The sequence below is a fragment of the Natrix helvetica genome, assembly GCF_964273705.1.
Source record: "Natrix helvetica genome assembly, chromosome: 4".
Lineage (NCBI taxonomy): Eukaryota > Metazoa > Chordata > Lepidosauria > Squamata > Natricidae > Natrix > Natrix helvetica.
This window is the reverse complement of record NC_138550.1, coordinates 9019691-9088304: the sequence shown is the minus strand read 5'-3', so window position 1 is coordinate 9088304 and position 68614 is coordinate 9019691. Positions and strand designations below refer to the sequence as shown.

The 68614-nt window shown below is 44.4% G+C and overlaps 1 protein-coding gene across 1 annotated transcript; it reads left to right on the top strand.

Moving 5' to 3' along the window:
- Positions 1–10175: 10175 nt before the first annotated feature.
- RAB38 (RAB38, member RAS oncogene family) lies at positions 10176–38607 on the top strand (the record flags this gene model as incomplete). The annotated part of the gene is made up of 3 exons (XM_081952369.1): positions 10176–10389; positions 27601–27881; positions 36222–38607. 3 exons carry the CDS (start codon positions 10176–10178, stop codon positions 36372–36374), a joined length of 648 nt encoding a protein of 215 aa, XP_081808495.1. The 3' UTR covers positions 36375–38607.
- Positions 38608–68614: the final 30007 nt, after the last annotated feature.

Sequence of the window (68614 nt, the reverse complement as noted above, 5' to 3'; positions counted from 1 at the left end):
CACTTTTAAGCAACATATTGCACCACAAAGAAAACATTTGCAAAAAGGAATAATATTTCTTGTAGTAAATATATTTTATAAACAATTAAAACATAAAAATTCCCAAACAATAATTTAAAAAAGATATTCTATAAATAAAAAAAATCCTTAAAAACCATTGTTAAGTATTCCACCAGCAATAATTTATACTATAACTATTTTAAGGTATTGTACCAACTGTAACCATTATTCCACCAGCAATAATTTATACTGTACCATTTCAAACTACTCCACACACAATAATTTAAAATGAAACCATTAAAAACATTCAATACACAATAAATTACAATAAAACAATTTAAAACAATTCTATACACAATACATTTTAAAGTATTGAGTATAGAATATTTTAAAATGGTTTATTTTAATTTATTTTGGATAGAATCTTTTTTAAAATAGTCTGAGACAATTTTAAAAAAGAATCCATACACAATAAATTGAAGTAAACCATTTTAAAATATTCTACACTCAATACTTTTAAGTAAAAATATTTTAAAAAATTCTATGCACAATAAATAAAATATTATTTTAAAATACATTAAAAAAATAAAAGAAAAAAAACCAGGTTACTTACCAGCAGGCAGAATCAGCAGCTCTCCGATGCAACAGGCAGCAGACAGGCAGAGAGGCAGGAAGACAGGTAAGACTGTTTAAGACTCTTAGGGCTTAGCCAGCCAGGCGAGGCTGGAGAGGGGAGGGTGGGGGGCTTTTGGCCTAGCCTCGCGGAGGCTTGCCGCCCACGCCAGCCTGGTGCTTTGTCCCGGAAAGGCCCAGGGGCCTCTCCTGGGCTAAGCTAGCTTCCCGGCGGTCGCGCGTCCCACGCGACGCCGGTGCTTCGCCCTGGAAAGGCCCAGGGGCCTCTCCTGGGCTGAGCTAGCTTCCCGGCGGTCGCGCGTCCCACGCGACGCCGGGGCTTTGCCCCGGAAAGGCCCAGCGGCCTCTCCCGGGCGAAGCTAGCTTCCCGGCGGTCGCGCGTCCCACGCGACGCCGGCGCTTCGTCCCGGAAAGGCCCAGCGGCCTCTCCCGGGCGAAGCTAGCTTCCCAGCGGCCGCGCGTCCCAAGCGACGCCGGCGCTTCGTCCCGGAAAGGCCCAGCGGCCTTTCCCGGGCGAAGCTAGCTTCCCGGCGGCCGCGCGTCCCACGCGAAGCCGGCGCTTCGTCCCGGAAAGGCCCAGCGGCCTTTCCCGGGCGAAGCTAGCTTCCTGGCGGCCGCGCGTTCCACGCGACCCCGGCGCTTCGTCCCGGAAAGGCCCAGCGGCCTTTCCCGGGCGAAGCTAGCTTCCCGGCGGACGCGCGTTCCACGCGACGCCGGCGCTTCGTCCCGGAAAGGCCCAGCGGCCTCTCCCGGGCGAAGCTAGCTTCCTGGCGGCCGCGCGTTCCACGCGACGCCGGCGCTTCGTCCCGGAAAGGCCCAGCGGCCTCTCCCGGGCGAAGCTAGCTTCCCGGCGGCCGCGCGTCCCACGCGACGCCGGCGCTTCGTCCCGGAAAGGCCCAGCGGCCTCTCCCGGGCGAAGCTAGCTTCCCGGCGGCCGCGCGTTCCACGCGACGCCGGTGCTTCGTCCCGGAAAGGCCCAGCGGCCTCTCCCGGGCGAAGCTAGCTTCCCGGCGGCCGCGCGTCCCACGCGACGCCGGCGCTTCGTCCCGGAAAGGCCCAGCGGCCTCTCCCGGGCGAAGCTAGCTTCCCGGCGGCCGCGCGTTCCACGCGACGCCGGTGCTTCGTCCCGGAAAGGCCCAGCGGCCTCTCCCGGGCGAAGCTAGCTTCCCGGCGGCCGCGCGTCCCACGCGACCCCGGCGCTTCGTCCCGGAAAGGCCCAGCGGCCTTTCCCGGGCGAAGCTAGCTTCCCGGCGGCCGCGCGTTCCACGCGACGCCGGTGCTTCGCCCCGGAAAGGCCCAGGGGCCTCTCCCGGGCGAAGCTAGCTTCCCGGCGGCCGCGCGTTCCACGCGACGCCGGTGCTTCGTCCCGGAAAGGCCCAGGGGCCTCTCCCGGGCGAAGCTAGCTTCCCGGCGGCCGCGCGTTCCACGCGACCCCGGCGCTTCGTCCCGGAAAGGCCCAGAGGCCTTTCCCGGGCGAAGCTAGCTTCCCGGCGGCCGCGCGTTCCACGCGACCCCGGCGCTTCGTCCCGGAAAGGCCCAGAGGCCTTTCCTGATCGAAGCTAGCTGCCCACCGCCCGCACGGCCCACGCCAGCCCGCCGCTTCAGCGAGGGAAGGCCTAGAGGCCTTTCCTCGCCGAAGCTAGCCTCCCGCCCCCCCTCGCGCTTAGTTGCTTACCTGAAGGAAGCAGCAAGCTCCCAGCGAAGAGAAGGGAGTTTTGAAATGGAGGACAACCCGCTTTTAAATGGGTCGCCTCCAGCCCGCTCACTGATTGGCTGAACTCCAGCCAATCAATGAGCGGCTAGCTGGGCTAGCTAGCTTAGTGCGGACGGGCGGGGGAGCGAGCGAGCTCCGTTGGGATGGCAAGGGGGATAAAGTGACAGGACCGGTGCCGGTTCCCGGTTACTTCCGGGTCCGGTTACTTCCGGGTTCGATCTTCAACCGGTTCGCGCGATCCGGTGCGAACCGGTAGGAACCCACCACTGGATAGATAGATATAGATAGATAGATAGATGATAGAAGATGATAGATAGATAGATAGATAGATAGATAGATAGATAGATAGAAGATAGATAGATAGATAGATAGATAGATAGATAGATAGATAGATAGATAGATAGATAGATAGATGATAGATGATAGATAGATAGATAGATAGATAGATAGATAGATAGATAGATAGATAGATAGAAATAGGTAGGTAGGTAGGTAGGTAGGTAGGTAGGTAGGTAGGTAGGTAGGTAGATTGATAGATGATAGATGATAGAGACAGAGAGAGAGATACTATAAGTAGATGAAAGATAGATAGCTAGATAGCTAGATAGCTAGATAGCTAGATAGCTAGATAGCTAGATAGCTAGATAGCTAGATAGCTAGATAGCTAGATAGCTAGATAGCTAGATAGATAGATAGATAGATAGATAGATAGATAGATATAAATAGGTAGGTAGGTAGGTAGGTAGGTAGGCAGGCAGGCAGGCAGGCAGGCAGAGTTGTCCAAAAACATTGTTGTGGTCATGTGACCAGCATGATGGTACAGAGTGCTGTTACCTTCCCTCCAAAATGATACCTATTTATCTACTTGCATGTTTATGCTTTCAAACTGCTAGGTTGGCAGGAGCTGGAACGAGCACGCGGAGCTCATCCCATCGCATGGTCCTTGGGTCTTGAGCCTGGGCTTGTTGGTTTTCCAGCTGACAAGCTCAGCGTCTTAACCACTGAGCCACCGCACCTCTCCCCTTGAGATGGGCAGCCACGGAAGCTGGATGAATCAATTCATAAAGAGTAAAGCGAAGAGAACACAAGTCATTAACGTAGAAATTATGCCGAGCAGATCATCCTGGATGGCTTCACCCTTGGATGGCTCTGACCTTTGTCTTCTAACTTATGATTCCTTCTCATAAGGCTTCGCTGCACTGTTGTTGGGCTTTGGTCCAGCGCAAATGTCAGGCAGAAATTTGGCTAAAGGTTTAAGACATTCAACACATGATGAAGGCAGTAGATGTTTGCAAGAATATCTTTTCCCCTCCACCCCTGGGCCAGTGGTCTCCAGTCAAAGCATCTGATGCTACGCTGCTGGATCTGCTGATACGCTTATGTACCAAGCATGTCATAGCTTAACCTACAAGCTAATTACAGTATTTTTCGGAGTATAAGACGCACCTTTTTCCCTCAAAAAAGAGGCTGAAAATCTGGGTGCATCTTATACACTGAATACAGCATTGTTTGCCTCCTGAAGCCCCCCCCCCTTCACCAAAATGGCCATGCATAGCCTTTAGGAGGCTTTCAGAGTGCTCCTGGGGCCAGGGAGAGCAGAAATGAGCGAAAAATGAATCGTTTTTTGCTCAATTCGATCCCCCCCCCCCAGCTTCCAGGCGCACTGTATAAGCCTCCTAAAAGCTATGCATGCAATTTTTTTTTGACAAAAAACGGACATGGTTTTGCGCACTCTACAAGCCTCCTAAAGGCTATTCATGCTCTTTTAAAAAAATGGGCTCGCTTTCGCAAAAAATGGGCTGTTTTTGGGAGATCTGCAGAGTGCAAAAACTTTTTATTTTAATTGCCTCTTCAAAACCTTGGTGCATCTTATACTCCGGTGCATCTTATACTCCGAAAAATATGGTACATTTGCTGTTGTTGTTCAGTTGCTAAGTCAGGCCTGACTCTCTGTGACCCCCATGCCAGGCACCCTGTCTTCCATTCTGTCCCAGAGTTTGTCCAAATTCACTCCAAAAAGGCATTAAGAGTTGTTAACCTGATTTTGCGAAGCTTCTTCTCCGGTAACACTGTACTGCTAACTGGGGCATACAAAACCTTTGCCAGACCAATTCTCGAATACAGCTCGTCTTCTTGGAATCCACACTGTATATCGGACATTAACACGATTGAGCAAATCGAGAGTACTTCACAAGAAGAGTACTCTACTCCTCTGCCCACAATAGAATTCCCTATGCCATCAGACTTGAAATTTTGGCTTTGGACAATCTGGAGCTGCGCCGCCCGCGGTATGCCACTCAGCCAATGAGACCTTTAACAGCTTCCTTCAAAACAACAACAACAGAATGAAAAGTTCTGTTCCAACTTCTTAATTTAAGTGTGTCTCTTGATCTGGTTCCTGTTTAAAAGTGCTCATTTTGTTTATTATTGCAAGTCTTCTAACAGCTTATGAAATTGGACATCCTCCCCTCCCCCACCCCAAAAGGCACCAGCCATGAAATTTCTGTGAGCGGATTATTTATGCTTCCTGCTTTACGTTATTATATTTGATATTCTGGTGGTGATAGCTGCCATTTCAGAGATCAGAGGTCACCGTTCTGTGTTTGCGTTTTGACTCGGTGGAGCACAAGTTACCTCAGCATGTTACAACCTTTTCATGATCGCTGACTTTGAGGCTTTAGCACTGAAGAATTCAGGCACATACCAATGTAGCAAATGTAGAGCTATATTCTGTTTAATAATCTTTTCCAGCCAGCTATATGTTTTCTCCATGGGTGGGCTCCGGCCGGCACTACTGCCAGTTCGCTCGTGAGCGCGCTGTGCTCAGTGCAATTAAAATTGTTCTGTCCATGCGCAGAACTGAAAAACAAGATGGCGCTGCCATTGGCGCCGACCGGGGAACTGATTCGGGGAGGTGGCAGGCCTGGATCACTGCCAGTTCCAGCGACCCAGGCCACCAAACCACTACCGGTTCACCCGAATCGGTCCAAACCAGTAGGAACCCACCACTGGTTTTCTCCCAATATTTTCTTGCTTTAATGCATGTCCACCACATATGATAGTAGGTACTTGGGGACTGCTTGCATTTCCAGCATTTGACTTACAGATTGCTAAACATTTTTGCCAGTCTTGCCGGTGGTAAATGCCACCTGTAAAACATTTGGTATAGATTGCCTTTGTATGCTGAAGCCACAGTCAATTTATAATTCCTGTCCCAAAGTTTTTGCCGTTTCTCTAATTCTATAGTATAACCCCAAAAAAATTGCCCATACAATCATTGTTTCTTTGACGTGCTCTTCTTCCATTTTATAAGTCAATAAGTAATTATATATTTTTGTTATCAATTTTTTATCTGTCCCCATTAAAAGAGTGGTTAGAGACAAGAGGCAGAAATTAGAGACAGAAAAGACTATGAATGTTTGTATTAAAAATAGTGATGGTTAATAACGAAAATCATTGCAAGTAACAAAAATGTAAATAAGTCAATGTAAAAAGAAACTTAGTTAATTAAAATTACTTGGTTATAGCATTATTATTGTCATTAGTACTTGTGCTTTTATATTATGTTGCTATTATTAGTTTATGTGTTAATGTTTATTATTATTTTTTTCGCTGGTCTTTCTTTTTTGGAAATAGTACACCCCGACAATACACTGTATTCAAAAATGCTTATGAACAAAGCTTTTTTAAAAAGGGGAAAAAAAGAAAGTTATCTTTTCCTCCAGTGGACAAGATAGATGTAATCAGCCAGTTCAGTTAAAAGTTTTATCTTCTTCCATACTTTTTCCGTTATCAAGACATTAAGCATTGGGTAATGACTGTAGATTCATCAAACGTATCTATAATCAAACAGCTCTTGAGTCACTAAATACACATGATGCTAACTGTCTGAAAGTTAAAGGAAGTTGCATTCATAAATATACAGTGGAATTCTTTGTTCAATCCAAATATAATCTGCATTCTTTTTCAACTTGGTTTCCTGGTAAAAAATGTTTCTGCCCAACCCACGATAGAAGGATAGTCTTATTAATATTTTACTTTTTGTTTTCAAATAATGATCATGTCCTTAAAGAAGGGAAGGAAGAGTTGAGCAGAAAGTAAAGTCAAATAAAAGTCAGAGGGTGTTTTTTCCCCCAACTGCCAGCTTCGAAAAGTTACTCTTTGTACGGAGGGAGGATTATGTCAGAGTAGAATAATTTTAACTCAATCCTGTTTTTATAATCTTTGAAAAGAAATACTTTTGGTGGGTTAATGGATGGGCGGGGGACGACGACGCAGCACTGTTTTACAATAAACTGACTTTGAGAATAATAATGATCCACATTGCGTGTCCTTGGATCAGAGGTGGGTTTCAGATTCCGTTCCAACCGGTACGGTTGGAACGGGCCCGGCGGTGTCCACATAGACGCGCGCAGCATACTGCCTCCATGAGCCTCCACGACGCTCCAGCTGCTCAGCGGAAGCCTTAAAAGCCAGGTAAGGAGCTCGGGCAGCCGGGTGGGCCCTCCGGAGCACCATAACGGAACGGTATCCCATGTTCCGGGCAGGCTCCGGTATGCCTGTACCGGGGCGTACCACCTGCAACTCACCACTGCCTTGGATGTATGGATAAGGTCCTATCTAAGCCCGGGCAAGCTATCCTAATGTCTTTGCTAAATGTAAACATTTTCCAATCTTTTCCAGAAAGGATTTTGAGAAGGCATACCCCAACTGGGCTGCGTGAGTGGTGGGCTAGAACCAGTGTTGGGATTCAAATAATTTAAGAATGATCTGCCCTAATGACCGACTGGGTGGGTGTGGGCATGGCAGGCATGGCCAGGGGGTGTGACAGGCAGCATCCGGTCTCCTGCACCCCTCTGGAAGCAAAAACGGGACGCAGGGGGAGTGCTGCCCCCGCTCCCAGTTTTAGGTCTAGTAGGCCTCCCTACAGCCTCCTGGGAGCAAAAATCGGCCGGGGGGGGGGCACATCGCACTCCCATGCGCCATTTTGGGCCTAGTAGACCACCCTACAACCTCCTGGGAGAAAAAATGGGCCGGGGGGAGGGGCACATCACACTCCTGTGCCCCATTTTGGGCCTAGTAGGCCTCCCTACAGCCTCCTGGGAGCAAAAATGGGCTGTGGGGGGTGCTGTACACACACCCTGTGGCTCATTTTGGGCCTAGTTACGCCTCCTTGCAGTGTCTTGACAGCCAAAACGGGGTGTGTGGGGACTCCTGGAAGAGGTGGGTAAGAAGGGGCAGGGCCAGCCAGAAATTTAGCAACCAGTTCGCCCGAACTGGCATGAACCGGCTGAATCCCACCACTGGCTAGCACACATGAGCACATACACAGCAAATAGAATAGAATGGAATGGAATAGAATAGAATAGAATAGGAATAGGAATAGGAATAGGAATAGGAATAGGAATAGGAACTGAATTCTTTATTGGCCAAGTGTGATTGGACACATAAGGAATTTGTCTTTGGTGCATAAGCCCCCATTGTAAATAAAAGCTATAAGTGCTAAATCATCATCATAGTCTTCATAAAAATACATTCATCATAAATCATAAGATACAACACTTAGTGATAGTCATAGGATACTAAATAAGATAATAAATAAGCAATCAAAACCATACTAGGAAACGAAATAAAACAATGTAATCATAAAGATACAAGCAACAAGGATATAGTCATAAGTAGAAAAGGAGAATAGGCAATACGAAGGATGAGAAGAAGACGAATAGTAATACAGTCAGTAAATTGTTTGACAGTGTTGTGGGAGTTAGTTGTTTAGCCCCATTTTAGGGCCTTTTTAACCACCGTTATTAAGTGAATCACTGCAGCTGTTGTTAGTAACACGGATGTAAAGTGAATCTGGCTTCCCCATTGACTTTCTTTGCCAGAAGGTCCCAATGGTGATCACATGACCCCAGGACATTGCAACCGTCATATCTATGAGTCGGTTGCTAAGCATCCGAACTCTGAACTTGTGACCATGGGGATGTTGCAACGATCCTAAATGTGAAAAGTGGTGACAAGTCACTTTTTTTTCAGTGCCCATTGTAACCTTGAACAATCACTAAACTAACTGTTGTAAGTCAAGGACGTCAGGTCATAGGTACTTAAATACACAGTATTTCAAACGGCAGGTACCAGTCGCAGGTTAATCAGTCACTTAATCCTGCTTTAATACAAGAGCGAGGGAAGCAGAACCTCAAATCGAGTCAGAATAACAGATTAACAGAGTTGGAAGGGACCTTAGAGGTCTTCTAGTCCAACCCCCTGCTCAGGCAGGAAGCCACATACCATTTCAGACAAACGGTTGTCTAACCTTTTCTTAAAAATGTCCAGTAATGGCGCATCCACAAGTTTTGGAGGCAAGTTGTTTCCCCAATGTATTGTTCTAACTGTCAGGGCATTTCTCCTTAGTTGTAAATTGCTTCTCTCCTTGTTTAATTTCCACCCATTGCTTCTTGTCCTGCATTCAGGTGCTTTGGAGAATAACTTGACTCCCTCTTCTTTGTGGCAACCCGTGAGATATTGGAAGACTGCTATCATGTCTCCCTAGTCTTTCTTCAAAATGCAAAAATCTACAGCGATCCCATGGAAGCTAACGGGATTGTTCTACGGAGTGGGGTGGGGAACAGCCTCCTCCAAATTTCCCTCCCCCAAAACTATTCACACTGGCAAAGATCAAAAACTTATCTCTCACACTCTTGAAAACTCCCACGAAAATTTTAAAAGGCACCACGGATTTCATCGAAATGAACTGAAATAAAATTAACCAAATAGAAGTCTCTCGGGCAACATTCCGTCCCATTCAATGTGTCACCACTTAGATGAGTAGAGGTGACATGATATTCCAGTATTTGAGGGGCTGCCACAAAGAAGAGGGAGTCAAGCAATGGATGGAAACTCATCAAGGAGAGAAGCAACCTTAGAACTAAAGAGAAATTTCCTTGGCAGTTGCAACAATTAATCAGAGGAACAACTTGCCTCCAGAAGTTGTGAATGCCCCAACACTGGAAGTCTTTAAGAAGAGACCAAAATGGTTCAGGGGTTTGCTACCGTAATAGTTTAGTAATAGAGAGAAGCAACCTAGAACTAAGGAGAAATTTCCTGACCTTTCGAAAAAGTATGCAATGGAATGGGTTGTCTTCAGAAGTTGTGGGTGCAGCTCCAACCCTGGAAGTTTTTAAGAAGAGATTGGACACCCATTTGTCTGAAATGATAGAGGGTTTCCTGCTTGAGCAAGGGGTTGGACTAGAAGACCTCCAAGGTCCCTTCCAACTTTGTTATTCTATAATCCCTCTGAGAAAAACTTTTCAGATATGGGTGCAGAGCCATAGAGGAAGGAAAGAAGGAGGGAGAGGGAAGAAGGAGGGAGGGAGGGAAAAGCAGGGAAGGAAGGAGGGAGGGGAAAAGGAAGGAAGGAGGGAGGAAAGGAGGGAGGGAGGGAAAAGGAAGGAGGAAGGAAAGGAGGGAGGGAGGGAAGAAAGGAAGGAGGGAGGAAAGGAGGGAGGGAGGAAAGGAGGGAGGGAGGATAAAGGAAGGAGGGAGGGAGGAAGGAAAGGAGGGAAGGAGGGAAAGGGAAGGAAGGAGGGAGGGAAGAAAGGAGGGAGGGAAAGAAGGAAGGGAGGAATTCCATGCTGAAGCGTGAAATGCGATCTCTCCCAGAGGGGCCGGAGAGGCGGGGATTCCTTGGCGGGGCCAGATCCCGAGAGGGAGCGAGAGAGAGAGAGAGAGCGCTCGCTCGCCTTCTCTGCGGGGTCTCTCTGGCTCCGCTGCTGCTCGCTGCGTCCGATCCTTCCCTTGTCCCCAGCGGACAGGAGCCGCGGCGGGGAAGATGCGCAAGCAGCCGCCGCCGGGCCAACGAGAGCACCTCTACAAGCTGCTGGTGATCGGCGACCTGGGCGTGGGCAAGACCAGCATCATCAAGCGCTACGTCCACCACAACTTCTCCCCGCACTACCGCGCCACCATCGGCGTGGACTTCGCCCTCAAAGTCCTCAGCTGGGACGCGGAAACGGTGGTGCGCCTCCAGCTTTGGGATATCGCCGGTGAGTTTCCCCGCCTGGCACGGAGCGCCAGAGGCAAACTTTGCTCCTCGGATCATCTTCTTCTTCTTCTTCTTCTTCTTCTTCTTCTTCTTCTTCTTCTTCTTCTTCTTCTTCTTCTTCTTCTTCTTCTTCTTCTTCTTCTTCTTCTTCTTCTTCTTCTTCTTCTTCTTCTTCTTCTTCTTCTTCTTCTTCTTCTTCTTCTTCTTCTTCTTCTTCTTCTTCTTCTTCTTCTTCTTCTTCTTCTTCTTCTCCTTCTCCTTCTCCTTCTCCTTCTCCTTCTCCTTCTCCTTCTCCTTCTCCTTCTCCTTCTCCTCCTCCTCTTCTTCTCCTCCCCCTCCTCCTCCTCTCCTCCTCTCCTCTTCCTCCTCCTCCTCTTCTTCTTCTCATCCTCCTCTTCTCCTCCTCATCTCCTCCTCTTCTCCTCCTCCACCCTCCTCCTCCTCTTCTCCTCCTCCTCCTCCTCCTCTTCTTCTCCTCCTCCTCCTCCTCTTCTTCTCCTCCTTCTTCTCCTTCTCCTCCTCTTCTTCTCCTTCTCCCTCCTCCCTCCTCCTCCTCCTCCTCCTCCTCCTCCTCCTCCTCCTCCTCCCATTCCCATCAACCCAGTCTCTGGGGCATGGTGGGAGTGGTAGTCTGACAGGTCAGCTAGGCCTGGGTCAGGTTAGGCCAGGTTGAAATCCGTAGTGGAAGAGGGAAGCAGGGCAAATAGATGCACATGGACCAAAATGGGTGAGTTTACTTTTTTAAAAATGAGGACGGATAACAGAATAGCAGAGTTGGAAGGGACCTTGGGGGTCTTCTAGTCCAACCTTCTGCTCAAGCAGGAATCCCTATCCCATTTCAGACACACGCTTGTCCAATCTCTTTTTTAAAAATATCCAGTATTGGAGAATTCACAACTTCTGGAAGCAAGTTGTTCCACTGGTTAATTGTTCACACTGTTAGGAAATTCCTCCTTAGTTCTATGTTGCTTCCCTCCTCCATTAGTCTCCATCTGTTGCTTCTTGTCCTGCCTTTCAGGTGCTTGGGAGGATAAGTTGACCCAAGCAGAAGATGATGATGATGATAGCAGCATTTGTATATGGCAATTCAACTGAAGTCCATAGGATGCTCAATTAAATATAGAGCAGCAAGTAAAATATTCCAAGTGAGTCTTTTAAAAAAAAATTCACACAATATGCTATAGTTCTGTCTGACTTTAAGCAGTTTAAGATAGTTTGTGGACACATCGAGGAGGCATATATGAAGCCCTGTTTGTTTGTTGTAGAATTGCATGCTGTGTGAGCACAGCAAATCGCCTGTTAAACTAGAATTAAGGTTTAATTGGATAGTTCAACCCATCCCAGTTCTGTAAACCTTGTCCCTAAGTAAAGAAGCATGATACAAAAGAATTGTGTAACTCCCTCTGTGACCCGCTGAATTGTATAACCCTCTCTGTGACACACTGAATTGTATAACCCTCTCTGTGATCCACTGTATCCACTGGATCTTATGCCCAAGTAAACTGTCATACGTGAACATTTGAAGCCACGTTTTTAAGCTCTAGATAGAACCCAGAAATCCAGCATCATCTCATCCAAGTTGATCCAAAAGTTGAAAAAGTTTGGACTTCACTTCTAAACCAACGAACTTAATACGGCATACTCTTTTTTTTTTTTTAACATCTTCTCCGTTTCAGTGGAAAGCATTGTAAGTCGGGACAGGTAGTCCTCAACTTACGACCACAACTGAGCCCAAACTTTCTGTTGCTAATTGAGACATTTAAGTGAGGTTTGCCTCATTTTTCGACCTACACTTCTCACCGTTGTTAAGTGAATCACTGCAGCTGTTAAACTAGTGACACGGTGGTTAAGGAAATCCGGCTTCCCCATTGACTTTGCTTGTGAGAAGGTCACATTAAGGTGAAATTTTGGGGCCCTTGGTGCTCTCTGGGTTTGGTTGTTTTCTTGCAGATGTTTCATTACCGAACTAGGCAACACCATCAGGGCTCATTTGGTAGGGAAATATCTGCAAGCAAACAACCAAGGTCAAGAGAGAACCAATGATTTCAGAATTCTACTCTGAGTTACAAGTATTCTGCTGTAAAGGTGAAATTTGACTTCCAATTTCTTGTTTCAAAAATGCCTCCTCCCTACTTTAGGAAATGATAGTCAAAAGTGTTTACAACAGTATTCATTGCATTAGTATTAGCAACAATAACAGTATTTGTTTAACCAATTTAACATATCTTCCTTATATCACTGGTCCTTCCATATATTTCCCTGTTTTTGTTTCTTATTTTCTTTTAGTGGTTTACGGCTCACACTAGTGAGAGGGATACATATTTATGCCACTCTTGGTGGCATCTGCAAGAGACAGAAAGTGAAAAAGATTGTGCAGCAAGCCACACTACTTTTGCACGTGCTTTGTGACATCACACCAAAGGAGGCAACCCAGAACTTACGTTGCTTTCCTCTTTTCCTGTTGTACAAATTTTCCTCTCTCTGCAGCCTTCCTGTTGTCTTCATTTCCTTGGTGTAGGGTTTCCTGCCTAAGCAGGGGGCTGGACTAGAAGACCTCCAAGGTCCCTTCCCACTCTGTTATTCTATTCTATTCCTTTTTTTTTTTACAATTATTTATTGTATTCAAAAGTTTAAAATACAAAATGTATTTTAGTGAGCTGTGGTGGTTAGAAGGCAGTACTGCAGGCTAACTCTGCCGACTGCCAGCAGTTCGTTCCTGACTGGCTCAAGGTTGACTCAGCCTTCCATCCTTCCATGGTGGGTAAAATGAGGACTCAGATTGTTGGGGGCAATTGGGTGACTCTGTAAACCGCTTAGAGAAGGCTGTTAAAGCACTGTGAAGCAGTATATAATTTTTCAAACCGATGTAGCATCCCCGTAATCACATGATCAACATTCAGCTGCTTGGCAACTGACTCCTATTTATGACGGGTGCTGCATCCCAGGGTCATGTGATTGCCTTTTGGTCGTAAAAGGGGGCAAAACTCAGTTAAAAGTGCTAGTTTGGCTGGGTGATTTTGAGGTAGTCACTAATTCTCATCCCTAGAATGGAAAAGCTGAAAACATATTCACCCATCCACATTCTGAACTTCCGGTAGTTCCGTCGTTGGGCCATTTTTTGCCCTCCCCAGGCTTCAGGAAAACCTCCTGAAATCTAAGGAGGGCAAAAAACAGCCCAAAGGGCCTACCGGAAGTTTGTTTCTGAACTTCTGGTAGTTCCGTTGGGCCTGTTTTTCGCTATCCACAGGCTCCGGAAGCTTTCCTGAAGCCTAGGGAGGGTGAAAAACAGACTCCCCCTGCCCTCCAGAAGGCCAAAAACCAGCTGGCCAGTTCACGCATGCACGTTGGAGTTGATATGGGGCAACACCTCGCGTGCCCTCAGATATGGCTCCGTGTGCCACCTGTGCCATGCGTGCCATAGGTTCGCCATCACAATTGTAGGGCTACATTTTGTTTTCTTTCTCAAGAGTTTATATAAGAGTAAAGCAAGACTCGGAGAACGAATTCCAAATGTCTTTTTTTTTTAAAATTAAGGGATATTAGATATCTGTGCTGGGTTGGTTTTTTGTTTGTTTAATTGATTTTTTTGGCCTTGGTGATTTCAGCTGCACTTCTGCAGCTCCTGCCTTTGTATTTCATACATTCGGCATATGGTGACTCCTTAAGCTCAAAATCTGGCGTGCCGTAACGCAGAAAGCGGATGTAATTTTTTTAATCCTTCTCTTGAGTTCCACCAAGAGCATGCCACCCATTGTAGCAGGCCCCCTTCTTAAACTACTGGGTGAAAGAGAGAAATCCAAGGTTATATTTGCTCGTGGCAAAGGGACTACCTCCAAAAGCTTTCTGTGCCAACCTCACCAATCTAATATAGGTAGGATATAAACAAACGAAAGAGGCAAGAAAGAAATTAAACATAGGCAAATGTACACAACCCAGCCCAGTTCTCTTAGCCTTGCCCCTAAGTAAGGAAGACTGATACAAAAGAATTGTGTAACTCTTTCTGTGACCCACTGAATCCACTGGGTCTTATTCCCAAGTAAACCATCATACTTTTTAGCATTTGAAGCCAAGTTTTTAAGTCCTGGATAGGACCCAGATAAACCGAAGGAGAGAAAGTTGAACACCTTTCATATGCGCTGTCTGCAACGTATTCTTGGCATCACCTGGCATGACAAAGTCCCAAATAGAGCAGTCTTGGAACGTGCGGCAATTTCCAGCATGTATACACTGTTGAAACAGCGAAGTCTACGCTGGTTTGGGCATGTCGTGAGAATGGCCAATGGTTGGATTCCGAAAGATCTCCTGTATGGAGAATTAGTGCAGGGACGTGCCCCAGTGGGAGACCACATCTGCGATATATCTGCAAGAGGGATCTAAAGGCCTTGGAAATGGACATTAACAACTGGGAAACCTTGATCTCAGATTGTTCAGCTTGGAGGCTAACATGGACTTCTCCAATTTGAAGAGATACTTGTTCGGCAGGCTGAGGCAAACAGGCAGTGAAATCTGGGGGCTGGGCAGGGGACAGAATGTATCTGCCCTCAGTGTGGAAGGGATTGCCACTCCCGAATTGGCCTTTTTAGCCACACCAGATGCTGCTTTAGGACCTCTTTCCAGAGCACAATACCATCGTCTTTTGAGACTGAAGGATGCCAATGAACAAGAACGCAGAAATCCAGCATCATCTCATGCAAGTCGATCCAAAAGTTGAAAAAGTTGGGACTTCAACATTGAACATAATATGGCAAACTTTTTTTTTTTTGACATCTTCTCCATTTCAGTGGAAAGCATCGTAAGTCAGGACAGGTACTCCTCGACTTACGGCCACGATTGATCCCAACCTTTCTGTTGCTAAGTGAGACATTTGCGAAGTGAGTTTTGCCCCATGTTACGATTTTTCTCACCACCTGGTGGTTAAGTGAATCTGGCTTCCCCTTCGACTTTGCTTGTCAGAAGGTCGCAAAAGGGGATGAAGTGACCTGGGGACACTGCAACCGTCATAAATGTGAACCAAGCATCTGAATTGTTTAGAATAGAATGGAATTCTTTATTGGCCAAGTATAATTGGAAACACAAGGAATTTGTCGTTGATGCATAAACTTAATTTGGGTCTGAATATGATCCTGGGGATGTTGCAAATGTAACTACGAAAAAAGATCATGAGTCTCTTTTTTCGGTGCTGTTGCAACTCTGAACGGTCACTTAAACGAACTATCATAAGTTGAGGACTACCGGTATTAATAATTATATCTAGGATGAATTGTGGGCCTAGATAGGAACACAAATGCATCTTGCACTGGTCAAAGGGGAGCCCCGTAGCCTTTCTGTGCCCCAGATTGGAGTATTTAACATCCATAAATTCATAATAACGTTGAATAATTAGCTCTGGAAGGAATGGAAGCTGAGGGGAATGTCTGGAATTCGTTAGAGTGCCAACTTCCTTAATGTTGCATTTTTTAAAAAAATAATGGGCAGAGAATCTAAAGTAAGAACGTTGTGGTTTTTTTTTTTTTTACTAACCTCTCCGTGTGCGTAGAAAAGAAGTCTGTGGCGAATCACGTGCCACGAAAATCATAAGATGCGACTTTGAAGCCAAGCATCAAGGCTTTGGAAGTAATTGCCCAAAAGCAGTAGGTTTTAATGAGCAGCACAACTGCAGAATTTATGCCACGAGGAAGAGAGAATTATAATATTGTATTTTTGGAGGGGTGGGGGAGAGAGAAAAGCATGTTAAGAAATTGGAGACAAAGTTGGTTTTCTTTTATGAAGCAAGGTCTTTTAGAAAGAAATAGTGTGGAAGTCTCTATAGGCCTGCCTTTTGTGAATATTTGCATGTCCTTTGAAGTAGACCAGACCAAGGGTGGGATTAAAAATATTTACCAACCGGTTCTCTGCCTGCTTGCTGGGTGGGCGTGGCCATGGTGGGCATGGCCTACTCAGCCTCCTGCACCACAGTGAGGGGGGGGTTGCCTTCCCCAGGCTCCGGAGGATTTCCTCAAGCGTCCGGGAGAGCAAAAATGGCCTCCCACGGGTTCCAGAGGCTGGAAACGGGCCCATTTTTGAACTACCTTTACTTCTGGGAGGCCTGTTTTTCGCCCTCCCCAGGCTCCAGAGAATTTCCCCGAGCCTCCAGGAGGGCAAAAACATCCTCCCCTGGGCTCCGGAGGCAAGAAACAGGCCCATTTTTGGACTTCCGGTACTTCCGGGAGTCCCATTTTTCGCCCTCCCGGAGCCTCCTCATGGGCCCTGCACTTACCTGATGTGATGAACGGACCACGCGGAGAGCACTGGGAGGGTGGGGTGGAGTGGGCGTGGCCAGCCGGTTTTTGCAACAACCGGTTTGGCGAACCGGATGCATAATTAACATCCGATTCACCTGAACCGTTGCGAACCAGCTGAATCTCACCCCTACACCAGACTCAGAATATAAAGTTATGAATATTAATAATGGGTAGTCCTTGATGTACGACTACAATTGAGCCCAATATTTCTGTTAGGCTTCTATACGTTGTTTTTTATCACAGTCTTTTAATGACCCCATAATCCCTTGCAGGGTGGAGTCTTAGGCAACTGAATGGAGCTGAGTGTTTACTGGCCAGATGCCCTTCCTGTCACCAATGCAGAGTTATATTCAGCAGATATAATCTCAACGTGCCCAGGGAGAGAAATATCCACCTCTACTTAGGATCAAACTCCCAGCCTCCTGAATGTTTTTTGAGAGACATAGGAGCGAAGAGAGTTTGGGGTACTTCCGCGCTTATAGTGACTTATGTAATGGCTGTGGCTTCTCTCTTTTAATCTGTAAAGAAGGTTAAGTTTGCATTGTGGTGACAAGGAGACCGAAATTCGCATTTCACACATTATTTTATTGTAAATACTACAGGGACATTCGGTCTGCTTATATTCCGCCTGCAATATGTGCATTTAGAGAGAGCCAATTTGTCTAGTGGTTAAGGCACCAATCCAGAGACCATAAGTTCAAGTCCCGCCTTAGGTATGAAAGACAGCTGGGTGACTTTGAGCCAATCATCAGAAAATGGTGAGTTCTAGTCCGCCTTCAACATGAAAGCCAACTGGATGACTTTGAGCCAATCACCAGGAGACCGTGAGTTCTAGTTCTGTTTTAGGAACGAGAGCCAACTGGGTGACTTTGAGCGAATCATCAGAAAATGGCGAGTTCTAGTCCGCCTTAGACATGAAAGCCAACTGGATGACTTTGAGCCAATCACCAGGAGACCGTGAGTTCTAGTTCTGTTTTAGGCATGAGAGCCAACTGGGTGACTTTGGATCAGTCCCTCTCTCTCAGCCCAACTCACCTCACAGGGTTGTTGTTCTGGGGAAAATAGGAGGAGGAAAGAGGATTAGGTATGTTCACCATCTTGAGTTATTTACAAAGTGATAAAGAGGGATAAACATCCAATAAACCAAAATAATATAGCCCCTTTGAGTCAGGTCATGTTTACTAACCAAAAATAATAATTGAAGTTAGGTGTGATGGATATTTTTGCCACCTTGCATTACTTGTAAATACAATTAAAGGCAGAATGCAAATAAGGTAAGTAAGTAAGTAAGTAAGTAAGTAAGTAAGTAAGTAAGTAAGTAAGTAAGTAAAAGAATGGGCCCCTATTTTTAGCCTAGAGTTCTTGGCTGCATTTTTATTGCATTTGTCCTTTTCATTTAAAAAAAAAATCTGCCTATGTATTCTAATTTCTGAGGCGCACATTGAAAACAGCAGCTGTAATGACTGAATAGACTCATTTCCCATGCCTGGTAGTTCCTACTTTAGAAGCAGACTTCTTCACGAAGCTCAAAATCCTATACAAACCCTCAAAGAGGTATTTAAAAATAGGAGTTGGGTTAAGTATGTTGGAGGATATTCTTTAAAAAATGCATTCGGAATGCAAATTCAGCACAAGAAGACAACCACAATGCTATCTCGGTTACATTCCCTTAATAACACATCGTATTTCTGGAAAATGTACAGTTTTTCTTTCTGAAATCTGACTGGAGAGAAACGCAAGGCATATTGCAAAATTGTCCCAAAAGGTGAAGCCAAATTTTAATGCCCGTAACAGAGAATCTCTAATCACTGTGTCTGATTTTCAGAACCGTGCTTTCAAAGATTTGAAAATTAGAATCCGTTTCAAGGAGGTCATTAAAGAAAGTGATATAAAAAGTGGGATTTGTGATGAGAGGCTGGTAGAAGGAGAGGGTTTAGCTCAAGCAAGAACAGACAATATAAAAAGCTGGCTTGTACTTAGTACAATAAACTACTGTATTTTTCGGAATATAAGACGCACCGGAGTATAAGACACACCAAAGTTTTTTAAGAGGCAAATTTTTAAAGTTTTTGCACTCTGCAGATCTCCCAAAAATGACCCATTTTTCTCAAAAATGGGCCCAGTTTTTTTTAAAAAAAAGGTATGAATAGCCTTTAGGAGGCTTGTAGAATGCTCTGGGGAGCGGGCAAAAACAAGCAAAAAGCAGCCCATTTTTTGCAAAAACGGGCCCGTTTTTTGTCAAAAAAAGGACATGGATAGCCTTTAGGAGGCTTATAGAGTGCCCCTGGGGGCTGGAGGGGGCAAAAATGAGCAAAAAAGACCAGTTTTTTGCTCATTTCTGCCCTCCCCAGCCCCCAGGAGCACTCTGAAAGCCTCCTAAAGGCTCTGCACAGCCATTTTGATGAAGGGGGCGGGGTTTCAGGAGGCAAAAAATGCTGTATTCAGTGTATAAGACGCACCCAGATTTTCAGCCTCTTTTTTGAGGGAAAAAGGTGCATCTTATACTCTGAAAAATACGGTACTTTGATAAAACTAGCTAGACCAGAGAGTGATACCACGTATCAAAAATGCCTGGCTTAGAGAGTCCTTGATTAAGGAGAGCCTTCCATTTCCTTCCATCTATCATGTCCTGGTCTCAAGGATGGTTAAAAAGAGAAAGGTGGCAACTTTAAAGAGTTGTATTGATGGTCTGTCTGAAAAAAGAAAGCAAGGTCATGGCACACACACTTGAAAGTAAATCAGGGAGACTGCAATTGTGGGGTCTGTCTTGCAAGAATAAGGAATGCTTATCAACAGGAAATAAGCATGTGTAAAGCTTGTAGAAATTATGGGTAGTTAGAAAGCTGACAAAAGTAACCAGAGTTAGACAACTTGCAGATCTCAGCTAAAAGTTAGGAATAGAGAAAGGAAATGTGCATTAGATAACTCTTGAGGCATTCATTAGCCAAGGCTTAGGCATAGGGACAGCTAGAGACCAATAGAACAAATTGTAGAATTATTGCTAAAGAATTTATCAGATGATACTGTATTTCTTATTATCTCACCATGCCCTGCCTTCTCCTTTAGTGAACATGTATAAAGCTTACTTAATCCTTTGTTCTTGGCATTTTGGCCAGGAGCCCTTTTCCTTGGAGTACTCCAATAAAAAGCAATCAGAAAACCTGCACCTCGTGTCTGGCGTCCATCATTGGCTTCGCCACCAGGCTCTGACCCGAACTGGGGACAACGGTATAGTAAGGGAAACAGATCAAGAAATGACAGCATGAAGAAATGAAAAGTCAATTTGTCTAGTGGGCAAGATTAGAAACCAAGAAACCGTGAGTTCTGGTCCTGTTTTAGGCACAAAAAACGGCTGGGTGACTTTAGGCCAATGACCAGGAGATGGTGAGTTCTAATCCCACCTTAAGCATGAAAGCTGACTGGGTGATTTTGGGCCAATCACCAGGAGACGGTGAGTTCTAGTACCACCTTAGGCACAAAAGCCAGCTGGGTGACTTTGGGCCAATCACCAGGAAATTGTGAGTTCTAGTACCACCTTAGGCTGGCTGGGTGATTATGGACTAATCACCAGGAGATTGTGAGTTCTAGTCCCACCTTAGGCACAAAAGCCGGCTGGGTGACTTTGGGCCAATCACCAGGAGAAGGTGAGTTCTAGTCCCACCTTAGGCACAAAAGCCAGCTGGGTGACTTTGGACTAATCACCAGGAGATTGTGAGTTCTAGTCCCACCTTAGGCACAAAAGCCGGCTGGGTGACTTTGGGCCAATCACCAGGAGATTGTGAGTTCTAGTCCCACCTTAGGCTGGCTGGGTGATTATGGACTAATCACCAGGAGATTGTGAGTTCTAGTCCCACCTTAGGCACAAAAGCTGGCTGGGTGACTTTGGCCCAATCACCAGGAGACGGTGAGTTCTAGTCCATCCTTGGAACCCATGAAAGCCAGTTGAGTGACTTTGGGCCAGTCGTTCTCTCTCAGACCAACCCACCTCACAGGGCTGTTGTGGGGAGAAATGGGAGGAAGGAGGAGGATTTAGGTATGTTCAACACATTGAGTTATTTACAAAGTAATAAAGGGAGAATAAACATCTCATAAATAAATAAATAAAAATAGCATATCCTCTTCGAGTCAGATTAGTTCCTTATTTACTAACCAAAAATAATAATTTGAATTATTCTTTTCTTCCTACCATTCTTCTCTGACATTTATATTTTGCAGTTTCATAGCCTTGCATATATACCATATGGATCTGAACCTTAGGATCTTGCACCTTGTTTGCCCAAAATAAATTTCTTTTCATTCCAAAATATTTAGAGAACGTCTACTCCTTTTCCCCCCAGCATAATGATTTCCAAGAAAATTTGTTCTTAGGCGACAATCCTGGTAGTTCTGACATATTGAGGTTTCTTAATGGAAGAACCTCAAGGCAGAAGGAAATCATTGCTGCAAGGATATGATTGACTAACACATGATATATGTACTCCTCAGATTATCCCATCGAGACTAATCATAAGCAACGCTTGAGTTTAGCTTTATCAAAGGGCAGCATTGTTATATCAGATAAAATTTAAAGCCAAAAAGTTAATTATGGCGTTTCAAAATCATGTGAAAACAATTCCCCACCCCCTGCTAAAAAAAGAAGATGAAAGTATGATATTCGAATATGTGATATTATCTGTAAATGAAAAGACTGTTATGTCCTCAGATGCACTTTTGTCTTTTGGCCTATTACGCTTTGTGGAGGAGAAAGAAAGGAAGGGAGGGAGGGAGGGAGGGAGGGAGGGAGGGAGGGAGGGAGGAAGGAAGGAAGGAAGGAAGGAAGGAAGACCGAGGGAGGGAGGAAAGGAAGGAAGGAAAGGAAAGAAAAAGGAAGGAAGGAATGAGAGAAAGAAAGAAAGAAAGAAAGAAAGAAAGAAAGAGGAAAAAGAAGAAAGGGGAAAAAAGAGGAAGGAAGGAAAGAGAGAAGGATAGAAAGAGAAAGAAAGAAAAGAAAGAAGAGGAAAGAGAAGAAAGAAAAAGGAAAGAAAAGAAAGAGGAAAGAAAGAAAAAGAAAGAAAAATGGAGTGAGGAAGGAAAGGAAGGAAAGGAAAGAAAGAGGAAGGAAGGAAAGAAAGAAAGAAAAAAGAGGAAAGGGGAAGGAAAGAAGAAAGAAAGAGGAAGAAACAAAGAAAAAAGAAAGAAGGAAGGAAAGGAGAAAGAGAGAGAAAGAAAGAAAAAGAAAGAGAAAAAGAAGGAAGGAGAGAGTGACAGAAAAAAAGAAAGAAAGAGGAAAGCAAGAAAGGAGAGAAAGAAAAAAGAAGGGGAAATACGCCTGTCAGAGGAGCTAGTGGTGACTCTGGGCTCCTCAAGCTTTTACGTAGTTTTTCAAATTCCATCGCCCTCCTTGGCCCAAAGGAGTCCCATGAATTTCTCTTGGGGCTTAATAAGACTATCCTTGCAGGCACTTATTGAATGGGAGAAAGAAAAACTGTGGATCCAAAATTTCGTGATACAGCCATGTCTCCAGCAGTCAATGGTGGGAGGAGGGTGTGTGTGTGTGTGTGTGTGTGTGTTTGGAGTGATGAGAAAAGTGAGACAACCAAAATAGCTGCGAAATGATGGGAAAACCATCAAAACAAAAAACAAAATGGCCACCAGGTTATGAAAATGAATCCCTCCCTCCGCAGCCGCTATGAAAAGAAGATCCCAAAGAAGAAAGTTTAAATACCCCCTCCCCATTCTTTCCTCTTTAGTTTCCTGCCCCCTTCAGAATGTCTGGGATATCGTGATGCCCTGAATTAAGCGATGGCTTTGAGCGATGGTTCTAAAACAGGGGTGTCAAACTCAAGGCCCGCGGGCCAGAGGTGCAGTGATAGGATTCGAAAATTTTAACTACCAGTTCTGTGGGTGTGACTTGATGGGCGTGGCATGGCTTGGTGGGCGTGGCAGGGGAAGGATACTGCAAAATCCCCATTCCCTCCCGATCAGCTGGGACTTGGGAAGCAGAGAATAGATGGGGTGGGGCCAGCCAGAGGTGGTATTTACTGATTCTCCGAACTACTCAAAATTCCCGCTACCAGTTCTACAGAACCAGTCAGAACCATGGTATTCTGCCAGTTTGGACTGGTTTTCCCGAACTGGTAGCGGAAATCGCAGGTGGCCACGCCCACCCACCCCGGTTGTATGATATCCCATTTAGGCACTTTTTAAAGCCAAAGCGCATGCGTGGAAGGCTGAGCATAGGCTGGACTTTAGCCCACGCTCACATTTGCAAGCCAGTGGGGGAAGGTAAGTGAATACCCCTGCTGCGGGCGCTGAAAAAATTGACTTATGACTGTTTTTCACACTTATGACCATTGCAGGATCCCCATAGTCACGTGATCAAAATTCAGATGTTTGACAACTGGCTCATATTTATGACGGTTGCCATATCCCGGGGTCATGTGATCACCTTTTGCGACCTTCTGACAAGCAAAGTCAGTAGGGAAGCCAGATTCACTTAACGGACTAACAGCTGCAGTGATTCATTTTACAACTGTGGCAAGAGAGGTTGCAAAATGAGCCAAAATTCACTTAACCACTGTCTCATTTAGCAACCTAAATCCTGAGCTCAGTTGTGGTCATAAGACGAGGACTACTTGCATTCTTGGCATTTGTGACTAAAATTAGTGAAAAACTCCCAAAATGTATATTCTTACATCTACACATAACATTTCTTTCTCCATCAGTCAGAAAGTCTGTTTTTTTTCAATCACAGTATTGTTCCAACACATTTTTTTTATTTTCAAAAACATATGCTAGCAATAATGTAGAGCTGATGACAATACGCTTTCCAGATTTGACCAGACAAATGTGTGAAAATTCATGAGATCTTCAGACTACAATGTTCGTAGATTAGAAGGAACTGGACTGAAGCCCATTGCTGGAATCAGGAAATAAATTGAATGATGAAAAACTAGACTGTGGCATCTGTCAACAGAAGAAAGAGAGGAAGGAAGAGAAATTGACATGGACACAGTCCACAAAGGCTTAATTGACTATTGTGGTGAAAATCAACACAAAAACCAGGACACTCAAATAGCTGGACAATATTTCTTTTTGAAGTTATATCTTGTTGTTAGTTGCGAAGTCGTGTCTGACCCATTGCGACCCCATGGACAATGTTCCTCCAGGCCTTCCTGTCCTCTACCATCCTCTGGAGTCCATTTAAGCTCACACCGACTGCTTCAGTGACTCCATCCAGCCACCTCATTCTCTGTCGTCCCCATCTTCTTTTGCCCTTAATCGTTCCCAGCATTAGGCTCTTCTCCAGGGAGTCTTTCCTTCTCATTAGGTGACTGATTAGGTGGCTGACCACTGGTTCTGAGTTGATTTCAGGAACAGATGCTAGTAAATCAAGAGTTAGAGTACAGTTCAGCCGCATCTGTCATAAATTATTTTAGTGATTTTGTTTCCTTCAGCTGAACAATATGCTGATGTTCTAGATAAGGACTTTTCTCAGTTGCATTAGCTGTTTTTCTGAACTCTGCTTAAATTAGATTTGAGAAGCTCCAGCTTTGACCATGAAGTGAGAGCAAAGAACAAGACAGCTGGCCTTTGAATTGTTATTGTCTGTGTGGGGTGTTGCAATAGGTAAATAAAAGTATAGCAAGTATTTGACACAGTGTGAACCTTTCTCTAGACAAAGCAGTCTTGAGACTTTGAACAAACATTTCAGCCTGTCCCTTTGTAGCTGAATAATATGGGTTGGTGTTATAGGTCTGAGTCCATTCTTTTTTCTGGTTGGTAATGATCTGGATACAATTGGCTGGACTGTCACTCAATATAGTTTGTCTTCAATGCGTCTATGACAGTACACCATGCCAACTAACCATGGCCAACTCACCATGGCCAACTTGTCATGGCCAGTTTGCCACGGCCAACTCACCCCAGCCAACTCATCATGGCCAACTTGCCACAGCTAAGTCGTCATGGCCAACTCACCATGGTCAGCTCGCCACAGCTAACTCACCATGGCCAACTCACCACGGTCAACTCATCATGACCAACTCACCAAGGCTAACTAATTAAATAGAATTGTTACATTGTCCCATAGTGAGTTGGCCATGGTGAATTGGCCATGGTAAGTTGGCTGCACCAAGTTGGCTGTGGCAAGTTGTCCCATTTCCAAGTATGACAGATCCTGCCTTATTTAAAGAACACTATTCTGGGTATTCACTATCAAAGTCTATCAATGTTTATAACACAGATGTGTGGAAGTATGTCATAGCTTGAATAAAGGAAAGTTCTTTGGGCCTCCCAAAAGCCATTGCTTATTTATTTATATTTTATTCCTTAAATGTATATGTTTCTCATCTGACTATTGAGCAACTCTGGGCTTGTTGATTTACCCCAGGCTGAAAAACATTACAAAACTTTTGCCAATTCCACTCGTCTACTGTCAAACAGATTGTGGACACATGGAGGCAATTTAGCACCAGGTGTTTGCCGATATAGTTTCTGAAATGTATTTTTGTTGGCTTCAGTTTAGCATCTCTGAAATGTTGCTCCAGTTCACATTATGATACAAACAGCAGAATCAGTGTCCAGTTGCTCCAGTGTGGTGGTGTCACTCCCTTTCAATGTGTCAGAGTTTGCAGTAGAAATCACATCCAGAAAGCACATACAGATAACTGATTCAGCAGGATTCATTCAGTAGGATTCACTTTATATACATAACAAGGCATGAATAAATGTACAATGCCAACTGCAGATTCTTCCAACGTGGTAGAGAGATTGTTTCAGCTCAGAGATCAGAGCAGACTCCTAGATTAGTTTTGTTTCAGAGCTGAGCATAGAGCTAAACCACGCTCAGACCTTTGGCTTAAGTTTCTGTTTTCCAAACAAGCCCCATTAGCTGACCTTGTTACCATGCCTATTCATTGGCTGACCTTCTTACCATGTTTCTGCCGGTTTATGAATATTCTGACACAGTGGGTACCTCTTGCTAATTTCATTTCATCTTTTATCCATTAGATTTCACAATTAGTTATCCCTATTTTAAGACTCTTACTAAATTCTTCATCTTGCACAGCTAGATTCCTTTTTAAAGTCATAGTTTGGTTAATTATCTTAAGTTACGGTTGGGGTTTCTTCCCCCTGGGTAACAAGCTGTTTGAAGATATCCTACATGCATTTTTGAAGCTTTCTTCTTTACATCTGCATGGAGCCAAGGTGTGTGAACCTCTGCCACTACAATAACACAGTTCATTTGGGCCTGTCGCAATTTGTGCCTGTACTATTGCAAGCTTGGTTATGTTTGTTTCCACTACTGATTGCAGCTTTATAGTATTTCTGTTTCCATAGAGTTGACTTCAAGTGTTCACCTGAATGCTAAATCTGTCACTGTTAAGAGTCTTTTTTTAAAACGTTTTCTTTCAGAATTCTATAAAAACAATTTCTCCGTTGTTTTGCCCTTTGCCAAATTTGCGATGTTCAGACAGTGTTTTCCATATCACAATGGTTTGTGCCTCTTTTTGTCTAGTTAAGTAAGATTCCGTTTCATGCCTGAAAAGTCTTCTTCTCAGATTTTTCTTCCATGTGGACAAAGTTGTTTATAATCGAAACTGTATAGAATACAGAATAGCAGAGTTGAAAGATGCCTTGGAGGTCTTCTGGTCCAACCCCCTGGTCAAGCAGGAGATTCTACCCCAGGGGTGTCAAAAGTACATTGTCATGTTGTCGTCACGTGACATATCATGACACACACACCCCCGAAACGGGGGTGGGCATGGCTAGTGTGTGACATATTTGTGCTGCAGGCCATAGGTTTGATACCTCTGCTCAAGTGACTGGCCAATCTTTTCTTAAAAGCCACAATATTTGAAGGCAAGCCATTTCACTGTTTAATTGTTCTCACTGTTAGGAAATGTCTCCCTAGTTCTAGGTTGCTTCTCTCCTTGAATAATTTCCATCCATTATTTCTTGTCTTGTCTTCTGGTGCTTTGGAAAATAGGCTGACAACCCCCCCCCCCCCTTCTTCATGGCTGTTTCAATATTAGAGGGCTGCCAGGAAGAAATGGCGTAGGGTCTCCTGCTTGAGCAGGGGGTTGGACTAGAACAGCGGTTACCAACTGGTGGTCAGCAGAAAAATTGTTTGCATTTTTTATATTGCACTGAATCAGGAGTCCTCAAACTCTGCCCCCTGCAGACTGATACGTGCAATGGACATTTGTGTTGCTGCAGACAGTCTTCCCCTCTGGGGTCTTTTTGTACGGGGTGCTTGAGGTCTGCTTCAGCCTCCTGGTGGGGGCTTTGGGCGAAGGCTGGAGGGAAGCGCTGCTGGTGATGAAGAGGCGGAGGGCCTTGTTCCAGTGGGACTGCATCATGGCCTGGAACTGGCTGACCATCTCAGCCCTCTGAGCCTCCAGGCACCGGTACCTGGCCTTGCAGTCCCACAGGTCTTCCTTCTGCTTGGAAAGCCCATGCTCGTAGTCCTCAGTGAGATACTTCTGCTGAGCCTCCTTCTCGGTCAGATCCAATTTGAACTGAGCCAGCTGTTTTGCCAACTCTTTCTCACGGTGGCTGCTTAGCTCCAGCAACTGCTTCCTGTTGCGGCCGTAAGAAGCCCGGGCAGGCGAGGAGTGGCTGGGAGGGGAGGGGCAAGTAGAGGCTGGTGAGGTGCCCCTTTGCCACACCCACCAAGTCACATGACCACCTAGTCACGCCCACCCAGGCAGTCATTAGGCAGATCATATTAGTGGTCTGCGGGATTTAAAATTATGAATTTAGTTGTCCCTGAGATCCAAAAGATTGGGGAACCCTGGACTAGAAGACCTCCAAGATCAACTGACTCATCCATTACCTCTCGATTGCTTACGTCTATGTTCCTTTCCCTTCCTTTTTCAGCTTCCCCACAAACCTCTCACAGTGTAATAGGTGTGAATATATTTAAAAGTGTCCTTTTATCCTTATAGGTCAAGAAAGGTTTGGGAACATGACCCGTGTCTACTACCGAGAAGCTGTGGGAGCTTTTATCGTCTTTGATGTTACAAGGCCAGCTACCTTTGAAGCCGTCACCAAGTGGAAGCAGGACTTGGACACTAAATTGACTCTCCCCAATGGCCAGCTGGTGCCAACTGTCCTGTTAGCAAACAAGTGCGATCAAGGCCAAGAGTTACTGGTGAATAATGGCTTCAAGATGGACCAGTTCTGCAAGGAGAATGGTTTTGTGGGATGGTTTGAAACATCAGCTAAGGTAACTTCCTTCTGTGTCAGGTAATAGTATTGATCCATTGAGCTAGCCTTGGTTATCACTCATGATAGATGATAGATAGATAGATAGATAGGTAGGTAGGTAGGTAGGTAGGTAGGTAGGTATCTAGGTAGGTAGGGTAGGGTAGGGTAGGGTAGGGTAAGGTAGGTAGGTAGGTAGTAGATAGGTAGGTAGGTAGGTAGTAGATAGGTAGATAGGTAGGTAGGTAGGTAGGTAGGTATCTAGGTAGAGTAGGGTAGGGTAGGGTAGGGTAGGGTAAGGTAGGTAGGTAGGTAGGTAGGTAGATAGATAGATAGATAGATAGATAGATAGATAGATAGATAGATAGATAGATAGATAGATAGATAGATAGATCTGTTGAAACTCTTGAAAGAGTGCAGAGAAGAGCAACCAAGAGGATTAGGGGTCTGGAGACTAAAACATATGAAGAACGGTTGCAGGAACTGGGTATGTCTAGTTGAATGAAAAGAAGGACTAGGGGAGACATGATAGCAGTCTTCCAATATCTCAGGGATTGCCACAAAGAAGAGGGAGTCAAGCTATTCTCCTAAGCACCTGAAGGAAGCACAAGAAGCAACGGATGGAAACTAATCAAAGAGAGAAGCAACTTTAGAATTAAGGAGAAATTTCTCGGTAGAACAATTAATCAGTGCAATGATTTGCCTCCTGAAGTTGTGGGTGCCCCAACACTAGATGTTTGAAGAAGAGATTGGACAACCATTTGTCTGAAATGGTATAGTGTTTTCTGCCTGAGCAAGGGGTTAGACTAGAAGACCTCCAAGATCCCTTCCAACTCTGTAATTCTGTTATTAGATACTGTCCACTGAAGGGCCAGATTGTGGCCAATGGATCCCCTAAACACAGCTGGTGCCCCTTTATCCCTTCTATTGCTTATCTAACAAGACATTGGGACTCAATAAGGGCTGAAAACCCCAGCCAAGTGTGGCAGTGAAAGAGTTAAGGGTATGATGGCTAGGGGAAAAATATCTCTGGGGTGTCCCCTTTCCCACGATGGCCTCAGTACCTGCTTGTTTTGCTTAAGAGCTAACCCAGGGCTGCTCTGCTAACGTGTTTCCCCGAAAATAAGACAGGTCCTATTTTCTTTTGACCCCGAAATAAGTGCTTGGCCTTATTTTCGGGGAGGACTTATTATTTTTGAGGTGCAGGAGGCGGTGAGTGTGGTCACTTCATGGCTGCTGCGGTGTTGCAATATTTTCAGGGAGGGCTTATTTTCAGGGGAGGATTTATTTTAGCGCAAGCGCTCAAAAGCCCAATTGGGCTTATTATCCAGGTGGGTCTTATTTTCAGGCTAACCGGGTAGGAAGTCCCCTGTGACACAAAGTGACCCAATTTTGCTTCCAGGACCCCACCCCATTTTTGAAAATAATAAGAGGACCTGAAAAACGCTTTCATTTATATGGGATATACTTACTAATATTCACCATTTTTAACCTTAAATTTGATGCATTTGTAGAATATTCCTTTGTTCAATCATGTAAAAACAACAATAATTAAACCCATGAGATACAGGGAGTCCACGACCAAAACTGAATGCAGTATTCCAAGCGTGGCCTTACCAAGGAATTATAAAGTGGTGTTAACAGTTTATTTTAAAAATCTTATTAGCATATATTTTGGGTTTGGTATTTGATTGACCTTAGAAGGGAAGAATTTATGGGTGAGTTTCACATCATTACCTTGAAGGTTTAAATCTAGTAGCTTGTAATTAAATTTTAAGATAAGATACCCAATTTAATTAGTCTTTACTGCGTGTTTCCTAATGCTTCTAATTCTCAAATTATTTCTGTTTCTGAATATCAAGCAAATCCAATCTAACATGAGTAACGGTTTTTGAACTTTCCCATGTATAGCTCATTTTTCACAGCAAAATTACGTTCTTTGGTCTCATCGTTGAAATTTGAGAAAACAAATCTGTTAGTCATTTATTCACCGGTTCAAACATCCTTACCAAATCTTTCCAAAGCAAAGTACAGGTAGATGTTTATGGAGTTTCTCAGTCCTCCAGGTCACGGTTGTCCCAAACAGGTGCTTTTTCAAGAGGCAACTGGACTTTCTGGTTTTTCTTTGAGGACATTTCGCTTCTCATCCAAGAAGCCTCTTCAGTTCTCTTCTTCTTCTCTCCAAGAAGAAGAAGCTTCTTGGAGGAGAAGTGAAACGTTTTCAAAGAAAAAACAGAAAGTCCAGTTGCCTCTTGAAAAAACACCTTTGAGACAAAGTACAGGTAGTTCTTGATTGATGACTGGTTGCTTAAGACTGTTTGAAATTATGATGGACTTGAAAAAATTTAAAACCCATCTTCAAAGTTATGAGCACTGCACTATTCATGAAGTCATGTCAGGAAATGGAAAGATCATCCTGGTTGCGGATCTCCTGCAGTTAATTTGGTTTTTTTTCTTGGGTTTTGATCAGTTCAAAAGAGGCAGCAAATTTTCTTCTGTAACTAACTTTATAGTACAGGTAATCCTTGACTTACGACCTTGGTTTGAGCCCAGAATTTCTGTTGCTAAGCGAGACACTAGTTAAGTGAGTTTTGCCCCATTTTACAACTGTGGTAAACATGATCATAAAATTGGGCCCGGTCACTTAATAACCCCAATTCCAGTCCTAATTGTGATCTTCTAGTCCTTATTCTGCTAGTCAGAATAATCACTTTAAATCAAGGATTATCTGTACTGTAGCAAAAGGATCAGGGGAAATGCAAGTTCGGTTACTCTCTGTAGCAAGAAAACTTCAGCAAGAAACTAACTGTAGCTTATGAAATTTAAATGCATGAGATTTATTGAAGCTACAGCCTTGTAATAAAAAATGCTAATTGGAACAGGTGCAACCAGATTGTTATCACCCAGGCTTTCCAAGAGCATGAAACAAACTCCTTGTACCGACAAAAAAAACCTTTTATTAATTTACTGTGAATTCTGCTCATTCACATCCAGCAAAGTCTTTCGAGGGAGGATTTACCATCACAGACCTTATCTGGCTTGGAGAGCTGCAAGGCCGATATCTGGAAAACGTGGCAAGGAGTCTCGGAGAGTCATGAACCAATTAAGCGAACTAATTGTCTCCTGCAAACTCCACTTCCCTTTTGCTCCTCTTTTATTCCCTATGGGAGGGCCATTCACTGTCCATCTGTGGCCTTACTTCCAAGTCGACCCCTGTTCTTTAGCAGTTCCCTTTGTCTGGCAGCTCTGCGCATGCGCACACTGGGAACAGGCTCCAGCTGTTCCTCTGCCTCACTGATGTCTGACTCTGAAGGCAGCTGATAACTGGCATACGGTTCTGGCCCCCTCTCTGCCTCTGACACAGAGCCCTCATCAGAGCCTTCCCCAGACTCCAGGACTGGCCCATGTTCCTCCCCAACTTCCTCACTGTCCGAATCTCCTGCTAGCTCTGCTGGCGGGCCACAATATAGATTCCTTCAAAGGGATCAGGGAACACACCCAAAACTTCAAATTTAGAGGGCAACATCAGGCATGTCATTCAATAAACAGGTACTACTTCAAAAACCCGGATTGCCTAAAATAATTCTTCCTCTTGAGCTTCAAAACCAACAGAATTTCATGCCATTGTAAAGTAAAACTAGAGCCCTGTATGAAACTAGGCCTAGTTTTATATCTTGGGATCGCAGCGTCATAAATCCTATAAAAGATTTGCATGGTTAGTCATAAAATATTTCATCTGGAAGAGAGAATGGCCCATAAAAACTAATAAAGGCCCATTATGTCAAGTGAAAGCAAACCAGCTACTCAGATTTAAGGGAATTTATTTCAGAGATTTAAACTGGAGAACTTTAAGTTCTGATCTAGAGGCAGGAAGAACAATGCAAAGACACGATCGCCGACAAACACTAAACTGCTTTTAAGATTGCTTGAGGGTGTATTCAATAAAGTGTTTATTTCACATTAACATAATATCAGTCCGATTTTTTTACCCTTGCTGCTTGTGCAGTCAGTTTTATTACTGTAGAAAGTTAGCACACACCCCTATCCTAGAAGAATGAACAATTTAGAGAAATATTTAAAAAGGCAGGATAAAATATTTCCCCTAAATGAGAATTAAAAAATCTTAAAGGAGACAGAAACTCAGATCCCCAGCTTCCTGCCCCCAAGCAGATACTGAGCTGGGGGAGCTTTTCGAAATGCAGATTTGGTAATCCATTACTCCCTGCAGTAAGGTCTGAGCAACGGTAGGGTTAGCCCTCAGCCACAATAGGAATTGCCCAATAAGCCCTTTCATTGCATCAGCTCAAACTTCAACCAAGCCCAGCTCAGACAAACTCCTAGGATTTGTACATGGCGACACGGGAATCTGACAACAGCCAACTAGAGTACATGTTCTTGCACAGAAACAGGAAGCTCAAGTCCAAAGCCCAAGAGAAGGTATAAATACCACCACTCCTCTCAACTCCATGTGATCAGCTGCCCAGAATCACATGTGCTTGGTGGTTCTGCTTCATCATTAAATGGACCTCTTTCCAATCAGCCTCCAGCCTCCATTTTGTCTCCAGTTCCTTTCTCCCGGCTTGGAACTGAACCAGATGGATATTTCTTCCAACACTACCATAATCAAACAGTCTTATCATTTATATTTGGGGAATTGAAGAGAAATTAAACATAGAAATCAGATCGAATCATCACATATGTAACTTACAGCAGTCATCTTGTTTTTTTTAAAAAAAATGTATTTATTTATTGCCATCAATACCAAGAAACCTTTCCATTAACTATAACTATGGAGATTCTCAATCATCTAGGTCATGGTTGTCCCAAAGGTTCTTTTCCAAATTTTCTTGGTTTTTTTTCCCCCTTTGAGAATGTTTCGCTTCTCAACAAAGAAGCTTCCAGGCTCTGGAGGCTCTCCGGAGGCCAGAAACGAGTTTGGACTTCTGGAACTTCTGAGAGGTCCGTTTTTCACCCTCCCAGAGCCTCCACACAGGCCCTGCACTTACCTGACATCCAAAACAGGCTGCGTGGAGACTCCTGGGAGGGGAGGGGAGGGGTGGGCGGGGCCAGCCAGTCCTTGCAGCTACCAGTTCGGCGAATCATATGTAAAATTAGCATTCAGATCACCTGAACCACAGGATTACCACCAACCTCCGCTCCTTCTGTAAGAAGCTAAAAACCCACCTGTTCAATTTAGCCGGCCTGGCCTAATTCCCAATTTCAGTCCCTCAAGCCTGTATTTTTAAGTCTTTTAGGGGTATGCTTTTTAGTTGCTTTTAATTTTTACTTTTCTGTACAGCTGTATTAGGTTTAATTCGTTTTTAAGGGTATAGGATATATATCTTTTGTATTCGTTTTAATGAGACACCTGTACACCGCCCCGAGTCCCTTCGGGGAGAGGGGGCGGTCTATAAATCCTGAAAAATAAATAAATAAATAAATAAACCAGCTGAATCCCACCCCTGGTTGGATGGAAGATTTCCAAGTCCCTTCCAGCCCTGTGATTCTAGTTTATAAACCTAGGTAAAATATTTGACTTTTCTTAAGAACATGGCCTTGTTAATAATGGTAGCAATTCTCCAGAGTTCTGATAGAGTTTTTGTTCTCTCAGTTGTATCTAATGATGCTGAGAATTTGAACTGAAATCTTTTCCATGCAGAATTGTTTCTCTAACCTCCGGAGGCAGACATTAAATCTAGACTTCTGGTGCAATTCGCTTTTCTCTCTAGCACTCTCCAGCTGGACCTGAAAAGCAGTTTTTAGATTTATGTGGTTTTCTCTCAGGGCATTTCACAGCAACTTGAAAACAGTGACATGTCAACCAGAGGAATTTGCCAGGTCTGTTCAGAAAATCTCACGATCAACTTTTGTGGTCTGTGGTTGCCAATGGTTTCGTGCCTTTCGTTTGTTCATTATCAGTAGGCAAATTGTTAAATTCCAAAGTTGAGTCGCTGGTTAATTGAGACCTAGCATTTGATTGTGATATGTACAAATCTTCATACTTTATAAGCGGGGTTCTCCTTCAAGAATGTGTAAACAGATGTTCTGAGCGAGGCTTCCCAAGGGCATGAAGCAAACTCCTTGTCACGAACAAAAACATTTTTATTAATTTACTGTGAATTCTGCTCATTCACATCCAGCAAAGTCTTTCAAGGGAGGATTTACAGTCACAGACCTTATCTGGCTTGGAGTGCTGACAGACTGATATCTGCAAAACTTGGCAAAAAGTCTCAGAGAATCATGAACCAATTAAGCGAACTAATTGTCTCCTACAAACTCCACTCCCCTTTCGCTCCTCTTTTATTTCCTCTGGGGGGGTGGCATTCATTGTCCACCTGTGGCCTTATTCCCAAGTCGACCCCTGCTCTTTAGCTGTTCCCTTCATCTGGCAACTCTGTGCATGGCACACACTGGGAACAGGCTCCAGCTGTTCCTCTGCCTCACTGATGTCTGACTCTGAAGGCAGCTGATAACTGGCATATGGCCCTGGCCCCATCTCTGCCTCCGACACAGAGCCCTCATCAGAGCCTTCCCCAGACTCCAGGACTGGCCCATGCTCCTCCCCAACTTCCTCACTGTCCGAATCTGCTGCCAGCTCCATTGGCTGCTGGCGGGCCACAACAACACATAGAATTGCAATCAGCTTCCAAGATACTTTGTCCAGGGAAAATCCAGTGCTACAAATTCCCAAATGGATGGATGGATGAGGGCAATGTAAAATAATATTGCATTAATGTTACTGTTTCATTAAACTCAACATGCCTCCATTATTACAATTATTACAGTAATCCTTGATTTACAACCATTTGTTTAGTGGTTGTTCAAAATTACTATACTACTGAAAAAGTGACATGACTGCTTTTCACGCTTGCAACTATTGTGCCATCCTCATGGTTACGTAACCAGAATTTGCCTGCTTGGCAAATTTTCATATTTACGACGGTTGCAGTGTCCCGGGGTCATGTGATCACATTTTGCAACCTTTTGATAAGCAAAGTCAATGCGGAAGCCAGGTTCACTTAACAACCATGTTACTAAGTTAACAACTGCAGGGATTCACTTTCCAACTGTGATTCCTTCATGCCACAGATTCTGAAATGAACTTGGTCCCAAATCATTCAGAATTACACAGGTCCAAAGAATGTACTTTAAATTCTGCCCTAAGTAAGGAGGGCTATATAATTCCCCCCCCCCCTGAAAACTCATTTTAAATTCTCTATTTATAATATATTTATAAAATAGCTCAGAGCTGCATGGCAAATGAATTTTTAGCCTGGAGGTGAACTGCCACAGGTATCAAATTAATTTAGACTTAGAGCACATGTTTTATTCATTAATTGGTTCTAAAATGGTAGAAACTCATGTTGTGTTTCTTGGCAGTTTCCTGAAATTTAAACTTGGGGGAGGTACTGGAAGTAGAACTATCTGTAGCATGGGTTTCTTACCACTGACGTAAGTATTTTTTTACGAGGAGGAGAAGATGAGGAGGAGGAGGAGGAAGAAGAAGAGGAGGAGGAGGAGGAGGAGAGGAAGAGGGAAAGGAGAAGAATAGGAAGAGGAGGAGGAGAGGAAGAGGAGGAGGAGAGGAGGAGGAAGAGGAAGATTAGGAGGAAGAGAGGAGGAGGAGAGGAAGAGGAGAACAAGAGGAGGAGGAGGAGAGGAAGAAGAAGAGGAAGAGGAGGAGAGGAAGAGGAGGAGAGGAAGAAGAAGAAGAAGAAGAAGAAGAAGAAGAAGAAGAGGAGGAATAAGAAGAGGAGGAGGAGAGGAGGAGGAGGAGGAGAAGAGGAGGAGAGGAGGAGGAGGAGAGGAAGAGGGAAAGGAGAAGAATAGGAAGAGGAGGAGGAGAGGAAGAGGAGGAGGAAGAGAGGAGGAGGAGAGGAAGAGGAGAACAAGAGGAGGAGGAGGAGGAGGAGAGGAAGAGGAGGAGAGGAAGAAGAAGAGGAGGAGGAAGAGGAGGAGGAGGAAGAAGAAGAGGAGGAGGAGAGGAGGAGGAGAGGAGGAGGAGGAGAGGAGGAGGAGTTTCTTGGAAGAAATAATAATAATAAATAATAATAATGAGTTTCAGATGGACTTCATTTATCGGAGAGTATCTAAACTAGTCATTTACATTGTCCAGAAATTTGCTTGTGCAGGCTAAGAATTCTGAGTGTTATAGCACATTAGATATTTGAGAATATCTGCTGGAGGTATTATTGGCCATAAGAGTTCTGGGCATTCAAATTCTGGCTAGAAGTTCTGGAGGTTGTGTTGTCTTCTAGAAATGTTGTGAGTTGCAACCCCAAGATGCCTAGAGAACATTAGGAACCAGCTACTCTAACTCATTCTTCTCCTTTTCTTCTCTCCCCTCCACCCCTACATGCAGGACAACATCAACATTGAGGAAGCGGCTCGGTGCTTGGTGAAACACATCCTTTCCAGTGACAGTGAGCCACTGCATCCCATCAAGCCAGATGTCATTAACCCTCACCTGAATCCCTCCAAACGCCATCCCTGCTCAGCTTGTTTCAGAACCTAAGCAATTTCCAAGCTGTTTATGGATACTGGAACTCAGCCTGTTAAGAACTCATGAATAACCCATGAAGCAGGATCTCCCCAACACGAGGCAGCTGGGCTTGCGTTGTTCTTGAACAAACAGAAACCAAGATTCAAAAATGTGTATCCTTCCTCGACATATGGCTGGGATGAACAAGAAAGGGGGAAAAAAGCCCAAATGTTTAAAACAAATATTTTTCTTTTATTCTTCCTTGGAGTAGTTTGTTGGAAAATCTTATGCAAATAGTGGTTTATTACCTGGGCAATTTATGTTAATTATACTTGCTCAGCCAAAGTGCTTTCCTTAAAAGACTAAGGTGTCCGAACATATTGTTTGTCACTTTCATGGTGTGAGAGTTAACTCTCTAGAAGATTTTCTCAGCGTGCATCTCAATCCTTGTAAATCTTGGTTTAATGCCAAGGTGGGCTGCTGCTGGTTCAGACTGGTTTGCCTGAACCAGATGTTCCAATTCTGCACTGTTCAGAGAACTGGCCCCGCCCCTGCCCATTTTGGGGCCATTTTCAGGCTGTTTTGGGGGGGCATTTTCGGGTTGTTTTTCTAGCCAAAATTGGCCTGAAGACTGCCTGAAAAATGGACTGACAATGGCCTGAAAAACGGCCTGAAAATGCCCCCAAAACAGGCTGTTTTGAGGCCATTTTTGGGCTGTTTTCAGGCTCTTTTTTTGGCCAAAATTGGCCCAAAAATCTGCCTAAAACAGCCTGAAAACATCCTGAAAATGCCCCCAAAACATTATTTTGTTGTTTTCAGGATGTTTTTCAGGCTGTTTTCAGGCCAAAATGACCCCAAAATAGCCTGAAAACAGCCCCCAAAAGCTGGCTGTGTGAGAAAGAGAAGACTGGAATCAGACTGACTGACTGATTGATTGACTGACTGACTGACTGACTCTCTCTCTCTCTCTCTCTCTCTCTCTCTCTCTCTCTCTCTCTCTCTCTCTCTCTCTCTCTCTCTCTCTCTCTCTCTCTCTCTCCACCCCCCCCCCCCACGTACGTGTTGGATCTTTCTTTCCTCCAGTACCTCCCCCCCCCCACCGGATTCCCTCCCCAACCCTGCCTGTCCCATACAGGTACTACCCACACAAGTGACACAGAGTTGGCCATGCCTGCTCAGTCACATGACACCCTCCCAGCCACGCCCACCCAGCCAATCATTAGGGCAGAGAATCGGTTATTAAAAAATTGGCAGCCCATCCCTGGTTTAATGATGTGTTTCCACGAATCCCTAAGTGGAGGGAAGGTGACATAACCTGAACATGGTATAAAGTTACACCTGACATCTTCCTGAATGCCTGTATTGTAAGCCCTCCACTTTACAACAGTTTGTTTAATGAACCATTCAAAGTTACAATGGGATCGAAAAAAAGTGACTTAGGACTGCTTTTCATACTTATGATTGTGGTGGCATCCTCATGGCCACATGGCCATAATTCAAACATTTGGGCACTTTACTTATATTTATGGTGGTTCAGGGGTCCCAGCGTCATAGAATCAGTTTTTGCGATTTCTTGACAAGCAAAGTCAATGGGGAAGCCTGATTCATTTAAACAAATGTATTACTCAACTGTGGTTATTCACTTAATAACTGTGGTAAGAAAAGCGGTAAAATGGGACAAAGCTCTCTTCTCAAATGTCTCTCTTAGCCACAGAAATGTTGGGCTCAGTTGTGATCGTAAGTTGAGGACTACCTGTATTTATCTGTACTGAGCCACGGTGGTGCAGTGGTTAGAGTGCAGTACTGCAGGCTACTTCTGCTGCCTGCCGGCTGCCTGCAATTTAGCACTTCAAATCACACAAGGCTCAAGGTTGACTCAGCCTTCTCTCCTTGCGAAGTGGGTAAAATGAGGACCCAAATTATTGGGGGAAATAGGCTGACTCTGTAAACAGCTTAGAGAGGGCTGTAAAACACTGTAAAATGGTATATAAGTGCTATTGCTATTTCTATTTCTATTGCTATTACTCTAGGCTGTTATTCACAGATTTGGAATAAGAAACATAGAATCTTTCTAGTCTTCCTTGTAAAATAGGGGTGGGGAACTATGGCCCTGGGCCAAGGTAATTCCCACATACCATTACCAAACCCTATCAGTTTGGGGGGACAGCTGTAGCAGAGATTATTCTTTTTAAAAAAAAATATTGATTTTTTTATTAATTACATTTCTTAATGCTTAATAAACATTGTGTTTGGCTATTTAATTTGCTTCAGTGGTGGGTTTCAATTTTTTTTAGAACCTCTTCTGTAGGTATGGCCTACTTTGTGGGAGTGGCTTGTCATCCATGTGACTGTGTGGGAGTGGCTTGCTGTCCATGTGACTGGGTGGGAGTGGCTTGCCAGCCATGTGACTGGGTGGGAGTGGCTTGGCGGTCATGTGACTGGGTGGGCCTGGCCAACTTATAAAATGTGGTGAAACTCACTTAACAATGCTCTTGCTTAGCAACCAAAATGTTGGCTCAGGAACTCTGGCATTTGAAGCACGCAAGTCTTAAAGCTGTTAAGTAACAATACCCTTGCACCCCTAACCCTTTAGAAGAAAAACCCCAGGAGTGTTCAAACTTGACAGCTTTAAGACTTGTGGACTTCAACTCCCAGAATTCCTCCTCTCGCTCTTCATCTTGATGATGTGCGGACGGGTGGGGGGAGGGAGCTGGAACCGGTTCTAAACGGCACTGAAGATTTGTGGAACCTCTTCTATAGAAGAGGTTAGAACTGGCAGGAACCCACCCCACATTTGTTTAACAATTCTGATTATATTTTAATCCTTTTTCCAACCACTGATAAAATAGATACCATGTTTGATAGTATTCTGTGTCTTCTTTCTGCTTAATTTTCAACGTCAACCTATCCATTTCTGCACAGCCTAGTATGTTCTTACTTATCTCATTAATCTTATGGTGTTTCTTCATTTTTCCAGTACTGTGTGAATATAATCCTCCCTGCTGTTACAACATGTAATATTAAATACATACATACTAAGAGATTATTCTTAGTGTTCCAGATTGGGACCTGATTTCAACAGTTTCATGAACTTCCATTCCCAAACAGTGTTTTTAAATTGATGGCCAGAAACAGAGAATTAGAGATTTTTCAAATAGCTTTCTCATGCTGTAAGAGTGAACCAGAGGTGGTATTCAGCCGGTTACAGACCAGTTCTGGTGAACCAGTAGTGGAAATTTTGAGTAGTTTGGAGAACTGGCAAATACCACCTTTGTCTGTCCCTGCCCCTGCCTGTCCCACCCCTTCAAGGGGTCCCCACGTGCCCCGTTTTGGCTCCCAGGTAAGTGCAGGGAGGCCCACTAGGCCCAGAATGTGGTATGGGGGATGTGGCGCAGCCCCCCCCACCCGCCATGGCCCATTTTTGCTCCCAGGAGGCTACAGGGAAGCCCACTAGGCCCAAAACGGTGCACCAAGGGGTACAGTATGCCCCCCATTTTTGCTCCCATTTTTCTCGGGGGCCTAGCCTGCAAGGCTGGGGCACCCAGTGAATCTATTCGCTGCCTCCCAGCTGATCGGCTGGGTCTTCTTTTGTTGCCCTGCACAGGAGAAAGGAGCTGGAAAGCAGGTTAGTAGGGTGGGGAGGGAATGGGGATTTTGCAGTATCCTTCCCCTGCCACGCCCACCAGGCCACGCCCACAGAACCAGTAATAAAAAAAATTGAATCCCACCACTGGATTGAACTATATTCATTTTCAGAGGTTGCTTAGAAAAACCTACAGCTGCTGTACGTAGACAGAAGAATATTAAGACTCTGAAAAGTTGGAAGGATCCCACTTTTTCTTCACCTGTCAAATTGTCTGCACCTGGATCATTGTAGACTTATTAAGTCTTTGGGGAGACTTATTAATAATTTTAGAGGTTTTTTAAAAAGTACTGAATTAACTGGAAGGATGTCCAAATCTCTACACCTGTTACATTCACTGCTTTCTTATTTTGAACCTGCCAGCAATTGCACATAAATAATAAGTCTGCATTTGTTGTGCTTATCTCAAACTGTGTAGAAAGGCAGTGTCAGCTTCTGTTCAATGAAGCATACAATTTGACCAGAGCTGCTGAAACCTTTGTAAGCGGCGGTATCTACAAAAAGCAACAACAATAATGGAACTGAATATTTTCATGGCAATTTGAAGATAGGGATGATGGGAGTGGTTTGCAATATTTTTTCTGGAGATTGGGTGTAGAATGTCTATTTTGGATTGCAGCCCAGGGAAGAATGCTATATTCCAGTAGCATTGTCCACTATTTGGATGGTACTAGTAAGACAACGGAGGGAGAAATAGCATTATTTAAATTCCCTAGAAACACGTCACAGAGAATAAAATCAAGACATATAATCTTATTATCCCAGAGGTTAAAAAAGACAAAAACATTCTACATTTTGGAAATTAAAACATACTTTTCCATAAAAACAATTTGAAGGTGGTAGCATTTGCCAAATATGCTAAGTCCCCAAGTTATGACCTTAACTGAAGTGAGAAAATTCATGGTTAAGGAAGGCATCACATGACTGCACCCATTAAAACCTTTTGTGACCACAGTCATTAAATGAATCCTCAAGCACAATTTAGTGACTGAACAACAATTTGTATTGAGCAGTAGATTGGACCTATTAGCCTATTTCTCCTTCCAATTGTGTGAGGTATATAACCTTATACTCTTGGATTCAACTTTCTCAATTTCCAGTCATTATCGACCTGGAGATCTCCTTAAATATTATGGGAACTAAACTAGACCATGTCTGCTTTCTATCTGCCCAGACATGATAGAATTGGTCTTAAATTTCAGGAAGACAGGTTCCCATTGAATGTTGGAAAACTATCCTGACAATAAAAACAGCTTTATATCAGAATCCAAAAAGCAGAAAAAAGCAAAAAAGCAGAGACATCACCCTGCCAACAAAAGTGTGTATAGTCAAAGCTATGATTTTCCAAGTTGCAATGGATGGCTGTGAAGGTTGCACCATAAGGAAGGCTGAACGTCAAAGTATGAAGGCTTTTGAATTCTGGTGCTGGAGAAGACTCCTGTGAGTCCCTTGGACTGCAAGGTGATCCAACCGGTCAGTCCTAGAGGAGGACTGGCCTTCTAAAGAGAACCCTGACTGCTCTTTAGAAGGCCAGATCCTGAAGAGGAAACTCAAGTACTTTGGCCACCTAATGGGAAGGAAGGACTCACTGGAGAAGAGCCTAATGCTGGGAATGATTGAGGGCAAAAGAAGAGGGGGATGACAGAGAATGAGGTGGCTGGATGAAGTCCCTGAAGCAGTCGGCGTGAGCTTAGATGAACTCCAGAGGATGGTAGAGGACAGGAAGGCCTGGAGGAACATTGTCCATGGGGTCATGATGGGTCGGACATGACAACTAACAACAACAAATATCAGAATCCAGTTCCTAAGAAGCGGGGCACCTTCTTCCTTAAATGTGTCCAAGCAGATGCTAGAAAAACCAAATTTTGTAGATGTTTGATACTAACTTTATGGGCAGAAAAAGCTTCAATGCTTCTGTATTGCAGATAGTCCTCACCTCATAACACTTCATTCAGTGACCGTTCAAAATGGGAAAAAAGTTAACTTATTGCCATTTTTCACACTTACAACCATTCCAGAATCTCCACTGTCATGTGATCAAACTTCAGACACTTGGCAACTGATTCGTATTTATGACGGTTGCAGTCTCCTTGTGGACATGCGACCCCCTTTTGCAACCTTCTGACAAGCCAAGTCAAAGGGGGAACGAGACGCACTTAACAACCGTGTTCCTAACTTCACAACTGCAGCGTTTCACTTAACCACAGTGGCAAAAAAGGTTGTAAAATGGGGCGAAACTCATTTAACAACTTTCTTGCCTAGCAACAAAAATGTTGGGCTCAGTTGTGGTTATACTTCAAGGACTAGATGTACTGAAATACAATCAGAGTTAGGGAAGGAGGCTCAGTAAGATTGCAGCTTTAATGCTTTCCACCTTTGTTTTTCCTGCTTGTTCATCAGGATACCTGCTTATCTCAGCTGGAGGTACAGAGGGGCAATTTAGTTTCATTTTTTGTTTGTTTTCCTAAAAATGTACTACTGCTTTTAAAGATTTTAGCCGAAGAACTACCACAGTTTGATAATTTGATTGTACGTTGCCTCTAACTCATATTATTATCCTGAAATGATACACTCCAGTTGGTGCATATAGAGATGTTTGTTCAATGGACTCCAAACCATAAATCAGTTTCCCCTTAATTGTATTCTTTTTTCTTCTTCCATAAAAGGTAAAGGTTCCCCTTGCACATATGTGCTAGTCGTTCCTGACTCTAGGGGGAGGTGCTCATCTCCGTTTCAAAGCCGAAGAGCTGTCCAAAGACGTCTCCGTGGTCATGTGGCTGGCATGACTAAACAACGAAGGCGCACGGAACCCTGTTACCTTCCCACCAAAGGTGGTTCCTATTTTTCTACTTGCATTTCTACGTGCTTTCGAACTGCTAGGTTGTCTTGCACTCGTGCCTTCCGTGTATGTGCCGAGCCTCAAAAACGAACCTAAATAGGATGACATAGACTGATTTCCACTACCGGTTCAGGAGAACCGGTCCGAACCGACTGAATGCCACCTCTGGTTGCATTGGATATTAATAAAGATCACTAAACATTCTGGGAAGTTTTGTGCAATCTTGATGTTCTTGCACAAGAACATGTGAGATCACAGCTGCAGCAGAGATCTGATTGAAAATAAACCAGGAGCGTTTAAATTACTGCATTGCTTTATTCCATGGAAGCAGGAATAATATTTTAGAAGTTTAGGAAAATGTCCTTGGAGGTCTGCAATATTGCAAACCCTCCTCCTAGGACAAAAGAAGGCAGGTTAAAACTATTTCAAACATATACCCAGCTAGATAAATGAGAGTTGTTACCTAATCAGGACTTCCTGATAGTGTAGAACACATGAGCCGGCTACTGACATCTGCAGTTATCAAAGTCCCCATAATTCTGTCCAGCTCAGAATAGGAAAATAAAGAAGTGAAGGGGTAGAAAGGATGAAAGCAGAAATTGCGTGCACTTTATTCTATCCACAAAACCTACTGTGCCTTGCCTGAAGGAACCCAATGCCTGCTGAGACTCTTCTGATCTGGTCTCTATGCAAATACCACCTAATAACTTCACACTGAGCAGTGGAAATGCTATAGTGCAGTGGTCGCACACCTGCTCTGCATATTAAAGAGGTTTGGTTTGATCTGACTGTCTCCAGGCAGGACTTAAGACAAAACCTATCTCTGAATATTTGGACAACGCCTGACAGGATTCATCTGATTGACTGACTGACTGACAATGTGCCACCCAGTTCTTGTTGCTCTTGGCAACTACATAGATATTCTCCACAATAAACATCCTTTTTTTACAACCCTATAATCCCTTAATTGGGGTAGAATCGGGGCGACTGGATGGAGCTGCGCATTTACTGGCTGGATGCCCTTCCTGATGCCTATGTAGAGTTCACAGCAGATACAGCTAGCCTTCGACTTACAACAGTTCATTTGGTGAATACTCGAAGTTACAATGACACTGAAAAAACTGACTGGTGATCGTTTTTCACACATGACCCTGAAACATCCCCGTGGTCACCTGATCAAAATTCAGACCCTTGGCAGCTGACTCATATTTATGATGGTTGCAGTGTCCTGGGATTTCTTTTATCCGACCATTGTCTTGGACGCAGTTCTTTCTTCTGTCCCTCAAAGTTATTCCTTTTGCGCATTACATCTATACCTTCTATTGCTGTAAACTTCTTCTTGGAGTCATGCAGAAACTGAAGTGTGTGATCCTTCTCCTTTATCCATGATAGGTTATAGCTGCTACCCTGTTTCCCCGAAAATAAGACCTCCCCAGATAATAAGCCCAGTTGGGCTTTTGAGCACATGTGCTAAAATAATCCCTCCCCCCAAAATAAGCCCTCCCCCCAAAAAATTTTTCCTTTTTTTTGGCAACAATTTTTTTTATTTGTTACCCCCCTTACCCTTCCTTCTTCCCCCATCCCTCCCCCTCTTCCCTCCCTCCCTCCCTCCCCCCGACCTCCCAGAGCAAAATACAGGTTATAAACATTTAACAACCATACGCTAATATAAGCTAACTAATTTTAACATGGTACTATTCTTGTGCTTTAACTCCCCCTTTATTAAACTAGCTTTGAATAAATTGTAGCATTCCTTATGCCTTCATTCATAAGCTAACTGAAATTTTTTAGTCCGGTATTTGTTTTGAATATAGTCAATCCATCTTCTCCAGTCCAGCTTGTACTTCTCATCTGAGTGGTCCTTCAGATAGGCTGAAATTTTGGGCATCTCTGCTAAGTTTACTACTTTTAACGTCCGTTCTTGGATAGTGGGCAACTCTTCCTTCTTCCAGTATTGCGCCACCAACAATCTTGCTGCCGTCGTTAGGTTCAAGATCAAATTAGTCTCTATAACAGTACAATCTGAAACTATGCCTAACAAAAACAACTGGGGTGTGAACTTTATCCTCTTTTTCAAAATATTTTGAATAACCCACCATATTTTTATCCAAAATGCTTTAACTTTTTTACAAGTCCACCAAATATGGTAATACGTGGCACCAACACAGTCACATCTCCAACATTTAGATTGTAGATTCGGATACATACAGGCTAGCCTTTTTGGATCTAAATGCCATCTGTACAGCATCTTGTAGAAATTCTCTCTCAAGTTCTGAGCTTGTGTAAACTTTACATTTCTTACCCAAATCTCTTCCCATGTTTCCATCATTATTGGTTCTTCAAAATTTTGTGCCCATTTTATCATACAATCTTTAACTAATTCTGTTTCTGAGTCTAAGTTATTCCTTTTGCGCATTGCATCTATACCTTCTATTGCTGTAAACTTCTTACTGGAATCATGCAGAAACTGAAGTGTGTGATCCTTCTCCTTTATCCATGATAGGTTATAGCTGCTACCCTGTTTCCCCGAAAATAAGACCTCCCCAGATAATAAGCCCAATTGGGCTTTTGAGCACATGTGCTAAAATAAGCCCTCCCCCCAAAATTAGCCCTCTCCAAAAATATTTAACCGCATGCACAGCCAGTCCTCGCCATTTCCTCTGGTTGCTTGCTGCTCAAACAACACAAGGTGAGGAGGCAAGGCTGGAGGTGGGAAGGGAGGGGGGAAGATGCCCCGCGCACCCCACACATCCTTACCTAACGGCTGGTCCTGCAACCCTAGCCATATATGCCCCTTCCGTCATGCTAATGGCCGCTGCAAAAAAGAGCAGCAGGCCTAACCATGCGCAATACAGCAGCAGCCATGAGGGGACCATGCTCGCCGTCTCCTGTGCCTCAAAAATAATAAGATCACCTCGAAAATAAGGCCAAGCGTTTATTGGGGGGGGGGGTCAAAAGAAAGTAAGACCCTGTCTCATTTTTGAAGAAACACGGTAGTTAACTTCTCTTGTTTTCATTTTCCACTTTTGACTTCAGAAGTCAGTTTTCACACAGCTTAAGGGATCCCTTAATTGGCAGTGAGCTTGCTACAGAGCCAGCCCACAAAAGAAAAGCTGTGTAGTTAGTTAGCAGTCCTTGAAACCATTTTGAGATCCTTGGATGAAGGCTCCTTAATTTCCAAATGAGGGCTGAAACATGGCAGTGAAATGTGAGCCCATCAAAAGTGTTTTCTGGTGTCACCCACTTGTGCTCTGATATCAGTCCTTCTAATAGAAACATTCAAGTCCCCAAAGATGCTATTTTTCCCCTTTTTTTCAAGAGGCAACTGGCTTTTCTGTTTTGTCTTTGAAGACGTTTCCCTTCTCATCTAAGAAACTTCTTCCGCTCGATGGTGGAGAATGGAAGGATTTAGAGTCCTTGCAGAAGGCTAGTCATTTGTGTTCTTTTCAAGAGTCACTGAGGCCACTTGGAGGTTTATCTGTGTCCTCAGGGATCACCTGAGTGGCGCAAATGGAAAGGAAGTGACAGGTAGCAGAGAGAAAGCAGAGCTGCCAACTCATTCTGTCTTCACACCAAAAGAAACTGTAGCCCAGATACCAAAAACATAACCCTAAAAGACAAACCAGAATGAAGATTAAAATAAACAAGAAAATGACAAGAGAACACCTGTCTGATCTTGATCAATATAAATCACCGGGACCTGATGGATTACATTCCAGAGTTCTGAAGGTGCTGGAGGTTTTTAAGAAGACACTGGACAATCACGTGTCCCAAATGGCACAGGGTCTCTTGCTTGAGCAGGGGATTGGACTAGAAGATCCCCAAGGTCCCTTCCAGCTCTATTCTGAACTGAATTGATTTTTGTCAGTGCCATTGAAACTTCAAATGGGCACTAAATGAACTGTTGTACATCAAGGACTAGCTGTATTGGTATAACAACACAGCAGGCTATACATTTGTGAACCAAAGAGGTCCCTGTCTACATAATTGTATTTTGTTTTGTGTCTCAGTAACTCCATCTTTGCTCTAGTCAGCATGCTGAGCACCTGAGCTAAATGTCTATGGTCATTCTCAGTCCTCCATGGTTGTCCCAAAGGTGCCTTTTTCTTTGTTCAAGAGGCAACTGGGCTTTCTGGCTTGTCTTTGAAGATGTTTCGCTTCTCATCCAAGAAGCTTCTTTAGCTTCTATGAAACACTTCATAAATGCATGGCACAACATAGGAGAACAAACCAGTGGTGGAATTCCAATAATGTAATACAATAATACAATAGCAGAGTTGGAAGGGACCTTGGAGGTCTTCTAGTCCAACCCCCTGCCTAGGCAGGAAACCCTATACCATTTCAGACAAATGGCTATCCAACATCTTCTTAAAGACTTCCAGCATTGGGGCATTCACAACTTCTGGAGACAAGCTGTTCCACTGATTAATTGTTCTCACTGTCAGGAAATTTCTCCTCAGTTCTAAGTTGCTTCTCTCCTTGATTAGTTTCCACCCATTGCTTCTTGTTCTGCCCTCAGGTGCCTTGGAGAATAGTTTGACTCTGATAGTGGCAATCCCTGAGATATTGGAAGACTGCTATCATGTCTCCCCTAGTCCTTCTTTCTATTAAACTAGACATACCCAGTTCCTGCAACCTTTCTTCATATGTTTTAGCCTCCAGTCCCCTAATCCTCTGAGCCTTTGTGATATTCCTCCCTGTCCCCAGGTGGAGCAACAGCCCCCCCCCCTTCCCCATGTCTTCTACATTACTGCCTTTTTCCCCACCTCTAGTATCTTCATCCTCTGGGAGAGAAAAATGTTTTTTAATAAAGGCCTCTGCCTCATCCACTGTCTTAATTCTGATACGGCTTCCCTCCCAGAAAATCAACATTCCTTCTGGCCACATTTTGGACAGAGAAGACTGCTGGTTTGAAAGATGCATCAAAGAGGCCATGTATTTCAAAACTGAACAGCCCTCTCTCAGCAGAAGGGGAGGGATACAACATTTTTTATCTCCAGTTTACAACACAGTCCTTTCTGTAGTTCCAAGAAGGCAGTCATAAGTGACTTTTTCCCATGCTGTTGTAACTTGGAACAGTCATTCAATGAGTGGTTGTAACCTGTACTTCTTGCATCGTTTTTTTCAAGATGGTAATAAATGCGATTGTGTCTAAAGAAATGTGTAGCAGCCAGTTGTCAACATCACAGCACCCCAAAACAAAATTTCAACGCTGTCCTGGGGGAGTGTTCAGATTCCTGCATGTCCCGATATATTTTGGGAAGGAGAAACCTCATGAAAGAATGCAAGAGCTTGCATGATTTAAGTTAAAGAGGGAAGATCCCTGGGCTGTTACCTGAAAATATTATCAGCCCCCTGCTGCAGATGAATTAATTACATCCAAAGGATTTAATTAAGCTTCGACTCTCTGCAAAAGAGGAACAAGGGAATCCAGCTCTCCCTAATCAATCTCGGTTTTAGCATATGCAGGAACCCGCTTCCATCAAGTGTTTTACCGATATCCAGATAGTGCAGGCTTGGGAGTCTGAATTGATGGAGGTGTTTAAGTGCTTTTCTTGGCAAATGTCTAGAAGTGGTTTGACCTTCCCTTTTGCAGGAAAGTCATGGAAGAATCATTTTCATTTTCACAAATCACGAATAAAATAACAGAGTTGGAAGGGACCTTGAAGGTCTTCTAGTCCAACCCCCTGTTCAGGCAGGAAACATTTCAGACAAATGGTTGTCCAACATCTTCTTAAAAACCTTCAGTGTTGGAGCATTTTCAACTTCTGGAGGAAAGTTGTTCCACTGATTAATTGTTCTGTCAGGAAATTTCTCCTCAGTTCTAAGTTGCTTCTCTCCTTGATTAGTTTCCACCCATTGCTTCTTGTTCTACCTTCAGGTGCTTTGGAGAATAGCTTGACTCCCTCTTCTTTGTGGCAACCCCTGAGATATTGGAAGACTGCTATCATGTCTCCCCTAGTCCTTCTTTCTCTTAAGCTAGACATATCCAGTTCCTGCAACCGTTCTTCATATGTTTTAGCCTCCAGTCCCCTAATCCTCTTTGTTGCTCTTCTCTGCACTCTTTCTAGAGTCTCCACATCTTTTTTGCATTGTGGCGACCAAAACTGGAGTGGCTGTGGCTACCGGCGCCCCGGTTCAACCAGTGGACTCCATCGCTGGCCATAGGGGGCGAGCAATTGCCCCCCATGGAGCGGGCGCGCAATTTGGGCGTCCTCCTAGATGCCCGGCTGTCGATGGATGACCATGTGGCATCCGTGGCGAGGGGGGCGTTCCACCAGGTTCGCCTGGTGCGCCAATTGCGCCCCCTATTGGACCGGGACGCCCTTCACACAGTCACTCATGCGATGGTGACGTCTCGTCTGGACTACTGCAACGCTCTCTACATGGGGCTCCCCTTGAGATGCACCCGAAGACTAAAGCTAGTTCAGAATGCGGCCGCGCGGGCTATCATAGGGAGTACCAGATACTTCCATATAACACCTCTCCTGCGTGAGCTGCACTGGCTGCCTGTGGTTTTTCGGGTGCGTTTCAAGGTGTTGATTACCATCTTTAAAGCGCTCCATGGCACAGGACCTAGTTACCTGCGGGATCGCATCCTACCTCATACATCCCTGCGACCAATTCGCTCCCACAGGGAGGGACTCCTCCAGGTGCCGTCCACTAAACAATGCCAACGGGCGGCGCCCAGGAGTAGAGCCTTCTCTGTGATGGGCCCAACCCTCTGGAATGACCTCCCCCCCGATATCAGAACCACTACTGACCTCCGCTCCTGTTCCAATTAGCTGGCCTAGCCCATTTATAGTCCCATCTTTATCCTCCTGGCAATTATTTTACTCTGGGGTAGTTTTTTAGGGGTAGATTTTAATGTATTTCTAATTTTTAATTTTAACCATTATTGTACAGTTTTTATGTTGCTTCCTCCATCTATATGTATTTATATTGTGTTTTAATATGACTGTACACCGCCCCGAGTCCCTTCGGGGAGAGGGTGCGGTTTATAAATTAAATAAAAGTAAAAGTAAAGTAAAGTAAAGTGTGCCTTTACCAAGGCCTTATAAAGTGATATTAGCTTCACGTGATCTTGATTCTATCCCTCTGTTAATTAACCACTTGTCAGGCCTGCAGTTATATTCCTTTTTAGGATTTTTGGCCTGCCACACTCTCTATTATTTTCCTATACTGTTTCATTAGTGTAGTTGGGAGTGGGAATAGAAAGGAGTAGAATTGTGGAATGTGTTGTTGTCATTCCTTTCTAGAAGCTCAAGGTCATCTTTTGTCTCCGCACCTCTGCACCTGACCGGATCCAGCTGGGTGGAGATGCCAGCGTGGCCGAAGAAGATTGGACCATGTGATGCATTGCTCAAAGTTCCAATTTATTAAGAGAGACATGTTGGCACATCTGGGAAAACCCAAATCTGAAAGCTTCCCAGTTTTCCCCACCCAGTTGAAAGTTCAAGATCTTGCACCCACACCCACAAGTCCATCACATGGTCCAATCTTCCATGCTGGCAGTACCATCCATCCCATTCCGGCCTGGTGCAGAGGTGCAAAGACAAAGGATGACCTTGTCTTTCTAGAATGAATGTTGTTATGGCTACATATCATCTCACTCCTTACTATTCCCCCCCCTCCAATTCCCCACTAATGAAACAGCATAGAATATTAGTGTGGCAGGCCAAAGATCCCAAAAGCAACTGGCTGACACTCTACCCTTTTTCTTCTTCAAGATCTTCAAGGCATGTGATTCCCTTTTCCCCCAGGACATCAAACCATGTGATCCTGTTCATCATCAATAAACCATTTTTCCAATCAGCCTCCATGTTTCCAGTGTCTTTCTCCCCACTGGGGAACTGAATCCAGGCGGACACATTTCTTCCAACACTACGAAGCTCCAGGTTTAACCCCACGGGGAACTAACTGTTAGATATTAGCATATATCGCTGTAAGTCTCCACTCAGGTCCGCCACTAGGGCGGGAACTAGGGATCACTCTGATTGGTCGAGAGGCGTACCCGATCCCTATAAAAGGGGAATCCTCAGACCACACACTAAGCTGGATCACTACTACTACTAATAAAGAGCTGTTAAGTCACTACGTGTCCGGAGTCTGTTCTCTAGTTGCCCGAATCCAACACTAACCATACTTGGGGCTAATTTGAACAACTCTGCAACAAGCTCCAATAAATTAGAATTCAGGTCTTTGGCAGAAACCAGCTGCTAAAAAAATAAGCTCCTCATAAGAAGACACCAGGCAGTACTGGAAAGCAAGGCCCTGTTGGAAAAGACCTTATCCTGTCTTTGGCTCAGGAAGATGGAGCAGTGAAGGCAAGGTGGGAAAAAGACACAGCCAAGTTTCATTAATTATAGGAAGAGAGGTAGAGCTTCTTATAGAGTTGATTCAAAGCCAGCTGCCATCTGAGTAGAAAAAATCCTTTTGCAATCTGTCAGGGGAAGCCTTATGCTTGTTAGAGTTAAGAAAAATGCTTCTCTCTTCTCTGCATCCCCTCCCCTCCTCTCCCCTCCTCTCCCTCTCCCTCTATTCTCTCTTCCCTTTTCACCTCTCCTCTCCCTCTCCTCTCCTCTCTCCTCACCCCCTGTCCTCTCTTCCCTTTTCACCTCTCCTCTCCCTTCCCCCCTCCTCTCCTCTCCCCCTGTCCTCTTTTCCCTTTTCACCTCTCCCTCTCCCCTACTCTCTCCTCCACATCCCCTGTCTTCTCCCCTCTTCTGCCCTCCCCTCCCCTTTCCTCTTCTCTTCTCTCCTCTCCTCTCTCCTCCACATCCCCTCCTCTGCCCTCCTCTCCCCCTGTCCTCTCTTCCCTTTTCATCTCTCCCTCTCCTCCCCTTTCCCTCCTCTCTCCTCCACATCCCCTGTCCTTTTCCCTCTCCTGCCCTCCCCTCCCCTCCCCTCTCCTTTCTTCTCCTCTCCTCTCTCCTCCACATCCCCTTCCCTGCCCTCCTCTCCCCCCGTCCTCTCTTCCCTTTTCACCTCTCCCTCTCCCCTCCTCTCCTTCCTTCTCCCTCCTCTCTCCTCCACATCCCCTGTCCTCTCCCCTCCCCTCCCCTCCCCTTTCCTCTTCTCTCCTCTCCTCTCTCTTCCACATCCCCTCCCCTGCCCTCCTCTCCCCCTGTCCTCTCTTCCCTTTTCACCTCTCCTCTCCCTTCCCCCCTCCTCTCCTCTCCCCCTGTCCTCTTTTCCCTTTTCACCTCTCCCTCTCCCCTCCTCTCTCCTCCACATCCCGTCTTCTCCCCTCTTCTGCCCTCCCCTTTCCTCTTCTCTTCTCTCCTCTCCTCTCTCCTCCACATCCCCTCCTCTGCCCTCCTCTCCCCCTGTCCTCTCTTCCCTTTTCATCTCTCCCTCTCCTCCCCTTTCCCTCCTCTCTCCTCCACATCCCCTGTCCTTTTCCCTCTCCTGCCCTCCCCTCCCCTCTTCTCTTCTCTCCTCTCCTCTCTCCTCCACATCCCCTTCCCTGCCCTCCTCTCCCCCGTCCTCTCTTCCCTTTTCACCTCTCCCTCTCCCCTCCTCTCCTTCCCTCTCCCTCCTCTCTCCTCCACATCCCCTGTCCTCTCCCCTCCCCTCCCCTTTCCTCTTCTCTCCTCTCCTCTCTCTTCCACATCCCCTCCCCTGCCCTCCTCTCCCCCTGTCCTCTCTTCCCTTTTCACCTCTCCCTCTCCTCTCCTCCCCTTTCCCGCCTCTCTCCTCCACATCCCCTGTCCTTTTCCCTCTCCTGCCCTCCCCTCCCCTCTCCTTTCCTCTCCTCTCCTCTCTCCTCCACATCCCCTCCCCTCCCCTGCCCTCTCCTCCCCCTCTATTCTCTCTTCCCTTTTCACCTCTCCTCTCCCCTCCCCCTTCCTCCCCTCTCCCTCTGTCCTCTCTTCCCTTTTCACCTGTCCCTCCCCTCCCCTCCTCATCTTCATGCACTTTCAGAAAGAGATAAAGAGGCACTTGGGAGTCAGAAAATAGGAAAAACGAGTCCCTACAACCCAGGGAAGCAGGAAAAACCAACTACATTTTAGCCTAGCATCCAACGTTAGCCAGTCCATTTTAAGAAGACACTAGATACTGCTGGAAGGATTCCGTGCATTGAGTAAAGCACATGTCATAAGAATAATTTGGGGTCCCAGTTCGAACCGGGGTCACACAAGATCAAATCAGAATGGAAACCTTTCTGATTTATTCTTGTTTCCTCCCAGACTGTGAGGAAGGGAGATTTATTAATTCCCCAAATCAAAGAGGTTTCCTTCCTACAGATAAAATGAAGTACAGAGAGGTTGTTTTATAAGGGGGAACTCGATCGGTGTACATGTTGTTTTAGTGTGTGACTGTCAAAATATCCACCTTAATTGTCCTTGTGGTGTCTGTTGGCTTGCCTTTGTTGTGTAGATGGTGTCTGGGACACCAATTTTGGATTTGGGGAAGTGTAAATGAACAGATTCTTTCTCCGGTTAATTACTCCTGCCCCGGTCATTGATTTTACTATTCATCTATTGGTAGAGCAATTTTAGCAGTGGATCTTTGTTAAAATGTACTCATTTGATTGCAATTAGCCTTGGTCAATTATTTGAGATGGGGGGATCTTCTATGATTATTACTGATTATTAAAATTCCACCCACGCGCACTTCAATTAGGGTGTTTCAGTTATAGAACCTTTCAAAAGATCTGAATCGAGTGGACTGACTCACACATAGCTATTCATCTTATGGAGTTGCATTTGAATAACAGTATGACAGAGTTGGATGGGACCTTGAAGGTCTTCTAGTCTACCCCCTGCTCAGGCAGGAAACCCTATACCACTTTAGACAAATGGTTGTCCAATTTCTTCTTAAAAACCACCAGTGATGGAGCACTCACAACTTCTGGAGGCAAGTTGTTCCACCGATTAATTGTTCTCACTGTCAAGAAATTTCTCCTTAGGTCTAGGTTGCTTCTCTCCTTGACTAGTTTCCATCCACTGCATCTTGTCCTGCAAATATTGGAACGCAGACTCTTATCTCCCTCGTTCTTGCAGCAGGGAGTCCATGTTCCTGCCTTAGTCACATTTGTTTTCGGTGAGGTTGTCCACTCAAAGTTGCAATCCACGTTGCTGGAGCAGATCTGACCAGCATCTGTTTCTTGATGTTGTCAAGGATGGAAGACCATGCTGTGAGCACCTGACCTTTGCAGGAACCCACCTGAGCCCCTGGGCCAGGTAGTTGCCATGTTTAATTAACATGAGACCCTTGACACTGAGCTGACTTCAAAGCCAGCATATTTTGGCAAGAGGGCGAGAGAGCTACGTTGAACACGGTGCCAAGATTGGCACGTGGAAAGCTGATAATGGAATTCGATTTTTGATCCAAGAAAGGTTGAAAAGTGTGGGAAGCCCCCCCCCCCCCCCCGCATCAGAACAATGAAATATTTTGGGAAATATTAAAAAGGCAGGATAAAATATTTCCCCATAGGAAGAAATGGAGAGGGAAAAAAACCTTAAGGGAAGCAGAAACTAGCACCAGTCTCTCAGCCCCCAAGCAGAAACTGAGGAAGCCAGATTTTAGAAATGCAGATTTGGTAATCCATTCAGAAAGCCTGAGCAAGACAAAAACTCAGATAAGTGACAAAATTAGGGCAACACAATAACCAACACAATCAAGCCAAAGGTTAGCTCAGATAAAAACCTTGTCAGTGTTCCAAATATCATGCAGAATTAAATCATTGTCCAAGGCAAAGTTATCCTTAAAACTCCAATTTAATAAGACAGACATTTTGGCATTATGCTGTGAAATTTCAACTCTAACGTACATCCTGTGGGTTCACCCAGTTACATACATATACATATACATATACATATACATATACATATACATATACATATACATATACATATACATATACATATACATATACATATACATATACATATACATATACATATACATATACATATACATATACATATACATATACATATACATATACATATACATATACATATACATATACATATACATATACATATATATATATATATATATATATATATATATATATATATATATATAAATATGTGGCAGGCCAAAGATCCTAAAAGGAAGAGAATTACAGGCCTGACACACCTAGGACAGGGGTGTCAAACTCGTGGCATCATGTCCTCGTCACATGACGTATCCCAACTTTTTATCCCTTCACTAAAATGGGAATGGGTGTGGCCAGGGCGTGACACATCTGGCTCGTGGGCCCTGAGTTGACCTAGGTTTCGCATTTCCCCTTTTGCCTATAGAGCCAGGCATGACCCCTACATGACCCCATAGGAATCCAGAAGGTAGACAAACCCACCCACTCAGATATCCGTCCATCGTCTTCGAAGAGGACCTTGACATCTAACAGGTTGTGGGCTGTCCACTATGTGTCCACAGGTGGCTGGTAAGACCTATACGGGCCTGAAATGTTCTGCCACATGTCGGGCAGAGATGTGTGGGCCCCATTGTTGCCTCATTTGCAGCTCTGGCTTTGCGGAGGGCTCGCTTCTCTTGTGCTGTGGTTGTCCTTCTGTCCTCAGATGTCCGGCAGCCTTGGTGGATGTGGTGGTCTGGGATCCTTGCAATATGGCCTGCCCAGCGTGTCTGGCCTTTCATCAGCAGGGTGTGAACTGATGTCAGGCCTACTCTGGAGAGGACTTCTGTGCCTGGCACCTTGTCCTACCACCAGCGCCTCAGTCTTTGTCAGCCTCTGTATCGCTTGCGTGCTATCGGCTGACATAATAACAGGGAGGGAGGGGGTCATGGTATTTGAGAGGGGGAATCGTGCTGGTGGAGACATCTCGAAAGGGGAGCTTTGTTCTCACCATCTTCTGTGCATGCTGAAGGCCCATGTTTGGGTTTGGTCAAGGCCAACTGTCTCTGCATACCAGCCGGATGAGACCACCTGAAGATGCACCCCACACAACACCCTTTGGGGGGTTGGGGGTTGGACATTTAGGCCAGGGTAACTGGGGGGGGAGGGATTTGGGTAAACGTTTGATATGTACAAGTTCGCACCTTTTTGCCTCAGATCTTGCTTCACTTTTACTGTTTTCACTTCATATCCAGGACGAGTACCTTTTCTCTAAATCAGTGGAGTTGGGGGTTTCCTTTCTTGGATTTTGAAGGAGGCACGCCTGACAGTATTCTACAGATTAAGCTCTCCCGGAATCACATATGGTCAGTGGTTCTGCCTCATCCATAAAGGGAACCTTTCCTTCCAATCAGCCTCCAGTCTCCATTTTAATCTCCAGTGCCTTTCTTCCTAGCTTGGACCTGGGAATGGATATTTCTTCCAACAATTGGACATGCATATACTGTTCCTGTGCTGATTAGTGTATTTGTCGGTTGTATTTTATATAAACGCTAATAATAAATAAATATTTTATTTAATTTTATTCCAGTCGTATGTCATCCAGCCAGAGAATTCTGCTGTTGCTGGATGTGCTAAAAATTAAATTACATAAAAGATGGATGAGATACCTCTATATTCCACCAGGTAACATAAAATAATAAGCCAGAGAGAGGGGGGAGGGAGGGGAAGGGAGAGAGAGAGAGAGAGAGAGAAACAAATAATCCGTGTGTCACCTACTCTTCTGCAAAGGGTCAGGAAATCCACACCTGTACCTTTTGAATAAATAAATCTAACAATCTATTTATAAATCATGGTATATATATTTTGTGGCAAAGGACATGATATGGCATAGCCCTTCCTTTCAATAGCCATGGAAACAGGATGAAATGCTAGATGAAATGCAGTCTTTGCAATTTGATTCCAGAACAAATGCAAAGAAGAATCGGTAAGTGTGAAGAGAATTCTACATTTATACTGTTCACTAACTGGATTTGCACATTTGTTAATCCATGGCTTGCCTAATCCACATACACATCAGATTTAATTTGGTTTTTTTTTTTAAATTGCAGTTTATTATCAAATAAAATATAGACAAGGGACGTGGTGGCTCAGTGGCTAAGACGCTGAGCTTGTCGATCAGAAGGTCAGCAGTTTGGCGGTTCGAATCCCTAGCGCTGTATAATGGAGTGAGCTCCCGTTACTTATCCTAACTTCTGCCAACCTAGCAGTTCGAAAGCACGTAAAAATGCAAGTAGAAAAATAGGAACCACCTTTGGTGGGAAGGGAACAGCGTTTAGTCATGCTGGCCACATGACCACGGAGACGTCTTCGGACAGCGCTGCTCTTCGGCTTTGAAACGGACATGAGCACCACCCCCTAGAGTTGGGAATGGCTAGTACATATGTGCAAAGTGAACCTTTACATTTACCTAAAATATAGACACAGACAAAAGTCAAGGAAATTGAAGAGAGAAAAAGAAAAGTTTAGAAAGAAGGAAGGAAGGAAGGAAGGAAGGAAGGAAGGAAGGAAGGAAGGAAGGAAGGAAGGAAAGAAGGAAGGAAAGAAGGAAGGAAAAAAAACAAAGTAAAGAAATATTGGGATCAGATTTTCATCCTAATTCAAAAGATTCTTAAAATAAATCTAAAACCGAAGCCAGAAGTTTTCCTTTTAGGTTTGATGGACAGAGAGCTTTGCTAATAGAGGCAAGAATCTTATACGAGATAATTCTCAACTTAAACAGCTCATTTCCATTGAAAATTAAAACAGCACTGAAAAAAGTGACATGACCACTTTTTTTTACACTTACAACCATTACAGCATCCCAATGATCATGTGATCAAAATGGAGACACTTTGCAGCCTCCTAACAAGCCAAATCAATGGGGAAGTCAGGTTCACTTAACAAGTACCGTGATTCACTTAACAACTGTGGCAGGAAAGGTCATTAAACGGCAGAAAATTCATTTAACAAATGTCTCACTTAACAACAGAAATTTTGGGCTCAGTTGGGGTCATAAGGCGAGGACTACTCGTGTGCATAAAAATGGAAAGCAATAGTAAGGTCTAGCTTTCCCAACCGTAAGTAGCTACGGGGAGCAAGTAGAGCAGACTAACCTACATTTCGTTGCCAGTCTGATGTCTTTGCTTTTCCATATTCAGCTCACGTTCATTAAGATGTTGGATAGCCATTTGTCTGAAACGGTATAGGGTTTTCTGCCTAGGCAGGGGGTTGGACTAGAAGACCTCCAAGGTCCCTTCCAACTCTGCTATTGTATTGTATTGTATTGTATTATTGTATTGCTGTGAAACCCAGTGCAATTTCAGTGTTGTGGCCCTCAGCAGAGTCAGACAGTGAGCTGGTTGGGGAGGAACATGGGCCAGGCCTGGAGGCTGGAGAAGACTCGGACAAGGACTCTGTGTTGGAGGCAGAGATGGGGTGAAGGCTGTCTGGCAGTTCTCAGCTGCTTTCAGAGCTAGACAGCAGCGGGGCAGAGGAACAGCTGGAGCCTGTTCCCTGTGTGCATGCTCAGAGCTGCCAGAAGAAAAAAACAACTCAGAAATCAGGGTTGACTCCTGGTTCGATCTGGATTGGTCGAACTGGTAGTGGCGATGGGGGGAAGCTCAGCTCACCCACCGAGATGCACAGAAGCATCGCACGCTAGCCCACACGCACGCAAGCACAAGTGAACTGGTAGCACCGGGATTTGAAACCCAGCTCTGGTCGATTCAGGAGTGGAGGAGGGAGGGTGAATGGCTCCTCCCATAGGAAATAACAGAGGTGTGAAAGGGGAGTGGGCTTTTGCAGGAAATAATTCGGTTGGTTGGTTGTTAGATTTGTTTCAGGAGTGTGAAGATCTGTCCGTGAATCTCAGAGACTCTGTGCCCAGTCTTTCCTTGCACAGCACCTCAATTGGAAAATATTTACAGGGCAGCTTTCCAAGCTAGATAAGGTCTGTGGTCATAAATACACCTTTGAAAGACTGTTTGCCAGGCCTTTGCTGAATGGGAATGAGAGCAATTCACATTCGTTTAATAAAAGGGGTTTTGTCGGGACCAGGAATCTGCTTTGTACTTTTGGGGGAAGCCTAGGTGGGAACATTCACATTTGCGCTGCATTCACCGCTTTGAGCTCTATGTTTACACCAGTGACGTGCGGTGAAGTTTATGGCTAGTGAGGCAGCAATTTTTTTTAGACTTGTGGACTTCAACTCCCAGAATTCCACAGCCAGGCATGCTCAGTTCCGATTTAAAACAACAACTTTAAACTTATTTAAATAAGTTTTCTTCCTTCTTTTTCTTTTTCTTTTACCTTCCCCTCCTTCCTCCCTCTCTCCCCCTCCCCCCTCTCAAACACACACACACACACACACAAAGAGAAGTTGGATTATAGTGTTTAATTCCATGTAGCTGATTTCCAGGGCAAAGGAGGAGTTATTTTTGCCCTGTCCAATGGCATTTTCTTTGATAAAAGGGACGGAAAGATGGTCTTTGGGTTCCCTACTTGAATGAGAGAATCCGTTTTAGTCAAAACGTTCAAATGTAATAAAATGATCTTCCTGTCTCGATCTATTTCATTGGAAAAGATGCCCGCCTGAGGAAAGAGCCTTTCACGTCTCTGAAAGCCAGCCCAGGGTGGGATCTCTCCAGGATGGGCGCAAGACCGATCCATGTTCACCAGCAAAGGGCAAAACTCTCTTCCATGGCCTCATTTCCCACCCGAAGCTTCCCTGTTTCTTCTCCATTCTTTTGCTTTCCGCAAAAACAGGGACGCGCTTTGGGAAGGCGGGAGCCCAGAGGAGCCCACTGGCGCCCACACCGCCTGCTCTGGAAGCCAAACTGCCGGCCGGGACTTCCCAGCTCAGCTGCTTCCTGGACAGGTGGTGCCTGCCAGACGGGACGACAGGAGCTATGAGGGAGCACGGGCTCCAGGGGCTCTGAGCGTCCACCTGCCTGAGCTGTGCCGGGGGCGAAAGAAAGCGCTTTAGTCAGTGGGGTGTCAGGAGAGAGGATAGAATCTCTCCTCCTCTCCCCTGACACCCCGCTGACTAAAGCGCTTCCTTTCGCCCGCCTGAGCTCTTCCGCGGGCGAAAGAAAGCACTTTAGTCAGTGAGGTGTCGAATCTCTCCTCCTCTCCCCCGACACCCCACTGACTAAAGCGCTTTCTTTCGCCCGCGGAAGAGCTCAGAGCTTTAGAGGCTTTTTTAAACAGGCAGTCATTCACAGTGAGGCAGCAGCTAGCTAACCTCACTTCAGCACTCGCCTTTTCCCATTTACATTTTTTTTCCTTTTCATGATTGACAGTGGTGAGGCTCTGCCTCCCCTGCCTCCCTTGACCGCACGTCACTGGTTTACACACACATTTGCATGGGTGTACACAAATGTGTTGTGTGCATACATTTATGAAGGAACGTTGGGACTGATTTCATCTGAAGTTGGCAATCCTAGATTAACAACACAAGGGAAGTGCACTAAAAAAGATTTTTTGTCCATCATTCTTCTGTCTACCTAAACTCAGGGAGTTGGGGGTGTCGTCTGCCTTTCAAAATGCGATTATATGTGAAATGTTTGTAAGATGGAAACCCATTGGGGAGAACATGGCTGGCTGGAACATTTTGACACTAACCCTGTTATTTTTTTTGGCTGGCTAGTTCAGAACTTCTCAAGCTCAACTTCACATCTCCAGGGAGAACATCAACTGTCCTAGTATGCTGCCTTCTGAATGTCAAAACAAAACAAAACCCAAGGTCTGAAAATTTTCTGTGGTACATTTTCCTAATCAAGAGGTGGAAAAATAAAAATAGAAAGGCTGCTTTATTGACAGGAAAAGGAATATTGCAAAGGTGGACTTTATAACCCACTGCTGGCAGAAGAGAAGAGAAGAGAAGAGAAGAGAAGAGAAGAGAAGAGAAGAGAAGAGAAGAGAAGAAGGAGTAGAGTAGAGTAGAATAGAATTAATAGAAGAGAAGAGAATAGGAAGAGTAGGAATAGAATAGAATAGAATTATTAGAATAGAAGATAATAGAAGAGAAGTAGGAATGGAGTAGAATAGAATTATTAGAAGAGAAGAGAATAGGAAGAGTAGGAATAGAATAGAATAGAATAGAATAGAATAGAATAGAATAGAATAGAAGAGAAGAGAAGAGAAGAGAAGAGAAGAGAAGAGAAGAGAAGAGAAGAGAAATCTTTATTGGCCAAGTGTGATTGGACACACAAGGAATTTGTCTTTGGTGAAATAAAATACATTTATCAAGAATAAAAGGTACAACACTTAGTGATAGTCATAGGTTACTAATAAGCAATCAAATCACACTAGGAAACAAATAAAACAATATAAATTGAAAAATAGAAGCAACATGGTTATAGTCATAAGTGGGCGGAGATAGGTACTAGGAAGGATGAGAAGAATAATAGTAATACAGCCTTAGTAGATAATTGGACAATGCTCAAGACTGTTGTCAAGTTTCCAAAAGAAGCCCTAATTAATTCATGAGACTCAAGCCAAGTTTCAAAAGAAATACAGTCATTTATTAGGAACACCATTTCGGCAATGCCGCATTGCAGTCAGATCAGACCGCATTTAAATTATGGCTGAACTTTGCTCCTTTTCTTCCCTCCCCTCGGTCTGTGTCATAAATCACATTCTCCAACGAGGTGCACCACTCACAAGCCTGCTGTAGTAATCTGAGATCCGACTCTAGGCGGAGGTATGTGTGGAATACGCGTCCCCCCCTCCTTTTCTCACCATAGCAACTTGATAACAAACAGGCAAATGCTTTATAAGTTGACAACTGTATTGGTTGGAAACATGTGGAAGAGGCCTTTATTCTGCAGTGGATAGACAAGGGCTAGGATGATGATGATGATCATAGTATGTTCATATGTTCATAAAACATATGAAGAACGATTGCAGGAACTGGGTATGTCTCGTTTAATGAAAAGAAGGACTAGGGGAGACATGATAGCAGTCTTCCAATATCTCAGGGGTTGCCACAAAGAAGAGGGAGTCAAACTATTCTCCAAGGCACCTGAGGGTAGAACAAGAAGCAATGGGTGGAAACTAATCAAGGAGAGAAGCAACTTAGAACTGAGGAGGAATTTCCTGACAGTTAGAACAACAATCGGTGGAACAACTTCAGAAGTTGTGGGTCCTCCATCACTGGAGGCTTTTAGGAAGAGATTGGAAAAACAATTTGTCTGAAATGGTGCAGGGTCTCCTGCTTGAGCAGGGGGTTGGACTTGAAGACCTTCAAGGTCCTTCCCAGCTTTGTTATTCTCCACAATCAGACTTATTAGATAATCATTTTAGGCTAACACGATTCAAAAAGCACCTGGTGCATCAGAAAAGAATACAACCACGCAAGTGGAAGCTCATCGTCTCGTCTTCTGAAAATTATTTCATTCCCCTTCCATCCAGTGTCATCCATGAAACTCCAGGGATTATGTGTTACGAAAGATGGGTTAACTTCAAGAGAGCTTTCCTTATTCTGGCCATCGGGGGGGGGGGTATTGACTTACCTTCCCTAGTGGTTCACAAATGCGAGTGCACATGCCACCTCTGTGCATGAGTGCGTGTTTTTGGCGAAAAAAGGGCCTAAATGGGATTCCGTAGAGTTGGGTGAGTGGGCGAAGCCACCTGTGATTTCTGCTAACGGTTCAGGAGAACTGGTCCGAACCGGTAGAGTACCACCTCATGCCTGCATAGAAATGCTGAACTTCTATGCCAGGGTATTATGACAGATCTCACGGGTGTCTCAAATCAATACATCACATAAGTCTAGGACTGATTATCCATCAAGGTGCAACGAAGCAGTAAAAACTACGTTAGCTGTGAAAAATCAGCCAACCTTTATAATTTCCAACCCGACAAATTTCATCATAAACAGATATGACAATCCATGTTCGAAAGTGACTTATCTTTATTTTACCGGAACAAGAGCGTGTTCTGTTTAGATGCCGGGTGGATTTAAAGCTATCTTTTTCATGGATCAAAGAACAACTGAGTTACAGTTTTATATCCATGGCAGGGCAGTTCTTGAGAAGAGCACTTTTTAAAAGTTTGCAAACGTAATATATATATATATATATGCAAAAATTGCAATTTCATAATGGGAGTTATGAGAAATGTTGTTTGTTCAGCTGAATAAATTTCCATATTGGTTAAAATCATAAGGACACATTTGTTCGTGATAGTAGATTGACAAAGCTAATAGTATTATATATTATATATTTTATAATATATAATTATAATATATATGTGTATATATGTGTATGTATTGTATGTGTGTGTATACATATACATACATACATACATACATACATACATACATACATACATACATACATACAATTACTATTAGTTATTCAGTTCTACAGAGGAATTATTGAGTCTGTCATCTGCACTTCTATAAGTCACTGGTTTGGCTCTGCAACCAAACAAGACAGACACAGACTTCAATGGATAATTAGAACTGCAGAAAAAACAATTGTTATCAAACTGCCTTCCATTGAGGACCTGTATACTGCACGAGTCAAAAAGAAGGCTGTGAAAATATCTACAGACCCCTGACATCCTGGACATAAATTGTTTCAACTTCTACCCTCAAAACGACGCTATAAGGCACTGCACACCAGAACAACTAGACACAAGGACAGCTTTTTCCTGAATGTCATCACTCTGCTAAACAACTAATTCCCACAACACTGTCTCCCTCCCAACATTGACTCCCTCTTCTTTGGGGCAGCCCCTGAGATATTGGAAGACTGCTATCATGTCTCCCCTGGACCTTCTTTTCATTAAACTAGACATACCCAGTTCCTGCAACTGTTCTTCATATGTTTTAGTCTCCAGTCCCCTAATCATCTTTGTTGCTCTTCTCTGCATTCTTTCTAGAGTCTCTACATCTTTTTTACATCCTGGCGACCAAAACTGGATGCAGTATCCCAAGTGTGGCCTTACCAAGGCCTTATAAAGTGGTATTATGTTCCTGCTACTTGTATGTTGGAATACTGATAAGGAATTCTCTCTGTTTGAAATTGTTATGTGTTTTCTTTTTGTTGTGGTTGGGGTAATAGCTGCAATTATAACAGTTCAATAAGACTCACAATTAGAGCAGGAGTTTCTTAGTCAAGGGTGTTCAATATCATATATTGCTGGACCATTGTAGAATTAGTCTGACTGTGGGCAATTCTGGCAGGACCATCATTAACTAACTCTGGTTAATTTCCCCTGGGCCACCTAATCTGCCAGAATAATTGCAAGAAATGGAAGGCAGGTAATAGCCTTGCTGTGGTTAAAACATCAGTCCTAAGGTGAATTTATACTAGAAATGGGAGGTCTTTGAGAGACGGAAAGGCTGATCCTCTGGAAATGCCCAGATTAAACAAACCGATACCTTTGGGAAGCCCTTAAAGAGAACATAAAGACAATCTTGTTTTCCTAGCTGTGTTCCCAAGCGATACTTTGGGTAATCCTGGAGATACGGATTTTATTGCAGAGCATTTGAGAGTGCTTTTATCGCAGCCTTTTGTGCCTTCATTTATTTAAATAGCTGTGGTTTCCCAAAGAGACTTTACTTGATGAGCACCATGAAGAACCTCTCATGAAGAGGGGTGGGTTGGCTGCCTGGTCGGCCTGGTTCGGTCAAACCGGTAGTTGTGATCACTGGCTGAGCCCACTCGCCCACCCCTTCCCAAGCAGTAATCAGGAAGGTACCATATTTAACATATTACCGTATTTTTCGGAGTATAAAATACAATACAATACAATAGTAGAGTTGGAAGGGACCTTGGAGGTCTTCTAGTCCAACCCCCTGCCTAGGCAGGAAACCCTATACCGTTTCAGACAAATAGCTATCCAACATCTTCTTAAAGACTTCCAGTGTTGGGGCATTCACAACTTCTGGAGGCAAGCTGTTCCACTGATTAATTGTTCTCACTGTCAGGAAATTTCTCCTCAGTTCTAAGTTGCTTCTCTCCTTGATTAGTTTCCATCCACTGCTTCTTGTTCAGGTGCCTTGGAGAATAGCTTGACTCACTCTTCTTTTTGGCAACACCTGAGATATTGGAATAATGCTATCATGTCTCCCCTAGTCCTTCTTTCTCTTAAGCTAAACATACCCAGTTCCTGCAACCGTTCTTCATATGTTTTAGTCTCCAGTCCCCTAATCATCTTTGTTGCTCTTCTCTGCACTCTTTCTAGAGTCTCCACATCTTTTTTACATCGTGGCGACCAGAACTGAATGCAGTATTCCAAGTGTGGCCTTACCAAGGCATTATAAAGTGGTATTAACACTTCACGTGATCTTGATTCTATCCCTCTGTTGATGCAGCCTAGAACTGTGTTGGCTTTTTTGGCAGCTGCTGCACACTGCTGGCTCATATTTAAATGGTTGTCCACTAGGACTCCAAGATCCCTTTCACAGTTACTACTACTGAGTAAGGTATCACCTATACTGTACCTGTGCATTCCGTTTTTGTTGCCTAAATGCACCTTTTCCCCTCCAAAAAAGAGGCTAAAAATCTGGGTGCGTCTTATACACTGAATACAGCGTTTTTTGCTTCCTGAAACCCCGCCCCTTTCACCAAAATGGTTGTGCATAGCTTATAGGAGGCTTTCAGAGAGCTCCTGGGGGCTGGGGAGGGCAGAAATGAGCGAAAAATGGGTCATCTTTTGCTCACTTTTGCCCCCCCCCCAGTCCCCAGGAGCATTCTATACGCCCACTAAAGGCTATGCATGCTATTTTTCTTGACAAATTTTTTTTTACTTGTCCCCCCCCCCCCCCCCGAGCACTCTACAAGCCTCCTAAAGAGTATTCATGCCTTTTTTTAAAAACTGGCCCATTTTTGCAAAAAACAGGCCATTTTGGGGACGTCTGCAGAGTGCAAAAACGTTCTTTTTTAAATTTGCCTCTTCAAAACCTTGGTGCGTCTTATACTCCGAAAAATACAGTATACTCCGGAGTCTAAGACGCACCTTAGTTTTTGGGGAGGAAAATAAGAAGCAACAAATAAAAAAAAATCTGCCTCTGCCTACCAGCATCCATGGTATTCAGCTGACACATGGTAACAAGGTTAGCATAGCAACAACGTCAACCAATGGGGGCTATTTGGACTCTGAAATCTGTTGTGTGAGCAACAAGGAGACAGGAAGGAGCCTGGCTTAGCCCAGAACTGAAAGTGAAACTGCTTGTGTTTTGCTTGTATTTACTGCTACCTTGGAAAACCTGCTTTTGGTAATGAATTGTATATTATTATTATTATTATTATTATTATTATTTTGAATCCTGCTGAATCAATTACTGTGCTTTCTGAATAGGATTTCTGCTGCAAACTCTGACCAGCCACGTCAGCTTCAGCACTTATTGCAGCTTGATTCAGCACAGCTGATTGGCGGATGGATCAGACTGCCGGAATACCCCCAAACAGCTGTTCTAGGCTGCAGGGATGGCCACGGATCATCGCTGCCTCCATGTCTCACGTTTTTGGCCTCTGGTGGGGGTGGGGGTGAGGCTACATTCGGTATATAAGATGCGCCCAAATTTTCACCCTCTTGTTGGGGGGCAAAATGGTGGGGTCTTATACTCTGAAAAATACCGTAAATCTTCTCTAAACTGCGCATGCACCTACAGAGAACTGGTTGTTAAATCGGTAGGATCCCACTCCTCATTCCCTCCCACCCACACTGCCTAGCTGAGTTCTGTGCTATGACTGCTATACTCACCGGAGTAGATGCATGAGTAGATTAGCTGCGTGTTTGAAGCTGTGTTTCAGCCCCAAAGTGGTGCTTGCAGGGCCCGATTTTCCTATAGGCTAACTAGGCTTCAGCCTAGGGCCTCAAGATCAAGAGGGGCCTTTTATTTTTATTTATTATCCGTGCCACATTTTTTATTAGTACCAATTACAACATGTTTCATTTAATATATTGATATATATCACAGTAATGATGTATTTTATTATCTCTCATGTAGTTTACAAACTTAAAAATGGGAGGTGAAAGGGCCCCATAAGTGGAATAGCCTAGGGCCTCTTTTCATCTAAATCCGGCCCTGGGTGCATGAGAGCGAGGTTAGCACGCATGCTCACAACCAACAAACCGGTTGTTAACGTAAGTGCAGACCACCTCTGGGATGGTTGGAAGGATGGATGAAAGGCTGAGTATGGAATATGAAAGAAACTCTCAGCAGAAGACAAGAAAACAGTTTCATGCCCCTTCCCGTCCACTTGGCTTTTCATTTATTCCTTTATTCTTTGCACCAATATAATGGCAAAGAAGGAAGTGAAGGCATTGATAGAGATCCAATCCAAACAATAGTTTTTGAGATCCCAGGACATGAGTAAGGAAACCAATTCACCTTCGGTGGATTTTCACTTTAAGGTAAAGGTAAATGTTCCCCTCACACATAGGTTAGTCATAGTTATAGGTTTAGTCGTATGCCCAGCTTGATTCACAATTCGGGCATACTCCATGAGAGTCATAATTCAAGGACACCCTGTAGTTTCCTTGGTGAGTGGTTCTCCATTGCCTTCTTCCTAGGGCTGAGAGAGACTGACTGGCCCAAGATCACCCAACTAGAACTCACGGTCTCCTGGTTTCTAACCTGATGCCTGAACCATCACACCAAACCGGCGCTCCTTTTTAAAGTTGTAAAGGTAAAGGTTCCCCTCGCACATATGTGCTAGGGGGCGGTGCTCATCTCTGTTTCAAAGTTGAAGAGCCAGCGCTGTCCGAAGACGTCTCCGGGTTCATGTGGCCCGCATGACTAAACGCCAAAGGCGCATGGAACGCTGTTACCTTCCCACCAAAGGTGGTCCCTATTTTTCTACTTGCGTTTTTTATGTGCTTTCAAATTGCTAGGTTGGCAGAAGCTGGGACAAGTAACGGGAGCTCACTCCATTATGTGGCACTCGGGATTCGAACTGCTGAACTGCCAATCTTTCTGATCGACAAGCTCAGCATCTCAGCCCCTGAGCCACCGCAGCTCTCTTTTAAAGTTGAGAACAGCCTAATTCTGCATTCTTGAACTGAATTCTTCAAGTGGAGATAGCCAAGGAGGTCTTATTGTTTTTGAGGTGCAGGAGGTGACAAGCGTGGTCACCTCATGGCTACTGCTGCTCTATTGAACATTGTTGGGCCTGCCCCTCTTTTTGTGGCAGCCATTAGCGTGACAGAAGGGGCGCAGTGGCTAGGGTTGTGGGAGAGGCCATTAGGTAGGGGCATGTGGGGTGCATGAGGCAAGTTCCCCACTCCCTTGCTCCCCCTCCAACCTGGCTTCCTTGCCTCGTGTTGTTTGCACGGCAAGCAACCACAGGAAATGGCGGGGATGCATTTACAAATTTTGGGGGAGGGCTTATTTTAGCGCATGCACTCAAAAGCCCAATTGGGCTTATTATCCGGGAGGGCTTATTTTCAGGGAAACAGGGTAGCAGATCCACTACCCTGTTTCCCTGAAAATAAGACCTCTGCAGCAGTGGTGGGTTGCAGGTAGATCCACTACCCTGTTTCCCTGAAAATAAGACCTCTGCAGCAGTGGTGGGTTGCAGGCAGTACACCCCAGTATGGGCGTACCAGTGCCTGCCGGGAGCACAGGGTACCGTTCCATGCTCCAGAGGGCCCACCCGCCCGCCTGCCCTCCATTCCTGTATTTGAGCTCTTCGGTGCTTCCGTGCATGCTCTACGGAGCGTACAACGCCTGCGTGATACTCCACCGAGCAGCTGGAGCATCGCGGAGGAGTTATGGAGCGTCGCAGGAGGTAAGGACTGTGCATGGGGTGGACGCCGGGCCCCGTTGCACCATACCGGTTGCACCGGGATCCGGAACCCACCACTGCTCCCTGGATAATATCTATCTTCTCCCACCTGCATCTAGAACAATCCTTCCTACAAAAGAAAAAGAACGAAGGGAAAACGAATCAAATGAAAACATTGAGGAAAAACTAAGGAGA